This window comes from Scomber scombrus, chromosome 17 (genome assembly GCF_963691925.1).
Source record: "Scomber scombrus chromosome 17, fScoSco1.1, whole genome shotgun sequence".
Lineage (NCBI taxonomy): Eukaryota > Metazoa > Chordata > Actinopteri > Scombriformes > Scombridae > Scomber > Scomber scombrus.
The window spans coordinates 23760962-23833050 of NC_084986.1; the positions used below are offsets into that span (position 1 = coordinate 23760962).

General features: G+C 38.6%; 1 protein-coding gene and 1 pseudogene across 1 annotated transcript; both read right to left on the bottom strand.

Moving 5' to 3' along the window:
• Positions 1-24769: 24769 nt before the first annotated feature.
• si:dkey-63b1.1 (B2 bradykinin receptor) lies at positions 24770-34128 on the bottom strand. Its single transcript, XM_062436969.1, has 2 exons — positions 34111-34128; positions 24770-25837 (listed from the first exon to the last, which is right to left on the bottom strand). Exons 1-2 carry the CDS (start codon positions 34126-34128, stop codon positions 24770-24772), a joined length of 1086 nt encoding a protein of 361 aa, XP_062292953.1.
• Positions 34129-44481: 10353 nt separating this feature from the next.
• Positions 44482-45784, bottom strand: LOC133997395 (putative nuclease HARBI1; annotated as a pseudogene).
• Positions 45785-72089: the final 26305 nt, after the last annotated feature.

Consider the following 72089-nt stretch of genomic DNA (forward strand, 5'->3'; position numbering starts at 1 on the left):
AGATGTCAAGCTGGCCTGCTCTTGTAGCAATATCACTGTGTTTTAAGATCTCACAAATGAACTTGGTGAGTACAATGTTGCGATTACTAACAGGAATGATGACTATGACGATAAAGACCCGACTTGTAATCAAAACACAATTATCCTTTAAACATGGAAAAGGAAATGGATGGTCACATTCAAGTAGAGCCCGACCAATATATCGGTCAGCCGATATTATTAGCCGATATTGACCTAATGACAGACATATCGATATCAGTGAATATGTTGTAAGATATTTGCCGATATTTTTTGGAATTTTTTAAACTTTTATAGGCAGCATTTTATGTAAATGTGACCCTTTTTTAATTTCAAGTTTAATATATGCATATGTTTTTTTCTGATTGTTTAAATTTTGTTTTTGTTTGTTAAAGTTTGTTAAACAGTAAAATATCATGGCGTTCTTTACATATCTTTGTCTCAAGCATTTTAAAACCACAATTGAGGGATCATTACAAAAGAATGTGTTTTTATGTAAACGATTGTGACAAAGATATGTAATGGAGGTATCATCAGCCAATATATATCGATATCAGAATATTTTTACTCTCTAATATCAGTATTAACATTGGCCCTAAAAATCCAGGATCGGTCGGGCCCTACATTCAAGTCTAAATCCGATGTTTTAGCTGTATAGCTATCAGCTAGATTTACACTGGTGTGAGGTTTAGGGCTTGGATATAGCAGACAATGCTGCATACAATAAATGTGCAAAGCCATTTTAAAAAAGTGAATTGAAAGCAGATGGTGACGCTGCAGGATATGGCATAAAATCGTACTCCCTAATGTGTCAGCTTTAACGGCTGCTTTAAGATGATTTGAAGTGTTTTAAATGAGGTCTGACATGTACACATGGACCTCCAGCAAGGTGCTGTGACTCAATTTCTGGCTCAAGTTAGAACATAAGTACTGAATACACAAAAATAACAATGATGAACAAAAAAAAAAATCAGCCAAAAAAGCTGCTGTGGACAAGTAGAATAGTAACACATCAGAGAAGCTTGATTTACATGTAACACTACACTACGTGTTTGTTGTCATGCTGTTTTTCATGTTGCCTATTGAAACTAAATGATGAAAAATGTGCATTTAAATGTGAATGGAAACGATTCAGAACATGCCACATGTCGTCTGTGCATGGTCCCCGAGCTAAGCTGTTGTCTCAGTACAATGTTCAAAAATGCTACCTAAATCATGACCTCTTTGAACACTATCTCAGGGCTTGTTGTCCTAATGTTTGTTGTTAACATTGTCTGACATGTGCTGCATTCACACTTCGGAAAAGATGAAGGACATTGACTGCACCTGCGCTTTTTGAAAATGAATGACACCAGAATGGAAGATAAAGCCATACTGCAAGAGGAGGGGACTGACTCATAATGTACACAGAGCACTGGGAAGTGATGGGCGGGTTCGAGGTTTTAAAGCGCACTGCTGTTTACCGTGAGAGTGCATTGTGTTCTTTTTGTGGTATTTGACTCAAGCATATCCACAGACTGGTTCATGATCTCACCCATCAGTTAACTGAATGGACATATTGAAGCTTGGATTTGGGCTTACTTACTAGGTCGCAGCTACAGCTTGGAAAATTCGAATTTAAACAGATGCTAAATGGAGCTGAGTTGGGACAAGGAAGCGGCGACCACCACGGCTGACACGCTCGATAGGCTCAGACAGCTGTCACTCAAGCAAACATGCTCCAAAACATTAATACCATGATGGATTCTCAAACTCAAACCCAATGATGTAAAGTGACAGGAAGTGAATTTAGCTATGGAAAACCAAACTCCAAGTGGAAAGAACTGCTTTTCTACAGAGAAGTGGGGACTTCTATGGAATTCTATGCAGTTGGATATATTTTGCAGGCACCATCTAGTGGCCATTAGTGGAACTGCATTTAAAAACATCACTGCATCGCCTGCAGCAGCTGTCAGTCGCGGTGGTGGCTACTTGAGTCTACATTATTATGTTAATTTTCACACTCGCTGTTGCACCATTGAGAGCAATGACACCACACGCATACAAAATGTGAACTGTGCCACTGACTGTACTACAGTAATGTTATGACGCTCACATTGTCTTTTTCACACACACTTCCCAGCCTTATTTGAACACACTCACCTACTGTGTATGCACACTATTGGTCTGATTTTACTGTTCACATCACTAATTGAAGCTCTAGGCTAGTGTGAATGCAGCAAAGCAAAGGACTACATGTGTTTTAAAAACGCTTCTAAGAAATTCAAAAATGTCAAAGCTTACAAAGAAAACCAAGACAAGACAAAAAAGGCATGCTATATTGCAAAATTATATAAAGATGTACAGTATATGGTGTTGATTGTATACCACCACATGCTTCAAGAGGATGATGCTTATCATGGCTTTTTTTTTTTTTTTAACAGCCTGTGTTAAGAGGCACAAGCCGTGCTCTGTACTTGGACGTTGCTCACAGTATCTCTTGTGCAACCATTACATTAAATGTAGTGATTGCCTTTTAGAAATAAATATCACTGAATGAAGTGCTATTTCTGAGTGTGTTGCATTGCATTCCAAGGTCCTCCGGGTGGTTTTCAGTCTCATTTACCCCTATTATCAGCTGCTGCTATCAGGAAGGAGACAGGATGGATCAGTTTCACAGTGACTGCCTGTGACCTCTCCAACAGTGAAATAATCTCCAGGTTTTGGGGTTTTCTTTCATGTTTCTGCCTTTGAAAACTGGGTACTTTTGAGAACTGAATCACCTTCAGATGCACTTCCTGATGGTGTCAAATTAAGAAACCTCTATGTTTGGAGCAGGTCTACACTTGAGTTTAGATGAGAAAAGTTATGAAACAATTGTATCAGAATTCAGCTTGAACTTTGAAAAGATCTTTTCATTATATTCTTTTTGATTGAATATTACCTTGGTGACTCACTAAAGTAGGTTAAAGAGCCAAGTATATATCATAGAATGTGATTGCAAAATGGGTGAGACGTACCAACTTGATGTGCACGGCCCCAAAAAGCACTGTGTACATATGTTATGCAGCTTAATGCCTATAACATTATTCAGACACTACAAACAATGATAGTCGTTTATGATATGACTTAGTTGTCATGTTTTTAGTATTTAAAGATGGAATATTTCGTTCTAATGAAAGGAGATGGGCTCTGTATAGTATTTTTTAAATTACTTTTCTTTCTTGCCATCAAACTCAGTGATCAGATCTGCATGCTGCTAACCCTAACCCTATCCTAACCCTAACCCTAACTCTTCTATGATATGGCTAATTCACTTATTGATTCAATTTTCTCTCTTTCTCAGCCCATGAGGCATGCATTGCACTCACAAGACCAAACATATGTTATAAGATGACTTGAAAGGAAACACTAACCCTAACCCAATAAAAAAAATGTAAAATGATGGGCAAATTTTTATAAATATTACATTTCAGTGTTAATCTGTTAATGCGATACAGTTGAAACTTCCAGAACAGCTGCTAAGCCTGAGGGGAGATTTTCGAGGCCGACAATGAACTTTGGGGCTCAATAAAGATGTACAATTTCTAAGAAGCAGCAGTTTTTGCAAATGTTAAGCTACTAAAGAAATAATATAAGCCATTAAGATCATCAGGAAATATTGTTAACATGGATGTAGTTGTCTGGTGTGAGTCAGATTATATGGGAGTGATAGCTGCTGTTTTGTGTTTTACATTTTTTGTTACGGCTATCATCCTGACTCTTATCACAGATTGTCTCTTAAAGGGAAGCTGGCAGTAGTTGAGTAGAGAACATTTATTATTCACGCCCCCATATTTTACACCATTAAACTACCACTGCCTCTAGCTTACAGCATGGATAAAAAAAAAAAAAAGGTTTGACACAATTCTTTTTTTTTTTAATGAAGTAAATAGCAGAGCACAGCAGAGAGCTAAATACATAACAGGTGCTTCACTATAAACAAATATCCACATTTGATAGAAATAATAAGAAAAACTATGTGTTTAATGTTTTTCTTTTGAGAGCCAAAACCAGCATTTACACCTAAGGTTGCTCCTACTGTACACTGTACAGACAGCAGAGTGCAATTAGATAAAACACTATGCAGCCAGGAATAGTTATTGCAATAATTAGCTGACATGACAAATAGCAGGAAACAAAAAGAACACATTCCGGCTCTTCACTGGCTCTAGTTTAGAATGACTTTAACTTAACTGTTACTTTTAGAGGTTTTAAACACAGCTCAAATCAATCAAGTTCAACCTTACTGCTACTCAAAATGAGCATAAGATGATCTGAACTGCAGCTGAACTAAATGCATTAAGAAGTTACCTTATGAAGCATAACATGCAGTATAACATTAGTTGAAAATTGAACTGAGTCCCTTTTATGTTAAGGTTTCGTTCTTAGGACCAAGTAAGCAGGACACAGCCACGGATGCCAACTCAGTGCAAACAGAGTTTATTTGGGGTTAGAGCGTAGATGGAGTGGATGTGGGAGAGTGGGACCTGGGACCTGGAACAGGAGTCGACGGCTGGCTGGGCGTAGCAGGATAGCGACCAGGCAGGTAAGGTGGATCTGAGGCAGAGACAAAACAGGAGTTAAACAGAGGTCTTCCAAACAACGGTTATACTAAGGTAAGTATATCTAGGTTTAGCCAAGATGTGTACCACATGGGTAAACGGACGATCTGGCGATGAATGGGATGTAGAACCGGTCTTAAATACTGCAGCAGCTTGTTGAGTTGATAATGATGGTGATTGAGACCAGGTGTGGAGATGAGGTGATTGAGGCCAGGTGTGGAGATGAGTTGATTGAGGCCAGGTGCTGCGAAGAACCAGCAAGGGAGGAACCAGGGAGGCCACACACACACATACACAGAGACAAAACACAAAGGGGAGGGGAGAGAATGCAGATTCCTAACATTTTAAACATAGTTACACTTAAAGATCTTCTTAAGATCATGCATGTTGAAATATTTAAACTGAATTAACCTTCCTGTTGTCTTCCCGTCAACAATGCAACGTCTTCTTGGGTCAAATTATGGTTAATAGGCCTCATTTAAATGACATTATACCTAATTTGTGCTTTAAAAAAAGCAAAAACGGGTCAAATTTGATCCTGAGGACAACAGGAGAGTTAAATGAAGTCTAAGACATGACTTAGACATAGCAGCACTCAGGTTTCATAGGTCATATGATTTTGTTCCAGACGAAAGAGGGTTTAAACCAAGCTTAAACTTTAAACCACAGCTCAGCTGATAACAAAGCAACAGCTGACTGTCTCACTGTGAATAAAAGCGGAAAAAATCAAACTGCTATAAAACTGTTGAATCTATTGGATGGTCATTGCTGCCAGTGTTTAGCAGTGTATTGACGCCACATCTGATGCACAACAGTCTCAAGTTAATTGAAGAGGCGTGGAGCCAACGTTTGATCGAATTTACAGCATCTTCAACACCAGCTTTGGATCTTATCGTCATTAAATGTCACTTATCAGTTGTCATTGGGACAGGTGTCTTCAATGCAGTGACATGGCCACAACAAATATCTGTGCTGGCAGCAGCTTTAGTTATTGAACTGTGTGCAGCCTACTACTACTGCACTCTATTAAAAGTAAATGAGATATAGATCAAGATTAGAATGCATTATCTCTCCTCAGGAGAACAGTTAGAGAATTTACTGCTTGAATGAAGCAGATTTAGAACAGGATTAATGAACTACTTCTTTTGTTAAGAGAAATTTCAAAAAGTGACACATATACAAGCTTTAAGACTGTGTTTGCTTACAAAACATTATTCATCAGAAATGTTCTAGTTCATATGTATATATATATATAAAAAACTATAAGGTACCAGCAATGTAATAATGAATGTGATGCTTAAAGTAGTTCAATTAAGTGTCTGTCTATCTCAGAGTACATCAGTGGTCATTAAGTGAACAGTTGAGCACATAACACACTTTTTAGAAGTTTCCCCCTCAACAAAATCTGGGTCAGTGTTCCAACCAAGGAATGAAAGAAGCAGGAGTTCATTTTGAGATGCTTCTGAGTACTAGAATGATGTTACTTAGCTAAAACATTAGAGAAAACAGCAGAGCAGATTGATGAGGGGACTATTACTTTATAAGGTCATTTAGTTTGGCTGGCTGGTAACAGCCTAGGATCAGTTTCATAAAAGCAATCTGCATATGATAGGTCAGTTCTTGGAAAAAAAGGAAGGGAGCTGTCAGATGCAAAAATGTGCTTAATACGTGCATGAATTCAAGCACTGCATGACATGAAGAACTCAGAATGGATCAGCAGCAGCAACTTTGGACAGCCCAGCTCTTATCATCACTCAACATTCAATGAATACTGCCTGAGCATCACATTTCACAAATGATTGCTATGATTGCAAATTGCAGAAAAATTGCAAGTCCAGTAGAGCTCTTGTGTACTTATTCGTGGCTCTAACATTTAATTTGGAAAAATGGACCTGAGTCATACAAAGACGCCTGGTGAAAACTGTATATGGAAGCAGGGGCTCTATAATGTGATTGACAGGGGCCCTTGTTTGTTTGTTTTTATTAACTCATAATTGTTTATAGACATTGATAAAATATTTTATTTTAAACATACTCTTTACACTAAGACTTTATTTTTCTTGTTTTTCTGATAAAAAATTAACCATCCAAATCCTCTGTATTGCCCATAAACCACCTTTATTTACATGAAATGGTTCAGTCCTATCTCCTATTTTCACAACTCAATGTCAGTAAATATTGTACAGTTAGTATTGGACTCTAATAGAGTTACAAGCCTTCACAGGTAGAGGTGTGGTTACAGCAATTGTGCATGGTTGGTGTGGCCTATGTGTAGTGATGGGGCCCAATGTGATATATTTTCCTGGGGTACGAAATCCCTGGTGGCACCACGGTATGGAAGTTGAAAAAAAACACTTAACTGTGCTGTTATATCTTGAGCTAACGGCTGACTTAATTACCCTGAACAGCAGGGCTACGACTATGTACTGGCACTCACACACATCACGAGGGCCTCCCTTGAAATAAAGACACTCACCTGGCTACAACACAGGTGCCTACGTAATGTAACCACTGAGCCAGTGTCTCCAAACCCTCTGAGTCATCACACCACACATAGCACCATGTGTGGCAGAAATAGAAGGTGTGCTTCCTCTTGAATTTAACATCAAACAGTGTAAATGTGTATCCATGTATTACAGGTGAACATAGATGTAAAATGTTTGATTATTTTGATTGAAGTTTCACAAGAGAAGCCTTGTAAGGATAAAAGCAGGGAAATAAAATTAATAGATTTTAGTCTCAGCTGAGAGCTTTGACAGGTACCTGTAAGGTTGTGCAGTGTGCCTCATAATTAACAGCATCAGAGGTGCTGTTCCTCTGTGCTGCGACGAAAGAGGAAATCACAGAGTGTGTCAGTGTGATCTGCTGCAGTTAGATGAAGAGTTGGGGCCAACCTTGGCTTTTTCCTTCAGCCCGCACTCCCTATATCTGCCTCACTGACTGGAGCTGTCCAGAGAGACTGATGACCAACTGTGATTGGCTACTCGGCCATATGGTCACCACAGGACTCGGATCCCACTGACGCTTCAGGTTTTTACAGGGACCTATGATTCATCATGTTTACAGCACTAGACCCAGGGTGCCAGAGCCAGATGAGGAACTTGTAGCTCCAATTAAAACAACAAGAAAAGATTTTCTTTAAAAGGTTTATTGTCTTTAAAACACCCTTTTTTCTAGTATTAAACAAAGAACATGCCATATTTCACATATAATATCCTTACAGTTCATAAGTGATGAGGGAACCTGTTGACACACACACACACACACACATTCATACACACAAACAAGCCTTTAAGAAGATGCAGCAAATCGCATGATATGAGGCGCTGTGTTGTTTCCATGGAAACATCTATCCGTGTAATATCTCCTCATGTTAATCTCAGCCAATTGGATCCGCTGAGTGTCAGTCCATGCTGGGTTTGAATAAATTCAGGACCCCCCCCCTGAACATTGTAAAATGTAACTGTGAAGACTGGACTTATCCCCCAGTTTGTGTCTCGCTCATGTGTTACATTACATTGGAGTCACAGAGCCAAGCACAGCCTTTTCCCAAATAAAACATGAGGTGACAATTCAAAGTGGAGGTTTCACAACACTGATTCCAAAGACATTTCCAAAGAATCACAGTCTTCTAACTGCCTGGATTGTAAAGAAAAAGGTCATCCGGTCAGTTAATACCAAACATCACATTTTTACCTGTGCGTTATAGTATAGGTAGGCAGGTTTTTACGTTTTCAGCATTTTTTATACTATGCAAAAAATATTAAAAAATAAAGAAAAATTATGGGATGTGTCCAAACTTTGACTGGTACTGTAGTTTCAGACATTCCTATGGATATTTTGATGCTTTGTATGTCTTGTGATAACTGCTCCAGTGGCCACAGCTACTTTACACCATAAAGGACATGTAGTATCTAAGCATACATAACGTTTTTTTAACTGTATTAATTAATTTATCAACTGACATCTTGAACAGTCTATAATGTTTCCAGTGGCCCTCTCCACGCCCCACATGTAAATAATCTGCATACAGAGCATCTTTATACTGCGTGAGCCCTCAAATAACCCAACAAGAGAATGCAAATATAGATCTAAAATATACGGCAACCCTTTGATCTGGGAAGCTGCAGAATGAAGTGGAAGCATGTGACATACTTTCCATGCATAGTGATGAATGGAGTGAAGAGAGTTCATTCTGGTCTGGGGATAAACAGAGGAGTCCCTCTCTCTTATAAGCTTTTCAGCTGTCAGACAATTGACATTAAAAAACTTTCAAAGGGAAGGTTTAGGATGACTCAATAACCACTGGCCAATTACAGTGATGCAATGCTTCCTTGTCAGTGTTTCTTCCTGTCAGTGTTTCTTCCTCTCAGTCTATGCTTCTCTCAGTTTCCCTCTAAGTGTTGAGCTTTCAAGTCTGAACCATGACATGACATATAACGCAACGTAATGGAACATAACTCATGACTTCACATAAAACATACAACATATCAAACATAACATAACATATAACTTAACATATAACAGATTTTAACGTAATGCAAGCAGTAAACCTCAGACATCAGTTTGTGAATGAAATTTCAATTCAGCACTTGTAATACCAAATCTGTGAAGCTTATTGGACACATAGTTGCAATGTCCAAACTCTTTTATAAACATTCTGGTAATATGCAGTGTTAACTGATTATTTGTCTGGTATAGTTTTGAAAAATGATCTTGTAAGATTTTTGGTTCATTCAACCAACTGATGGCTTTTAGTAATTTTAGCCCTTCATGCTCTCACTTATTACAAATGAACTAAGACTTGTAAACATAAAGTCATATTGACTGACAGGCAGCTCATTGAATGGACAGTTTTGGGTTGCAGTGCTACATGGACCTCCTGTGGGTCATCATCAGCTACATCATCAATCAATCAATCAATAAATCAATCAATCTTTATTTATAGCGCCAAATCACAACAAAAGTCATCTCAAGGCACTTTACACATAGAGCAGGTCTGGACCGAACTCTTTTATTTTATTTAAAGAGACCCAACATTCCCACACCAGCAGCACTTGTGCTTTCTAAAACTCTTACAAGTCATATGTTTCGTAATAATATAATCAACACTGGGTTAGGGTTACGAGATGATCATGGTTTGGATTAAAATAAGTAAGTACTATTAAGGTTGGGGGACGATTATGCTCATGGTTTTATTAAAAAACAGTAGTGACTCCATTAATTGACATCCATCCACCCGGCCTCCTCACAACATGGACTTTGCTCTATTATAACATCACCTCATTTCTTTCTGTTGCTCTCGTCATAATTACTGCAGACACCAGAGGGCTTCTTAAACGTTAATACTCATTTTCGGACATTTGCTGAAATGACAGATCCAGTCTTGGAAGTACAGTCTCAGTATACTAGAGTTATAATGTTGTGTACTCTTGAAGACCAAACAGAGATGACAGCTGTTGAAAGTGAGATGAACAGACAGGAACATTACTACTCATATTGATTCCAACTGAACATGAAGTTTGGACTCTTGGTGTCCTTGATACCCAACTTCACATCAACACTGTTTCAAATTCAGTTGGTTTATAACTTGAAATACATGGAAAAAACTAGGCTATTTATCAACGCTAGACCTTGAGAAACTTGTAACTTCACTGTACTTCAGGTTATGATCTTTTACATTCTTTCAAACTTACAGCAAACATTTAGCATACTGTGCTGCAAGACTTTTGAACTTTTTCTACGGTGTATTAAAACCAGACCGAGAGAGACTTTGACCACTGCTTTCTCTTTGGTCTGCCTCAGCAGAATGAGGCAATGAGGACTGAAAAGAAAAGAGAATACATGCTATCAGTCCTTAAATCACACCATAGCCCTCCTGTACACATGCATTTTCTTTCTTTTCTGTGCTGCTTTCTGCTGCCGCTTCCAATTATTCTGCTTGTCTGTGAATGGCCTTGATTCTTGTTATAACATTCTTAAAAGCTATAATCTCCACAGACCTCCAGCTCAATCTGCTGCAACAAGCATGCAGACTGATGAAATTTAACCAGTAGATGTGGTGTGCGTACCTTCACAATGCACGACATCATTCCCATACAGACGGCAGATGGAGCAGATACCTGCCAAGGTGAAGGCTGTCTGTATAGGATGCTGGCTGCTGTGGATGACAGATGCTAGTAAGAATCATTAATTCTCACAAGAATGTATACCATTACCAGAAAAAAAAAATTCTGGGAAGTGTAATGCCAAGCAAAGCACAAAGAAACACCACCCATTTCCAAACATGCTGACACATTCCACAACTGCTCTGAAGTGTAGGCTGAAAGTAGTGTTCTAAAAAATAAAAAAAGTCCTTGGCCCCCTCGTAGTTCTCTAATAGAGTCACGCTAATTGGTGGAGAGCCCCTTGTAGCTTTCTAGTAGAGTCATGCTAATTGGTGGGGAGTCCCTTGTAGTTCTTTAGTAGAGTCATGCTAATTTGATGTTGACATAATGCTTGTCCACCTGGCCATGACTCCCTTGTGAGTCTCTAGTAGATCTAAACAAGATCTAAGCATTTACATTTTTTTATCTGGAAGATGTCTTGCTACCTGGCCTTGGCAGGGAAAATGCTGGCACCAGTAAAACCGGGCATAAGGACTGTCAAGGGGGGCAGCATTATCACCTTTGGAAAGTATGACACCATCGTTATGGGGCTATGATGGGATACCCACTATTATAGGGGTAAAAAACTATGTTTCCTCAGTCTCACTCAGGCTTTGTTCCTGTTCGTGAAAAAAGCAATTTTTGCATTGAACTCTGATCTTCTCCAGTGACTTCTTTTGAGGAACTTTGAGACTTCAATTACTTATTTTAGTTGTGTTTTAGTTAAGTGTTGGTGAATAGTTCAGGCATATCATCTCACCCTGATCTGGACTTCTGTCACTCCTACAGCACCAGTAGAAAAATAGGAAGCATTGTTAGATTCCCTGTGCTACCTTGATTTTTGAAAGTACCGGATTTCTTGTGTAAACGTACCAATCAAGGTGGACCCTTCTGTAACGGCCACACGGGTGATTAGAAAAACTTAAATGTTAACAGAAGATTGATGTGTAAAACCCTGAGTAAGTACCAATATAAGCTGCACTGAATGCAAACAACAGCAGAAGTCTGAGTCACCCCATCTGCTGCTCTACATCCCATCTGAGTTTGAGATGCTCGTGATGAATATTACCCACCTGACTCGCTGCAGAGAAGGGAGACAGCCTTGGCGTCTATTGGTTATGATGTCCTGTCGTCTTGTGGCTCCACTGTCAGGCTTCCTGCACTGTATCTGGATGAGAGCCCATCTTCATGCACTGCCAGCTGCTTCCCATACCTGAGGTGAGGATGAGCTCTCATGACTCACATCACTGTGGGAAAAAAAAACAAAAGCGAAACAACCCAGACAAACCCATCCATATTAATAACCCAATCATAGTCTGTTCCCCAGTGTGTTGCCTGCTGTGAGGCTGTTGCGTTTTAATGAAGGAGACTGCAGCATATGTTGTGGAACAGAGGCAATGAGGACAAGAGACCTGACTACAGGAATTGTTGCATTTTTACCTGGTGTTGTTTGGTACAACCGTTTTTTCAACCGAAAATCACATTTATGCCTTAAAGCTATAATATGTAACTCCACTCAATGTGTAACTCTACAACTACAGCATTTAAAAGTCTAAAATCAACTTTATATATGTTATATACTTTGGTAAGTTGTGTACTTACATTATCCCAAATGTTACCAACAATTTTCAAACCCGGAGAAATCTGTAATTTTAATCAGGTAACGGTCTGTTTCATTTGGTTACCTGTCAATGGTCTGTCATAGGCCCTCTACGAAAGAGAGTTACATTCACAAGATGATTATCATCGTCATAAATTTACTTTCATTAAGTTTTAAGCCACATTTTTATAAAACACCTTTTAGATCTTGGTCATTTTAACAGGATCTTAATTTATCAGAGAAACAAGCCGAGCCAATGTTAGTGGCATGTTCAGAGTAATACTGCTTTTCTATATGACACTGCTTCATTCAGTGTGTTTACAAAGTTATAAGTATGTGCATTTGCTTTGGAGAGGAGAAGATCTCGACAGATAATTTGGCTCCTGGTAAAACCCTGCTGAACATCTGGATCTTAAGTTCTCGGAGAAACAAGCTGAGCAAACGTTGGCAGCAGCTCAGCTCACAGCTCTTCCTGGACTCCCTGTGTGTGAGGTTGATATGTTCATTTGTTGAACCTCACAATGGCTAATGCACTCATTCTCCTCCAACTCATATTATATATTACTTAACTATATAATAATGTTCAGAGAATATATAGAACTACTAATTACTATATATTATAGTTCAGAGAATACCTTAATTTGAAGGAGAGTGACAAAATGTAACCCGAGGTAAGAATAGGCTACGGTAACACCTGTAGCCCCTGCTCACAAAGTAAAATCCCCCATATGTGAAGCATTTAAGGGAAGAATTCCCCCCAATTTTGAAAAAATACATTTTAGACCCTGATGTAAAAGTTAGCAGAAAGACTCCAAGGTCAACACATCCATTAAGGATCATTCATTGGAGACTATGGATATGTTGAAACATATCTTTCTGTGTTTCTAGTGTTTTGTTCCCAGCTATAAGTGTTGTGAATATAATACAGCTCTGATTTGCAGCTCTGGTCCTTAGTTAAAAACAGTCACAGAGGCTGTTGAGTACCATACTGTTAGAGTTATTCATCATAGTAAACCCTTGGGATGCCATATTAGTGTGAAGGACAGAAAGCACAGGCCTGTATCACCCCTTTCTCACCTGACCCTCTGCTACACATCACCCAAGGCATTCCACTACACTCATCCCTTCTCCACCACACTCACCAATCAAGAACTTAGTCAAAGGTGCCACACTGAAGCTCAGTTAAAATGATGAACTATTAAATAACAATAACCACATCATCACTCAGGTGTCTACCAGAGATAAGACAGACCCCATGCCATTTCCTTAACCTTTGTGTCGTCCTCCCGGGTCAAACTGACCCCGTCTGTTTTGACTGTTCCTTCCTTCCTTCCTTCCTTCCTTCCTTCCTTCCTTCCTTCCTTCCTGCCTTCCTTCCTTCCTTCCTTCCTTCCTTCCTTCCTTCCTTCCTTCCTTCCTTCCTTCCTTCCTTCCTTCCTTCCTTCCTTCATTCCTTCCTTCCTTCCTTCCTTCCTCCCTCCCTCCTTCCTTCCTTCCTCCCTCCCTCCTTCTTTCCTTCCTCCATCCCCCTTTCTTCCTTCCTTCTGTCCTTCCTTCCTCCTTCCTTCCTTTCTGCATTCCTCCCTCCCTCCCTCCTTCTTTCCTTCCTCCATCCCCCTTCCTCCCTCCCTCCTTCCTTCCTTGCTTCCTTCCTTCTTTCCTTCCTCCCTCCCTCCTTCTCTCTTTCTTTCCTCCCCCCTACTTTCTTCCCCTCCTTCTTTCCTCTGTTCTTCTTTCCTTCCTTCCTCCCTTCCTCTTTTCCTTTCTCCTTCCCTCCCTCCCTCCTACTTTCCTTCCTTCCTTCTTTCCTCCGTCCTCCCTCCCTCCCTTCCTTCCTTCTTTCCTTTTCTTCCTTCCTCCCTCCCTTCCTTCCTTCTTCCTTTCCTTCCTTCCTCCCTCCCTTCCTTCCTTCTTTCTCCCTTCCTTCCATGACTCGAGGACAACAGGAGGGTTAAATGTACCAATGATCTTAAACAGCTGGTGTCATGGTCAAAGACAGTGTACCAATGACAGACCATATGTTTCCTGTCACAATCATCTGAGGTTTGTCAGTGTTTAGCTGGAAGCAGTCTCCTTTCCTGTCACTGAATCCCAACAGATGAAATTAACCTTTTTTTTTTATGTCAAAATCATTGACTCTCAAATACTTGTTAAATGAAAAAGTATGTTGTTAGTGTGTATATTTTTAGTTGAAACCTGACTAAACAGCACAACTGGTGTAGCAACACTGATAGAGACTCGTCCTCCAAACTCTAATTGCTATCAGTCAGTCAGATAAAACAGGAGAGGAGGAGAGAGAAGTGTTCTCTACAGTTTGTATATGATGAAATTGACTTGAATTGACATTAGTTGAATCTCTTGAGCTCTTGAGCTCAAAGCAGAACTATCAGTGCACATAATTACACTATATTGTCCACCAGAGTATTCACCACTATTTCTACAGGAATTCTCAGAGCTGATCTTGGTATCACGTCACATAAATCCAATGCTATGGAGCTTGTAAATTTACTCGATCACTTTAGATTCACCCAACATGTAAATGAAGCCACTTATCAGCATTGTAACACTCTAGATTTAGTAATAACAAATCATCTTGAATCATCTATATCTGATCATCACTGTGTGTTTTTGATGCCAACTTAACCTTCATCAAGACTAAAAAGGGAACTTCTGGTTAAAATGAGATTCCTAGATGGTGAAGCCGAGGCGAAAATTATCTAATTTTATGAGATCACTTGAGCCTTACAGTTGTGACTGCTCTTTAAACTTTGACTTTGACATGACTGAAAATGTCAGCAGTACATTGCCATCTGCTTTCAATACTGCTCCTCCATAATAAAGTACAAGTGCAACTCACTCTGTTTCTCTATTTGAGTATCATTAGAACATTAAACATTAGACAGTCGGCTCTTCTCATTATATAGAGAGGTTAGGTTAATCAAGTAGAAATCATATTGTGTACATTCTACATATATATTGTGTGCTCTTCTTAACACTGTACCACTTTGAGCTTCTCTCTACACTTCAGTGATTAACAGGCTCTGTAGACAGAGTGGAGGAGGAAATTTAAAGATGGTTTTAGCCTTGAGATGGTTGAGACACTGCAGGGAGGGGCTGATGTCACACTATGTCATACATAGTGTGGATCAGGCTGTAAGAAAGCTTCTAGAAAAGATGCTGGAAAGGGGGAATAGATCAAGTTCAATCTGATGGGAGATATACATGTTCAAATCAAAGGGAAACTCATGTCTGAAAGCTGTCTGCAGCTCACAGTTGCATACAGAGATTCACCAGACTTTGGCGTATTGTCACCACGGCAACAGCAGCCTTTGATTTGGCTGCATCATAAAATGAGATGCTGTGGATTACCTATTAACCTTCATTTTATACAGCTTGTCTTCTGGGAGTATGTCAGAATTAAATGGTTGCATTAATAATAAGAAAGGCGATCAATAAATCATCATGCAGTATATTATACAGAAGGACACCAAAAAATAACAGGGATAGAATAAGTATAAGAGCACATAACATTCAAGAGCAAAGTGATGAAGTTGTAGAATGTTTTGACATTATATTATAGTGTCATTTTATATCCTGTCTATCATTAGCAAGAGTAAGACAATGTAGAGATGGGGGTCTAAATACAGTTAACCACAAGAGGGCAGTTTCTCCTCAAACTGCAACAAGTACCTGATGAGTTACTGTCTGTCTTCATTGTTCAGATGCACTGTTAGAAACATACATATTTTAGAGCATAGGTGATTTTTGTGGTCTTATTTTTGTAGTTGTTTAACATTATTTGTATGATTAGAGCAGAGCAATGATTCAGTGGGATTATTCACTAATAGTCTGCATTGACTTCCTCTCAGTATTTCAGTTCATTGTACATTTCAATGCTTTTTTTCTTGCTGTAATCATTCCTCCTGTTCATACTGATCATTAGAAGATCCCTTCATAATGCACTTACAATGTAAGTGATGGAGGACAAAATCCACAGTCCTCCTTCTGTGTAAAAATGTATTTAAAAGTTGATCTGACTTCTTTGTTTCAACGTTACAGTGTTTCTAGTACCAACGTTAGTACCAAGAGGGAATTTGATGCTAAAAAGACTGTAAACGTGTCAGATATCACTTGATATGACTAACTCAGACTGCTGAAGCTGAATAGAAGCTTCACATCTATTTTTAAATGACTGTGTGGACACACTGTGGATTTTGACCTCCATCATTTACATTTAATAGTCAGTAAGTAAAATGATAACCTGTGTGGTTATCATGGTTCCGTGATAATTTGGTACAAATGCTTCAGTGCTTGTAAAGGTTTTTATACTTGCTGTTCATATCCATCAGTTAGCTAGTAACTGTCCTATTGTAATAGAAATAGTCTCTCCTGTTTATAGCATAACAAAATAATCTGCTGCCACATTCTTATTCTCTGAAGATAATATATCCTTATTATCTTTACTCTGTTCATGGCTCATGCTATAATAATGATATTACAGGGTCCCAAATAAGCAATTACGTTTGTAGAATTTGTCCTGAGGTCAGTATTTTATTTATAACAAAGGGAAATAGAAACCACTTGTGAACAAACGCATCTGCTCATTATAAACTAGTTGTTCATGTGAGGGAGCTACACGCATAACATGGTGAGACACTGCCCTCTGGTGGTTGATGAACTGCAGTGGCTGAAAGCTTGAAATTCATCAGGTAGTCTCACCATGCTACAAAATAAAGAGCCTGTGGGGAAAGGCCCCAGAAATTCCCAGACTGACTTGGAAAAACTGAAATGTAGCTGTCAGCTCGTGAGCATCATACTGCAGCGAACAACATTTGATCTTAGTGAGCTTTAAAGAGGCAATACATTTTTTTTTTTTTACAGTGCTACAACTTAAAATATGCATGTACCTGCTTTTTCTTTAACTTGTGCTTTATTGTATGTGTCGGGTACATTTCCTTCATTTGAACTGTTTTGTGTTGTTTTTGAAAGTTTCATTTCCTACTGGTCACCTGCATGGGTAATGTACAATATATAATGTGCTTGTATATCATTTAACCCACTGAAGTTTTATTATTGTATTCCTGTTTTAATCATTTGTTTATCACTTATATATGTCAAAAATCTGAGTATTTTGGCCCCCTGTTTTTTCTCCTCTTGTAAATGGTTTCAAATGTTTGATGACTCATCCTGCACTTAAGGTGTTTACAACAATAAATCCAATCAAATGGGACTTTGGTTGAATTATATAGTCATATCAAACTACACTTCACTATTTTTGGGCTGCAGTAGCTAACAGAGCAATATGGAGAGAGATAGGAAGAATTGTGTATTTGCATACCAGTGAGCAACAACTTTGTTTTCATTTCAAAATAATGTCGCTGTTGAGGTCTAATTAATTAATGTCTCCCAAGTTCTCCTCCTGATCTACCAACAGCTGAGGGAGGTGTGTGTAGAGTCATCAATCCTCCGTAACTCTGTTTCTCCAAAGAACTTTGAGAAAAAAAGGAACAAACATTGAGAAGAAGTGAAAGTGAAATTGGTTATTTCATTGCAGCATCAGTGTGCAGCACCATTTTGGGTTGAAGGCGACTAACATATTATCAAAGACCTTAATGACACCAGGAAAACATCCTGCCCAGCAACGACCTCCAGCTCCTCCTGGTGGATCCCAAGATGTTCCCAGGCCAGGAGAGATGTAATCAGTCCAGGGTGTTCTGGGTCTACCTCCAAGTTGGCTGTGCCCAGAACACCTCTAAAGGGAGGCATCTTGACCAGGTGCCCAAACCACCTCAGCTGGCTCCTTTCCATGTGAAGGAGTAGTGGCTCTACGTCTAGCCTCCCCCGGATTCTGAACTCCTGACCCTATATCTATGTAAACTCTTTTCAGCCGCTTGTATCTGCGATGTTACATAGATTGGAAAGTAGATTGACTGGTAATTTGAGAGCTTCCCCTTCAGCTTCAACTGTAAAACATAACATAATCTGTTGTCTTGTTTTTGTTCGAAAGAATCCCCTCTAGGAAGACACATTCTCTGGAAGTTAGTGTAATGAAAGTGAAATTAATATATTTTTCCTTTTGCTGGGAACCCCTTGCAGACCTCTTCAGGAGCCCTGGTGGTCTTCAGATCCCAGTTTGGAAACCATTCTTCTAAACAACTCGATAACCACATTACAAAGTGGATAAAATTAGGGATATCACCAGAATCAATACATAGACGTACAGATCATGTGTCTGTGGACCAACAGACCATAGACACACACATACCAGCAAATTTCTGTTTAAATTTCAATGTTTTATAGGACGCTAAAGCCTTTTCTTTAATTCCATAGATAAAACAGCCTTTCTTTAATCTCAAATTGAGTGGTATGAGTGAATTCATCAGTGACATGGAGAATACCCCTTGGACCCCCAACTGACCTCTGTGCAAGGTGGGTGTCTACTAGCAGAATAAACACTGAGACTTAATGAGATTGAATAGACCTCCGGACAGACCATTTCTGGCCAATAACAAAATTATAGCCTGAATAAAAAAGCATAAATGACCTCTGGGGTTATTTGAACCAGGAAAAATAACTGATAACTTAACATATGATCAGAAAACTCCCTGTGCTCTTATCTGATCGTACCAACCCATAAATGTGAACTTGCATTTCTGGAGCCTCCCTGCAAATCTGAGCCAAACCTGAATTCCACGTACAGTAGATTGAATGTCTAATCATTATGCAAGTTATTTCATTTTGGCTGTCATGTAAATACAGGAAGCATGGTATAACTTTAATAGTCATGAGATTGATCGGTAATCAGATATTAATTTTACAATATTTTACAATTTCTACATTTTGGTAATGTGACACTACTGCCCTCTAGTGATAACATTCTGAATGTCCTTATATTTGGAGTTAATGAACGTATGGGGCCTATACGACAATATTTTAATATCACCTAAGTGTTAAACTTTTGATCTATTAACATAGACAATCTTATTTTAATAGTTAAATTAGACAAGTAGTTATATTGAATGAATGAAGTTTCTGAAGTAATACAAACGTAAAATTATAATATGTGAACAATTTTGGGTTTATCTTTTTTATTATGAAATAATAGTAATATAGAATGTTTTTATGTTATGAATAAATAACATAACTAATCACATCACCATTGCTTAACTTAATTTCATTTCACTATTAGAACTTTTATTTCAATGTAGAGAGAATGGTTTTATAACATATGAAACAAGATGGTATGAAGTATTCAGAGATAGTGACTGAAGTGAACTTTGTTTTGTCTTATTTGTAAATGCTTGAAACACTGGTAAAAGAGGAGTCAAGCTGTTTCAGGCTGCTCTGGAACATTCTGTAGGCCAGCTTACCTCATAGTTTGTAATACTCCTCTGTGCAAGCAGGCAGATATCCAATTTCAACACAGCTACACTGCTGAGACGTATCAGCCAAGATTGGCTGCACTGCCCAACTTGCAGAAAGTCAAAGCTCCAGCAACACTTGTAGTATAGGAGAACTGTATTAATATGTTGGAATTGGTTGTTGTTCTATATTCCATTAGTCAGAACCGAAATGGGGAAAATGTATTTCTCTTATAATGCACCTTACACATGAAATAATCTGCAAATGTCTTAAAATCAGATTTTTTACCAACATTACAGCTGTTCAAAAGTCTTATCTCAGACCTTGTTTCATTTTATTGTAACTGTTTTTAACTACACTGTATCTTGACTGTCTTACTTTATTTATTAATTGTTTTATTTTTCCTAATATTTTCTTTTATATATTTTCTTTTGTTTTCTTTGCCTGATATTGTTTTGTATTTTGTTGTTTTTCTGTAAATGTTTCTCGACACCATTGTAAATGAGGACTCCTCCTCAATGGTCTTTTGAGGTAAAATAAAGGTTAATAAATAGACCAATGCGTTTCAGCTGGTGGACTTCATCAGGGTCTTTATAAAACACATATTTATGATACGATGATGATATGATTGATCAGCCAATGGGTATTCCACCAATGTGGGTTGGGTACATGGTCATGTGACTTCAGGCATATCATTTTCCCACACAGGCAGGAAGGCAACAGGGGTATCCAATAAATGACATGGCGACACCATATCCCTCAACCCACCTCGGTAGATTACCCATTGGCTGATGCATATTTTGATGTACATAATTGGTTACATTTTGAATATTTGTTTACCTTTTACCTTATTTTAAATATCCTGAATAAATGCTGCTTATAATGTGTTTTATGATGATCCTGATGAAGGCCATAAACTGAAACACGTCGGTCTACTAATGAAGTTCTCCTATACTACAAGCTTTGACTTTCTTCAGACCTGTTTTTTCCTTCTCCATGGACCTTGGATGAAGGTAAAGTTGTGCCAGAATCTCCATCCTGTTTCTAACTTGCAGCAAACATCAGCGCCATCTAACAGGAACTTCTTAGACGACAGCTCTACAGTGACGAAACTTGTCAACAGTAAGACATAAGACAGCTTTGTGATCAAGATGTTGAATATCGTTGAAATTAAAAAAGATCATTTCTAATTTCTCCATTGCAATACTCACAGTTTCTTAACAACTGGGCTACTGTGGCTCAGGAGGTAGAACGGGTCATCCACTAATCAAAGGTTCGGTGGTTTGATTCCCAGCTCCTCCAGTCCACAGTTTCCTTGGGCAAGATACTGAACCACAAATTGCTCCTGAAGTCTGTGCCACAGTGTATAAATGTGTATGTGAATGATTAGCTCCTCCTAATGAGCAGACACCTTGCATGGCAGCTTGCCAACAGTGTATAAATGTGTGTGTGAATGGGTAAATGTAGCTTGTAGTGTAAAAGTGCTTTGAGTTGTCGGAAGACTAGAAAAGTGCTATACAAATTTGATTTTATTATCATTTACAGGCCTTAATATTATTTGTATTTATTATCTCATGTTTTATCATGGATCCCCAAGATGTTTAGCTATTAATAAATGTTATTCAAGGAAGCGTGGGTTGTTTTCTTTGAGCACAGTAAACAGAGCCCACTGTTTGGACAAGAAGTTATGGTTATGAGACTGATCCATTGATTATCATGAGGGTTAGAACTTCCTGGCACAAACACCTTCTAACTGTAGAGAGAGGTGAAGCCCAGCTGAGTTTATGTTTTATATTAATACAAATATTATGCTACAACAGTTTATAAACTGTTTACACCCACAGCTCTGCATGAGAGACAATATTTATACTAAGCACATCAGCTGATATATGAAATTGACTTAATTTTGAGTTTTTACACATGATACATGTTGGAAAAATCCCCACTATAAGTTTATTTGAGTAAGCGTACAGTTTCAAAACAACAATTTTGTGTGTAGTTACCCTTTAACAACACTTGATAGATAATTGCGCATCAGGATGTTGCATAAGTGTTACTAAAACACAGATTATTTATATTGTACATTTCTGCTGAGACCTCAGAGTTTTCCAGATGTCAGTTTGAATTTTGGTGTAGTTTATGAAATGTTACCCAAGATTTATTACCATAAAAATACATGACGCAGATTTGATTATTTTACTGAGAATTTAGATCCTTTATACAACAAAATGCTTACTCACTGATAAGAGGATTTCAACAGCATTTGATGGAAGATTCGATGAAAGTTCTTGTTATCACAAAAGCAACAGAGGTATTTGTTATCATTACTACCTGACCTCTTCAATCTATGAAAGTTATGTTCTAGGAAATGATGGGAGAACGAAAAGGAGGTGTTTTTATTTCATCTAATATGTCTTCCTTATCTGGAGTACATATTCATATGAAATGAAGAATTTTGGCCCAAACTGAGAAAGCAACACCTCACTTCCCCTCATGTTTCACAGCGCAAATTAAAATCCAGATCTGACAATAGAGAATTGTCAGCTTAGAACACATGCTATTTTGTTGTCACATACTTTAACTATGAATGATACCTGTCATATTATATAATGGTGAGATCTAGCTGTTAAAATGACATGCTATGATGCTAACTAAACACTGTCAAACATTTAATTAGTTTTAATAACTAAAACATTCATTTGTTGGTTGATTATCCAGACTGAAAGATAATTAACCAATAAAACAAGTGGATCGTTCTTAAAACAATATCTCTTATGAACTCCAACTTTTTCAGGAGCAATGTGACCTTCCTTCAGTTTAATCACATTGCAGTTAGTTGCCTTCATAGTGCAGGTCTTGAATAGTTAACCATCATAATGATGCACTTACTCATAGGCAGAAAAAGATCTAAAACAATGAAAGTCTTTGAAGATCACATTGGGATTTATCTTCAGCATTTGACAGTAGTTATTAAGCATCAATTGCATCATTAATCTTACAGATTTTGCACTGGAAATGAGTCGGTTAAAGATGCTAATATTTCTTAATATGTCAACAAAAAGATGACAAAGGGAAAAATAAGACAGCACAAAGGGCAGGATGGCACTGACACAAAGCCAAATGGTCTATTTATGCTAATGAGTCCCTCAGCCTTACCTCAGCATAATTCGACTTTATGTTTATTACTGAGGTCATAAGTGGTGGTGGTGTACTGGGATGCATTATGTGTTCAATGGTGTTCCTAATATTTTGCCTCCCTCATGTATGTTAATGGAGTGGACAAAATATTAGGAACACCATTCAATATGATGCGCCCTAATTCACCACCATCACCCACTATGACCTCAATAATAATAAACCAATAATAAAGAAGAATGATCCCCTTTCTGACAATGTCAACAAAAACTGAAAATGTATAAACTTCATAAATGTAGTGACATGACTGCAGTGAAACTGAGCATAGAGTTCAATGTCAGCTTCTGTAAAATAATACAGTTAAGTGTCCCAAATCTCTCCTATGTAAGGTACATATATAGGACCAGGCCAGCAGAGAGCTGAGGATGTTGGGGCTGTAGTCTTCTGGATGGTGTACAGATTGCATGGGACTTAAATGGCACTGGATGAACAATCAGGCTAGCTAGGGGCAATTTAATGCATGAACCTAGTTGTATTCCATGCAAGAAAGTGCTTACAAAAGGATAAACCCTTGACCTTTGAGTGTTTATTACCAGATAATCTTGAATGTGGCTGATATTGGAGAATCTTTGTCCAAGGGGTGAACAGAGTGAAACAAATGCTGTCACTGGACAAAAAGGAATACCTTTAATCTTCCTTTTTGTCAGTTTCATATAGTAAAGAGCAGGATGGCTGTAGAATCCTTGCAGAAAGAAAGAAAGACCGCTTTACTCACAATGAACAGAAAATGAGAAGGCAAAAAAAGAATACAGGCAGGTTGGTCTGGCTGTTTTCCAGCAAAGTTCAGTTTTATTTCTATCACAGCCTCACTATAAATAGAACTGACCACAACATGTAACACACTATTCCAGTAACATTAAAACAACCTCTCTACAGTTTTTAAGAGATATTATGACAGCAAACAGAAATCTATCCCATCATCAGTTTCAATCCAAATCTAAACCAATAATTAAAGTGGGGAACCAATTAAATATTAAAATCTGTTTAACTTCATAAATAGCTGCATCTTTATTTCCAGGAAGCTGTGGAGATTGTAGTGGAGAAAGAATATTCATTATATCCATATACATTTCAGTATTCTGTTAAACTGTGTTAGGCTTTGTTAGCATGTGTATCTTTCTCATAGTGTGGGAAAGTGCTGTGTACCGGACTCCCACTAAGGCACTGATAAGACACCACCGAGAAGGCCTCGTTATGTATCAGAAGAAGGCCTTGTTATGTATCAGGAGAATGGGCTGATTCTCAGAGAGGTGTGGGATGAGCCCGAAAGATATTATAACTTTGGTTCTGTTTCTTTACAGTTCAGTTCAGTTCTGTTCTCTGTACCTTACGTGTGCTGTGTGCTGAACTCATCTTGTACAAGATATATATATATTAAAATACTAGTTTGTGATCTAAATTCGTTTACTGGACTCATGATTTTCTCTCTCACCCTTAATTAAGGAAATCTCCACAACAAGATCAAACCAGAGCAAAAGCGAGTGAATATTAGACATACATTCGTCAGATGGACACACATTAATAATAATGTTGCTCTACGTCTGCTGGATATATAAATAGACAACTGCTAACATGTTCACCAGAATAGCTACGATATATACATATAAATATCATAATAAAACTATATATATATATACAATTTGACAGTATTGTGCTGTCAGTCTGTTCTGCTGCCCCCAAGTGGCCAAAACAGTCTATTAATGCGACTTCAAAATTCATTGAGGCAGTTTCACCTCTTACAGTGTTCTTTTAAAATAAAAGTTTTTTATGCACAGCTGTTTTCATGTATACCTTTAATGACAGTTCATCATAGGTGGTTTACTAGTTTACTTGGTTAAAACTACAGAAATCCTCGCAGCAACAGTTCATGTAACGGTTTGCTTTAGTCCAAATGTTTCAAGTTTTCCTAGGCTTATACGGTGAGTCTCATTGAGTCTTTTCACTGAGGTGAAGCTCACAGTGAGGTAAGTAATGTCTTTTGACCAGGGGTTCAAAGTTTTCCCAAACACCTCTTTTGCTTTTCTCCTGAAATGTTTCCCCACAATGACAAACAGGAAGGGGTTAATAGCACTGTTGCTGTATGCCAGATATGAAGACAGCTGCATGCAGATGTCTAAGACATGACCCCAGAGGCATGCAGGTGTAAGGTCGAAGTAATCCAGAGTATCAAGAAAGCACATCACTTGGTGTGGAGCCCAGCAGATGAGGAAGACTGCCAGCACAGCCAGAACCAAGTTGGTGGCTTTCCTCTCCGCCCTCAACCCTGGAAGTCTGATGGGTCTCCCGCTTTTCAGAGCAGCCACGATGTGATAGGTGCAGTATCCCACAACTAGGACTGGGATTACGAAGCCCAACACGTTTTTGGCAATGTTGTGGTGCACCCTCCAGTTTGGTTGAGGGTAGGACAGAATGCAGGCGTACACACCAGGATCTTCTGCATACTTTACAGTACGGAAGAGCAAGATGGGCAAATTGAGAAGGAATCCCAGGATCCAGATCCCCAAGCAGATACGCTTAGCCCAGGCAGCTCTCCTTAGACGGCTGGGGTTCATGGGCTTCACCAGAGCCAGGTATCGGTCCAAGCTAACCAGCATGAGGAACAGAACACTGCAGATGTAGTTTGCTGAGATGGCCACATTAACCAGCTTACAGAGGACCTCTCCAAATTCCCACTGATATCCCTGTGCGATTGTAACGGCCCAGAAGGGAAGGCAGGACAACATTACCAGATCAGCAGCAGCAAGGTTCGCAAGGTAGATATCTGCCACGGTGCAGGGCTTCCTCTGAAGGAAGAACACACAGAGAACCAGGCCGTTTCCCACCATCCCCACAATACTGATCAGTCCCAGATATGCCGGCTGCAGAGAGGACAGCCACAGCCAGGCTTCAGTGTAGTTACTGCAGGGGTCTGATGCATTCACATCCATTGGAAACTGTGAATGATAAAGGTTCACGGTCAAAGCATTGCCATTATAAGCAAGCAAACCTTATTTATATACCAATTTTCTGAACAGTAGTGTGCTAGGGTGTTTATTCAGATCCCCATAGTAACAGTGACTACACTTTTTGGGGTTACCATAAATATTATTAACGATCACATAGCTTAAATAACAGAATCACATCTGTAGCATTCACACTCATAACAAGACTCAATGAATAACCCAACCAACAACCAACACTAACTCAAAGCATCTGATACATACAATAGCTCTATATAACTGTTCTGTAATTGATTACTCTTTGTATCAGTTCATTACAATCAGGCTAAAACATTTTTCTCTTATTTCTATAATTAAATCTGTTCAGTTAAATAAAGACTTATTACATTTGTGTAACATTACCCAAAAGACTAGTAGCCTATAACCAAAGTTTTAAGTGTGCCTAATTAATTAAAACAGGAAACTGCAGGTATGTCCTGTTTGGCTGCCGGGCATGAACAAAAAACATTTTACTCTAAATTAGGGTTGTTTGGTGTCTGCCATCTGTGTTTAAACACTGTGTATAATTCACAAAGTTAAAATGATAAAATCAAGAGAGAGCCAAAGAAAACACATGGCTTTTAAGATGCTCTTTTTTTTTTAAAGTGTGAACAACTTATTCTATCTTTATTCTTTAGTTTTGCAAAATTATACACCTCTGCATTATAAGAGGACAGACAGATCAGAGTCTGAATCTGGATTGCTTAAATTTTTTTTCTTTGAGACTGTCCACACATAGCCTGATCATTGTAATATTTAATGCTGGTTATTAATGAAGATAGTATAAAGCTAAAAGCAGCATAACAGCTGTAAATTAAAAAAATATCTTTGGCCTTGTATGCATCCTCCCTGTCTAGGCATTAGGAATAAAAAAATTCCCTCTATCTCCTTTGCAAAAAAGCTTCATAACTGCTTACCTCAACTCTGTGACTCTGTCAGTTCCATTCAGATTTGCCTTGTGTTCAGTCCAAGCAGATCCTCCAGTTGATCTAGCCTCCAACTGAAGTTAACACTGTGAAACTGGTTGCTTTTATATGAGCAGACCCTGAGATCATCACTGCGTCGTCACTTGCAACTCACGCCTTTTTTTCCCCCCACAGTTACCATGTCATGTTCTGGCTCATCAAAAAGGCATTCGCAATCCAGAAGTATTATGTTTTCACTTTTAAGTCCCGACTCAGTGACTGGCAACAAAGAGTCTATACAAGTTGAATTACACATAATTGCATTTTTGGCTTCTGTACTGGAACCATCAGCCACAAATGCAATTGCTAAGTGTTAATGCGATTAGGAAAGGTTCAAATCTCTGGTCTGCTTGGGGAAACCTAGTGAGAAAAAAATAGATAACCCCTTGCAGGCCCTCAGCAGCTGTTGAGGTTCCCTTCAGCAACAAACTGAGACCCAGAACGCTCCACGGTTGGATCCGAGCCAAAATAGGGAGTCTGGTTGTTTTGGGCGACTGCCAGATGTGTGCAGCTGTTTGAATGTGAAGCAGAACCGTATTGAAGTGGATCATGTGTGTTCATGCAGAAACATTTCAGGCTAAAATAAATATAATGAGAACAAGTGTGTATGTGCTCAAGCAAAAAAGTATTTATATTGTTTTCTCTTGGCCTTTGAGTCATATGTGCAGCATTGTTCCACAACTCTGAATCACCAATCACATCTCGGAATGGTTCAGCAATTCAAATAGACGTCTATTTCCTCTGGTTGAGGAAGCGTTCACCAATCACAGCCTTCTGCAAAATCATTTTATGGATGAGGATGAGGTTCCCATCCATTATCGGAACCTCATCCTCTAACAGCTGTTTTCATGAAAACAAGTGATAAAAAGAGGGGGGGGAATTTGTGTACACACAATGGCTTCCATTCACAAGCAGGGTTATTATAGTTAACAAAAACTAAGACTAAAACTAAAACTAGCAGTGAAAAAATAATTTAGTTAACTGAAATAAAAAATCAAAATGACAGTTGTTAGTTACTGACATAACTAAATAAAAACAGTATACAATAACAATGCAAAACTAACTTAAACTAAACTGAATTGCAGTTTGACTTCTTGAGATAACGGGCTGGTTCCAGTAATGGCAGCATAGCGGATGCCGGCTGCCGCATAACGCACAAGAAGAAGATGCTTGATGTGCAATTTATGATTTTCTAGAAAGAAGAAGAAGTTGTTCCAGACAGAAAACGTCACAGCCCAATATGGGAATATGTTGACGACGACCCCACAGTAGACAAAAAGTAAAAATGTTGTGACAAAGAGTGATGGGAACATTTGTGGGATACAGCTAAAAGGGAAAATCTAATTTGGAAGTGAAGACCAAACTAAAACTAGTCAATTCCTGAAAATTAATACTAAACTAAAACTACTTAATCACTTGTTCAACTAACTAAAATGAAAACAAACTCAACAATAACTCTGTTCACAAGAGAGCTGAAGCAAGAAAAGAAAGAAAAACAAACATATTTTCCCAACTGCCCATCCCCTTTGTATATGATCAAATAACTAACTAAAAACACACTTATCAAAAAAAATGAGCTCTTGGAGAAACATTTTTCCCAAGGATGCGTTCTGTCAAAGGTCGGTCTTATCACGCACCTTTGACAGAAAGCATCCTTGGGAAAAATGTATCTGATGTTTTTTAGTTTGGCTCATGAAACTCTCATGACTCTATACTGCAGCCAGCCACCAGTAGACAAGATACTTTGGCTTAGCTTTTGGGTAGCTGTCATGGCGTCCATCCTATATTTATATACAGTCAATGAGCTGCACTCAAACTGTATGGACCTGATGTGACTGGCATGTTTGTCCATTTCTATGACTGACCTTTCCTCCAGGCCTTCAGGCTTGTTCAACCTAACTGTATAAAGCTGTCTAGATAAGTGTTCTAACATTCAAGCACTATTACATTAAGGGGAACATTATTGTTCCTGTTTTAAGGACCCTGAGGACAGTCAACTCATAGAAAGCTGCAGAATACACCAGGCAGACCGTGTGCTCAGAGACTGTGTTCATCAACTGTAATGTCATCAGAAAATCATTGAGTCAAGCTATTGTTGTGGCTTCAAGACAGCCACTACATCAGAGTTCCAAGAAAATAAACAATTTCATGTTGCAGCAACTATTGCCCCATAGCACTCACTCCCACGATGATGCAGTGCTTTGAGAGGCTGGCAAAGGACCACAGGATATCCAGACCCACACACTTGAACTCTCCCTGACTACTATAACTAAACAAACCATATCTTCTCCACCTGAGCCTTGCACATTTGGAGGAAAAAAACACCCAAGTGTGGGCTATTGAACTTCCTGACAGACTCCAGAAAAAAAAAAAACACTTCACCATCTAAATGAGCACCATCGCTGAGGGATGTGTCCAAAGTCCACCACTGTTTAACCTGATGACTCCACGACTGTTGTGCCAAGTTTACCTCAAACTACATCATTAAGTATGAGAATGTCATAACAGTAGTGGACCATGAAAACATCTCATCTCTAGCCAAGAGAGACCAGCAGTGCTTTCACTTTCTGCAACAGATGAGGAAAACACACCTTCCCCCTCCCATCCTCACCACATTCTACAGAGGCACCATAGAGAACGTACTGACCAGCTGCATCTCTATCTGGTATGGAGACTACTTCACATTGGACGTTCCTGAAGAACTCCATTCAGGATCATATCAGACGAACAAAGCTTGAACAAGGCCACCATCATTGCTGGGGGGCCTCACTCATCTCCATCAGACTTCTTAACTTCCAGTAACAGCCCCCCTACTCACATACACAGGCATCCACTGACTCATAAACAAACCGACACTTAAACTGCCAGTCCTGTGCTTATTTTTAACCTGGAATGTCCTATTTTTATTCATCATGTGTGATACACTCATATTATTTACAGTATGTATATTAAACTGTTGTTTTGTACTTGTCAGTTTTTCCAGCGTTTTTTTTCATATTCCATTCATTGTGTACAGTATACCCATGGTTGTATGTTCATAAAGTAACTTATTATCTATCTCAGTCTTTTAGTATTTTGATATTTCATTGTATTACATGTACCATCATGTTGTTCTGCTGTGCTTTCTTTATGTCTGAATAACAAAAAAGTTAATCTTGAGTCTTGAATCTTGAATTTAACATAAATTGAGTGTGTGTGTGTGTGTGTGTGTGTGTGTGCGTGTGTGTGTGTGTGTGTGTGCGCGCACGCTTGTTTCTCTGTGTGATTCTGCGTTGATAAAACTGATGAGAACAAGACACCAAAACTCAAAACTACATTGCTGAAATAATTTCACTATGAGCAGTTGGAAGTTCAAGAGCACAATCCAGTGACAGAAGAAACTTGCACTCAAAATGAGTGTGATGAGATAGTTTCCCATAACAGTATCAACAGAAGTCTACGGCACAGAGGAATAACATATATCAAACTTTGGGGCTAGCAGGGAACAAACTACTGTGCATACTTGGTGTCCAGCTGAGCAATTCTTTTAGGTCCAGTATACAGATTGTATAATACATCCATGGTAGATGCATGGATGTATTGTTTTATCTTTTTTATTATTATGGATCTTTTTGGGATGAGGGGGCGGGGTCGTTGCAATTTTGCAAGTGGTCACTGGGGGAAAAAGGCTGCCCCATCCAGCTCTACACCTTATATTCCTTGTTATTCCTTTTATTTATGTTCATTCTTTTTATTTATGTTTACTCCTTTAATTTTAATTTATGCTGTTGTGATAAGGACTGCTCTCAAAGAAAGTTTCATTGTACAGAAATGTGCAATGACAATAAAGCATCTATCGCTATAATACACACACATACACACACACACACACACACACACACACACATAATATTCATTCATATTAATAATGTTATTGATTTTTAATAATCATCTCAGATAACTATTACTTAGTGCTAACAGTCAAACATTCTCCTACTGAGTCCCAACAACAGAAACATTCATTAACTGATGTAATTGTAATTTTCGCTCAGAAAAAATAAAAATATTCCAATGGTTGAGCATGTGTCAGTAACTGTGTCAGATTCAGCTGATTTTTATGATGTGTGCATGAAGTCTGTGCGACAGCGTTCATCTTTTCAGAGTCAAACGCTTGCAGATGGTTACCTGTAGTTGGTTGTCTTTGTCAGCGTGCTCTCATGCATTCATCTCTCAGCTTCCTGCTTCACATCTCTTCACTACCCTGCCTCTCTCAAATCAGGTCACGCAGTATCATGCAGGGAGGCCTGCTACACTGCAATCTGCAGATCAGCCTGCTGCCTGTCACCAGAGATGAATGACTTAATTAAAGTTTTAGAGTGGGAGTAGAGGGCTGCACAAGGGTTGAGCAGGGTAGGGCCACGGGCTGTTATTCTTATACGTTTGATCTTTTATCTTTGATTTGCATCCTGACCACACAATCACATGCTAATGTTTACAGGCTCTGAGGTGGAGGAGTATTTTTAACACTCTGCTATGGTTTAGATTAAGAAATAAATGTGGCACCGATAAATTAAGGGTCATGTGTATGTGACAGTTTGACTGACATGTCGGTAGAAGTTTAGCACTGATGCTAACAGTGTTTTTGAAGAGCTAAACAAGACACATGTGGTGTGAGCCAATGGTTCACAGTCTGATGCTTACACAGTGCAAAACAGTGAATATTCCTAACATGAAAATGTGTGCTGTGTATCATTCTGATACATCATTTTAGTAATCATCAGATGTTTACTAGATCATTGATCAAAAGTGGCAGTTCAAGCATCCTTTACAAAAAGTAAGCAGAAATTAAAAATGAGAGAAAAGTAGGCTTTATGGTACTCATATATTCACATATACATACATACTCTTTAATCAGTGATTTGAGGGAATATATTCCTTCCCTTGAATTGTAATAGAGCTAAGTAATTCAAAATGTTATGTAAAATAATACATTTTTTGTTCAGAATGACGACCTTCTAAATCAGTGATCTCCAACCCTGCTCCTGTAGAGCTACTGCCTTGCATGTTTCAGGTGTCTCCCCACGAAGAACACATGAATTCCTTATCAAGCCTTTTGATAAGCTTCAGCTGCTTGATAACGAGTTAATAATTAGAATCAGGTGTGTTAGAGGGGAAGATACCTAAAACATGCAGGGCAGTAGCTCTCCAGGAGCAGGGTTGGTGACCACTGTTCTAGATGATCAGTTTATTAATCAACTCCAGGATGTGTTTATTTCTCACTGATCATCTAAATAAAACTATTAGAGCCCGACCGATATATCACTCAGCCGATATTATCAGCCAATATTGACCTATCACAGATTCTGTATTGGCCACATTTAATGTATATTTGATCCTTTTTCTTAACTCAAGTTTAACATATACATACATGTTTTTTTTGTTATATGTGTATTTCTTCATTTGGTTAGTTATAGTTATTTATCATTATTAAATTCCTAGTGAAGTGCACTGTTTCTGTTTCAAGTTTATTGTCAAAGTTTATTATCAAATGGTAAAATTTCATATTTCAAGTGTTTTTTCCAAAAAATGTATGTTCATGTAGATATTCTTAAAATATGAAATTATCAGTTGATAGATCGATATTGGAATTGTGTTACTCCTAAATATCGGCATTGGCCACAACAATCCAATCTCTGTCGGGCCCTAGTAACTCTAATACTGTTTCGTTGATCCTATGTACTATGTTGGCCCAAATCTACTAATTTTTTTTTTCTAGAGATGATATTGAAAAAAAAGGATGGGGTCATCTTCTATTTGAGGACTAGTCAATTATATATTAAGAAGATAAGATATTATTTTATTGTAGAGAGAGAGAGACATGAAAGAATCACTGCTGTCACAGAGAATGAATAGAATAAATCTTTTGCCTCCAAAACCCTTACAAGAAAGAGTGACTAACAGACAGGGTTCATGTTCATGACATTTATGTTCTGCTTTAATAGAAATCCCTTCTTTTTGGAGTAACTTTGCCAACGGAATGAGTGTGAAAGTTTGTCTTGTCTTCAAAAAGCAGGTGTTAGAACATTAAACATTCGAGCCATTGGGGTGTTTGGTCCTTATGTAGAAATGAAATCAAGCAAACAAAGCATTCTTTTTAATTAAGTAAGCCCCAGAGTGATCAAATGCCATATGTTGCAGTTAGTTAAACCTCAGACTCACTGTTTACGTAACGGTCTTAATTGCCATGGAACCCTGATTGAATAAAATAGAATAAAACATATTAGGCAAGAAACAACACATTCTCACTCTCAACTCATCCATTCACCTTTTTATTTACCCTCCGGTGGTGCTATGATGCTGTGAACATCTAAACCTGATGGACCTGGAAGTGTATTAAGGTGTTCTTTTAATGATATCCTCAACACTTCTCAACACAAAAACATGAGTGTTCTTGGTAACTCAACAATATGATTGGTTAATGGTTATGGTTAATGTTCAGGCCATTAGTTGTAATTATACATCCTTTAATCTTGAGAAATAAAGGTTTTTTTTGTCAATGAAATGAGAAAATAGAAACTTTATCATGAAGCTAAACCAAATACACAATTGCCTGGAGAGTAACATATGCCAGTGTGAAGACTCTACATGGCTCCTCCATTAAAATACTGACCTTTGAACTTTGGCATGTTTGAAGCTTTATAACTCCACAATAAAAGACAGACTCTTATCGAGAGCTCTTACCTCAGCTATCATGTGAGTATAATCAGCAACTGGAGGTGCTGTCAGATAAGGGTAAAACATGGAAAACATTCATTTTCAACCATTTAACAATTAACGCCTTAAACTCCTCAGTTCGCTCTCAATTCAGTATTTACAACTTCAAATTCTAGAATAATACTAGAATAAACAACAGTTATCAACAGTTGTAGGTGGTATATCTATTAAATATATCAAATACGTAGTACAGCCAAGCTAGTGATTACACTGCAAGTAATTACACAGTGAGGAAAATACTTTCAAGTGGTGCGTCATACAGTCTTCCCACCAGACTGATGCTCACAGTGTTGTATAGCACCAAAGGATAGAGAACTTAAACTAAAGAGGCATCCAGTGCGTTACAAGGTGACGTCAACGTGTCCTGACCAATCACGGGTATGTTGATGAGATGGGAGTGAAAACATGTTGTAAGAAGACAATGAGGTCAATGGTTGGCCACTCTGTAACATCCATAGGGCTGGTGTGATGACTGATGTACTGACAAATGTGATGGAGCAGTTTATCTACACAAACATTAGCAGACATCCAGCGGTAATTACATTTCCTCATGCGTTCATCTCATCTGCATGATAAGACCTGGTTTCTTCTTTCTTATTGTTCTGTGAAGGCAACATACCAGTCCTCCTCTAAGACGGCCATTACTCATGTCTTCCATTTCTTTACCAACTGTAAACAAACCTCCGCTTGGCTTACTGTTGCTCAACTCTTTTCAATTGTTCTACTCTTGTGTTGTTGTGTTAGACTTCATATTGTTAAGACAGTAATGTAAACTATAACTACACTTGCAAGCCAAATAAGGATGAGATGATGCATTAATGACATGAGAGGCAGCAATAGTTTGAGGCGAGTAAACATTTTCTGAGCTCGGATTTGAAATTGAAACTTAATCTACTGGATTATTAAATAATACGCTGCATTATTTTACAGTTTGCTCACTGATTTCATCTTCTTCTTTTTGTTTTTTCCAGTTATGAGTTAAAATGAAACATGTTCCAAATAATGTAAATAGGAATGAAGGGTTGCAACCAGAAGAGAAGGCAAATCAGACAAATGGAGTATCGGTTTAAGTGCTCTTCAACAGTACATTAATTAGCAGCAGTCAGGTAGCACCTAACCCTAACCCAGTTATTCCTAAAAGCATGTAATATTTCCACTAGTTATTTTCTATAGAAACAGGGTGGAGGTTTCTACTTCACCTACTTCCAAGGTGCATGGAGAAGGAAAATAGTGCGAAGAAAGTCAAGCTGGTGGCCTTCAACAGGGTCATCATAAAACACATAACAAGCAGCATTTAGGGTATTTTAAAAAAGAGAAAAAGTTTAACAAAGTAAAACAAATATCAAAAATGTAACCAGTAATGTGCATCCAGATATACATCAGCCAATTGGTAATCCACCAAGGTGGGTTTGGTACATGGTCATGTGACTTCAGGCCAGTCATTGTCCCAGACATGCAGGGAGCAAAGGGGAGTATCCAATAAATAACATGGTGACACATTATTTGGTCCATGAAGCAGAAAAATACAGCCTAAAATCTAAAGTGTGTTTATATGATATACCATATTGGCTTACATGTATGCATAAATACAGTATACATACATAGACAAATATATAAATACATGCATACTGTACATACATACATAAAAATACCCTCATACAGATATGTATATTAATATACATATGCTAAATGTGGGATGAGTAAAAAGTTCTGTATTGCTGCAGCTTTGAACTTTACTAGTTATTTTCCCAATTCCCCATATAATGTATGGGGAAGGTCTAGTGTGCACACATTCACAGTCATTCACAGGTGTGTCATTATTATGCTCATTGATCTTATAATTGATAAAATTTCCATCAGCTCTTGGAGTCATTACACATTGGAGTCAAACACAGAAAAACATGCTAAAATAGAATAAAGTTCATAAAAGGTTTCTGCACAATGTGCTGCTATCTGATTTTCGTACACACAGGGTGACAGTAACCTCACCATAGAAGGCCTCAGTTTGCCTGATAGAGCTGCTCCAGATCGGAGCGTGTCAACAGTTCCTATTTAAAATAAACTCGGTTGCAAAATATGTTCACAGAATTGCACTTTATAATAATAACATTTACTGAAACTGGGATCTAGCAGATGATAAACCAAGAAAAGTGACTTCACACATTGCTGCTTGATGTTTGGGTCCAAGTTTTCAGTCAGTGTTTAAAACTTCTTAAGTATTGATGGAAATGCTGTGCATCTTTATACACACATAGTCATTTCTTTATTGTGGAACTTTTCAAAATAAAGCAATTGTGGTTTTAGCATAACTTGTTGCAGACATATACAGTACATCATCAGGCCTGCACCTCTCAACTTCACTATCTATGCATGGACACTCACCATTCTAATTAACCTGTTAAATGGCTGGAATTTAGAACAAGCCAAACACTTCCTCACCTACTTTAATGCTAACAGACGGGGGGAAAATTTTAAATGTTGCTCTTAAAAAACAATGCAAGTGGAATATGTAAGTTTGTTAACAATGAACTTTGACAATGACGCCAAATCTATCTGTATTCCTTCATAGGCAAAACATGAGCAAAATACTTAAAAATATATTTTTTCTTTTTTCTTTTTCAATTAGATTCAGGTGCAAAATGCCCCTGAGAGGCTGGGGACGCTTGCAGGGCTTTTACCCATGATTGGTCAGCCAGATCTGTAATCATATTTCAACTATAATGGTAATAACTAACAATTCACTGTTCATCGGTATTCCAAAGGTTTCCAAAGGAGACAATAGAAATGAGTCTAGCAACTTTTAATCTTCATTCTGCATTTGTGAAGTGTGGTTTTGTTGCATTTACGCACACTCAGCACTGTATAATGATGACTGCATCACAATGTGACTTAGCTTCTGGTAGTCATCCTTCACTGAATACTGCCCCAAATTATCTCTCTATAATACTGGTCTCTGATGGGTCAACAGAACATCCATCAAACCAATCCTTTACCACAATACTGAACATTATAGCAGTTCTTAAAGAAACATACACATCACTTTTCTTAAGGCATTTTCAACAATAAGTGAGAACTTTTTTAAACTTTTTCATAGCCCATTTAGACAAATTTACTAGATTACAGTTTATTCCCTCATTTGTTGGCATTGCTGCCTTTCTTGTGTGAAACAATTTGTAGCCTCACTACACAGGGAACCTTTAATTTGAGAATTATTAGCTGAGATGTAGTATATGACTCCATGAATGTTCAGAGAAAATATAAAGACAGGGAACGCTACATTCCCAGGTAATGTCAGCTACTTTGGGTTTAAGTAAAGCTCAAATGAAGCAGGATAAAGCATTCATTTAACTTTATATGTTTCTGTAACCTCGCTCATCACTAAACCGAGTGGAACTTGACTTTATCTTGTGTCACAAAGTTTATGTAATAGTCAAACCGAAACAATTTCTTCTTTCTTTTTTTGGAAATGTTGGCCGAGGACATTGAACACACTATGTTCTGCCATTTCTTGCTTCAGACTCTTGAAAATCAGCAGTTAAGAATGTTTGTTTCATTCCCACTGGACTGTTGAGGTTTCCATTACAATCTGGACTGTCATCTCCTCTGACTGTCTTATGGCATGAAACTTATCCTGAGTGCTCACATGAACAGAATGTATCTCAGGCTAACTTGAAAATAAACAGGACTGTCTTCGCATCTGACCAGCTCACGCTTGAGGAAGGAGAGGTGATTAGCATAATGTACACCAACAGTTAATGATCACTATCTCCAGTCATTTCCTGACAACTAGTCCCTGGTGAGTCATGAGGTACACGCTACAAACCTGGACAGAGTAGGTGAAAGAAAGAAACCACAGCTCTAGGCTGACTTTTCCTTTTACTGACTGTAAGCTCAAAACTAAATATCTGGCTTAAAGAAACCACATTCACCTTAGCAATATAAGCAAAACATTCCAGCACACACCAGGAATGTCTGTTCTAGTTCATCTTAATTTATCAGTCAGAACGGGTGTTATCAGTAGTTATCAGCCTCCCAGATGTGGGTAAGAAGGGGTCTGTTTCACCTGCTAGTAGGTTCAGAAGGCCATTATTATCTATTCATTTGGTTAATCAGTAATCATCTCTTGGTAAGCTGTATCAATGTAAGGGAAAACCCTTATGTTGGACTGCATCTGCATCACGTGACTGAGATATTTCCTTGGGTGAAAACAAATAAATGGCTGCAATACAATTTATTTTCATATTCTTTGTTCAGTGAATGTATATGATGTTTAGTTTGTTATTATTAAAAAAAATTGTTCAGGTATTGGCAGGTTGCTGTGGTGGTTGCAATGTACGCAACCCGGTATCACAGCAGTTCATGAAATAAACACGAAATTGAATTGATAGATTTGTGTATGTTGACACATATTTTCCAGGAAGAGATGGAAACGGATCATCTGCTGTAGGAACCACTGACAGGAACAGCTGAAAGATGATGTAATCTGCCACAGTGTGACTTTTCTGCATTTTACAGACAAAAGCACGCACAGTGCTGGCTAAACAATCTGCTGCTTGAATGATGACATTTATCTCGGCTGATAGTGAAGACAAGAAGATTGAAGAATCGATAACAGACAGCGATGCAAACAGTTCCTTTTTCAAAACCCACAAAGTGACAGAATATGAGACACAATATGCACTGAGTTTGCTTTTGAAATGCTGTATATGCAGCAGCGGAGATGGCAGCCACAGAGGCAAAAGAACATGTGAGCGATGTGACAGCAGGTCTGCAGCGGAGTGTGAGAAGAGTACTGATAACTTAAATACACCGCCATGAATATTTCAATCAGGAGAGACAAGTAAATGAGAAAGAATGATGTTTTTCATATAAGTACAATGAGATAGACAAAGTCTTTGGTAAGAGACAAAGTCTTTGGTAAGAGACAAAGTCTCCGCTTGAACTCCATCATCATCCCAGAACAGCCTCAAGATAGATCTCCCCATGAAGTCCAGACAGTTGTGGTGGTGATGCTGATGGGTCGATGAGAATGACGGCCGATGAAAGATGGGACTGTTCTCCTGCAGAGACTGGGCGGAGATGGGAAGGTGATGGGGCGCACATAACAACTGACTGTCAAACTACAGCAGAGAGAGAGAGAGAGAGAGAGAGAGAGAGAGAGAGAGAGAGAGAGAGAGAGAGAGAGAGAGAGAGAGAGAGAGAGAGAGAGAGAGAGAGAGAGAGAGAGAGAGAGAGAGAGAGAGAGAGAGAGAGAGAGAGAGAGAGAGAGAGAGAGAGAGAGAGAGAGAGAGAGAGAGATTCAAAAAGACCACAGCTAGATGATATGATACAGTGAGGTTAAAAGAGCGTAGTTCATAAAGATTGTGTGTCACTGCAACTCTTTAATAAGGTTATTTATCAGAGCAAATCTAATATTGTCTTTATGTACATTCATATGTGCGTTCTCATTTTTGGCATAAAAATCAGAAGCCATAAGAATTAGAATAAAGGTTCTGACCCTGGTGAGCCACTACATCAAAACACTCATAATGAAACTGTTTGGAACTCTCTAGAATTACACAATCTTGGAAGTCTATTCTTGGCCAATCCACTCTCATTTTTCATTTTCAAAGTGTTATGACTCAACAGCACTGCAGAGATCCACGGTGCGCCTGTATTTTGTCTGTGCTGCTCAAGGGATTCTTGGTGTTAGTATCAGAGACGCTGATACTATTTTCCACAGCCTTCAGGATCCCCTCTGCGTATAATTAACTCTTGGAAAAGTTGGAGGCTTTTGTGGTTAAACTAACTTGGCAACCTTAACATGATCTGGACCAGGATAAGCAGCAATAATTGATATATACACTGCTCAAAGAGACACTTAAATCACACATTGGATCTTGATGAATAAATCATTCAAGATGAAAGTCTTTACTGGTGTACATTATATAATTTGTTGAAATAAAATGAAGTAACAATAGTCAATGGAAACCAAAATCATCAACCCATTGAGGGCTGGATTCAGAATCACAGGCTGATCCAACTTGCATGAATTTCATCACAGCAACTCATAATGTGACTCAGTAGTGTGTATGGCCCCCGCCTGCCTGTAGGCACTCCCGACAACGTCTGGGCATGCTCCTTATGAGTCGGCGGATGGTGTCCTGGGAATCTCCTCCAAGACCTGGATCACGGCATCAATGAGCTCCATGGACAGTCTATGGTGGCGTCAGATGCATCGATACATCGATACATCACGTCTCATAGGTGCTAAGGTCAGGGGAACATGAGAGCCAGTGAACGGCATTGATGCCTTCATCATCCAGGAACTGCCAACACACTCTGGCCACATGAAGCCGGGCATTGTCCTGCACCAGGAGGAACCCAGGGCCAGTGTTGGGGAAGTTACTCAAAAATGTAACGTATTACACATTACTCGTTACTTTTCTAAAAAGTAATGTGATACGTTACATAATTACTCCCTTACATTACATTACTTGCGTTACTCCTTAACAACACCGGCGATGATAATACATCAACAGATAAAAAACACCACGTTGTACAAATAATAACTGAACCTGTTTCTCCTCGGAGTCAGCACAAGACTGGCTGGGCTAAAGAGCCTCTACATGGGCACACTAGATGGTGTTTCCATCATGACATAACACCGGTCCAGAGACCAAAGTTTTTCTGTCTGATGATGGCTGTCCGTTCACTATTATCGGTACTTTACTGAGATTAACGAGTCACGCACAGGCTTCGGCTGCTTGTTTGGGGTCGGCATACACTCAGCTTGAGCCTCACTGTGGGTCCATGAGTGTTTCTCTATTAGCTTTGTGTTAGCATGAGAGGTCAGGCAGTTGTACCGCAAGCGTGCATGAAAGCATCTTTGATTATTATTTTTTTTTTATCTGCCCAATTAATACATATTAATGGAAGAACTTGTAACAGAAGTAACGCCATATTTCTTTGTTTAGTAACTGTAATGTGATTACTGACTGCAGACACTGTAACGCCTTATATTACTACATGACAGGTAAATGTAATGTGATTGCAGTAACGCGTTACATTGTACATTATAACGTGTTCATCCTAGCAGTCAGAAACTGATTGTAACTGAGTCAGATAGTGTGCAGGAAACAAATGTAATATGATATGTTTTTAATGTCAGAACAGTACTTTTTTTTTTTTTTTTTTAAGTTGACCTTCAAGTGGGTGTTCCAAAAATGATTTATTCAGTAAAAGTCCAGTTAATCTTTCCAGATTTTCTTTGGAGGTTTATCATTCACATCTCATACTTCTTTACTGCAAATTGAACAATTTACTACAAGAAAAAAGTATTTATTATAAAAACTTTCAACAAACGGAGCCGCTGAGGTGTCAGCATGTGTCCTAAAGGTTAACTTTGAGAAATGTTGAAATCATAGTAGTAATTGGACCTTCAGAGGTGACATATTTGTCACCATCAATTATTCAGAAAGGTCAAGAATGAACATTGATGCTCTCATCAAAGATTTCTGCTTTATATTGCTTTCAAAGAGCAATATTATATAAACATTCAGAATATCACGGGGAGTTCTCTTACTCAGTGATGACAGACTTTGGGAATCAGATAAGAAGCAGACGCACACGAGCACACATCTCTGGCTAATGGATTCTCTGATAATGGCCGGAGGAATGTTTCGCTCAACTCCCTAGACACTGCCAGTAACTGAGTCTGATTAGCCTATCTGAGCTGGCCAGACCTCCCCTCTGCTTCAAGGGAGCTTAGCTGGCAGGTATGATGATGCACAGCAGGAACACAGACCAAACCTCACACACAATGAAGATGTAATGATTTCTAAATACAACTGCGGTAGGTTCAAACTACGAAGTGAGGTATTACAATTCCTTTAGTCTAAATGTAGAGATAGATAATATAATGTCAGGAGAGGAAGAGCCCGGCAGAAAACAAAAGAAAGACAAGAGTCAGGCTTGTGCTAGCAGATGAATACAGGCTGTCAATTACTAAGTCCAGTCAAAGGTGATACACTGCCTCCAGCTCTGGAGAAATTGAGCTTCTTTAAATTCTTTGGATTTAGCTTCCACCTTTTTTGAGAACGTGAATTACATAGTCAAAGAATCATAAAAAAGATTCCTATATTGCTAAGTTTTGAGGTTAGTCAACACGTACTAAACAGAGGGTATCGATACCTTAGAGACAGTGTTTTTTACATTCATCATTATGTCATGTGTGTGATGGTTCAGGTATCTGACTGTAAAAAAAAAGACCAAACTCAGCAGTGCAATATCAGGCTGTAAACAACACTTATGAGCTTATAATTATGACAAAAAATCATTTATCCGACATGCCTTACATCATCTAAACCAGTAATTAATGGACATGCCACAATTTTACTTGGTACTTTACTTCTTAAACTGGTCGTTTGTCTTCCTTTTTATGAAGAAATAGTGTAAATTGTGTTTAACTTACTTTTTTGTGATGTATGATGTGAAATTGATGATGATTGTCATGCAAGCTGAAAACGTATTTCTACTAAGGTTGGTAGTTTTGGCTGGCGGTTAGTCGGTTTCCATCACTTGGCTAAAAAGGACTTGGGTGATAATTTATACCTTTATGCTTTATAGACAGTCAAACCAAACCACATCAATTTTGATCCAGGAAGACAAAATTTGCTTGGTCGACAGGAAGACAACTGGAGGGTTAAATACAGTAAAATAAGAAGTGCTCTGGAAATTCTTCTCTTCATTCCTAATGTATTAATGTACACCAACAGTACATCCATTTGATTGATGCATCCCAACATACAGCTTGACTCGCTTCCCACAACTATAAAGTTTTGGGTGTGATATGCGAGTCACAGCTAATTTATCATCTAACAGAGATGAGGAGCAGACTACAGAGGTTACCTCGCTTCTTTTCCAACTTCACACTCCTACATTTTTTTCATTTTAAAACTTCTGTCGCAAATCACACTGACTCCTATGACATAAATTAAGAGATTTCACACAGCTCCCTCTGGAGACCCAAAAGGCTTGTTGTTACTTTTTACACATAGAACACCAGGGGGGTATTCCAGGTAGGAGGTTCAACAAACTCTGAGTCTAACCCTGAACTCTGAGTTGACTTATTATGAGATGGGAAACTCTGAGTATCCGGTTATAGAACAGCTGATCCGAATTAGGTAAATCAACTCTGAGTATGTTAACTTTGAGTTTGGCGCGTGCATGACTACAATAAAAAGCCATCATCAATCATCAATCGATACCTCGAGTCACCATGGCAACAGACAGAAAGCGTTCATGTTTTTTCACCCCAGTAGAACTCGAGGTTCTCCTGCAGGCGTATAGTGAATATGAAACCATTTTCCGCAGAAGGAGTAACACCGCTGCAGCAGCGAAGGAGAGAGAAGCGGCATGGGAGAAAATTGCTGCCCGAGTCAATGCGTAAGTTTTAATGCACTACTCCACTGACTTAACATTTAACCGCACTTAAGATCGTAGCATACAGGTGAAAAAGTTGTGTAATGAATAAAATCTGATTTCCAATTAGGTGCAATCCAACGGGGGAAAAACGCAATTGGAAGCAGCTAAGAATGAAATATAAAAACATAATTCAGAAAGGTAAGGCATATTATGCTGGGCCATGATTGTATCTCACTTTGATTTTTATTCATGATTGATGTAAGCTATTAAACTAAATTAATATTCATTCAGTGGCTACTTCAAGTAGTAATTTAAACATTAAACAGAATACTGTTAATACATATGTTTCTCAATATCCTGCTTAGTATATTAATATGTTACACAATTGCAACACACTTTTATTTTATCCATATTGGAGACATTAATATGTAGACTAAAATGTGACAATGTGTAAATGAACACTTGATAAAATAATAATTTTTAAAAAGAGATTAACATTTGAGTTCTACTCAGCCAACAGGAAGAAGGCAAAACGGGTGGAGGGCCACCACACCCACCCCTGACAGCGGCTGAGGAGCTGGCCCTGAGCCAAAACTGTGACAGGCCAGTGGCTGAAGGCAGCCCTGGAGGAAGCTCGTCTGAGCCTGTCACCCCCCAGGACACGAGTGCCTTCATCAGATGTGTGTGTACAGATTGATAAATATCTATCTATCTATCCATCTCTAGATATTTATCTATCTACTCCCAAACAGTTGCAGATGGTGTCATCTGCTTAATTGAGCCTCCAGCTACTCCAACAATGGAACTCCCTGCAGTTGTAAGTACTCCATACTCATATTGTGCCTCCATATGGTAGTTTTAAGTATTCTGACACAGAATCTTGTCCTGCATTACAGGAGGAGGAGGATGATGAAACATTGTCTGCTGCCACAGAGAGGGATCAAGAGAGGCATCAAGAAGTATGTCTTAATATTATGTACAGCTACTGGCAGTTCTCTACGCTTTCACATTCTTGGGTGGAATTTGGAGTTTTTTTTCCTTTACCAGATTTTTCTCCTTTACCAGAGCATGGCTGGCCATCATGAGGAGGAGGGTCCTTCAACCTCCACTGCACAACTAAACACAGTGAGATTATCAGTAAATGCCATGTTCATTCTGCATGTAGAAATGTAGGATTTTAAATGTCATCCATATGTTTCCCAGTTACCAGTAAAGGACCTGTACAAAATACATTTAATGAAAACCATCGCGAAGACTGAGAAGGAAATGGTCTATCTAGATCGCAAAATCAGGAAGACTGATCTAGAAATACTTTTACTGGAATGCCAGTTGAGGTGGGTGCATTGTCACAGTTGAAATATGTTAATGGTCGGAACTATATTAAAAAATCCTGACTGTTGCTTTTGTACTTTTAGGGAATAAAAGAAGCCCAAATCAAATGTGATTTATGTGCCTTTATTTGACGGTCATGGACATTCAAAAATAGTTCCGACAAATTAGGTCTCTCACAGCCCTTCCATCCTGGACATCTGCAGGGTGGATGGGATGGTCATCATCAGCGTCATGGCTCTGTACGGCAGGGTGTTGCTCTCCTCTAATAGTGGCAATATTATGGAGAACAACACATGCCACAATTATGTCACATGCCCTCTCTGGGGTCACCCTGAGCTTACGCAGGCACTGGAACCGGGATTTGAGTAAGCCTATTGTCATCTCAACCCGGGCTCTAGTCCTGCAGTGGGCCACATTAAAATGTTGTTGTGGCCCAGGCTCAGGGTCAGGGTAAGGGGTCAACAGAGAGGGCTGGCATGGGTAGCCTCTATCCCCCAGTAGGTACCCATCAAACTCTCCTGTAATTACAGTGGACACATTTCAGTGTGTTGTAAAGAGGGAGACAAAGGGTGATATTTGTACAAAGCTTTAGGTTCCTTACTACGTGCAAATTTGTTGCTCAGGCTAGACTCTCGATACATCCTAGCATCATGTACAGAGCCAGGCCACTTGGCTTCCACATTGGTGATGAGGTTGGCTGCATCACCTATGATCTTGACAGTGCAGAGAACGACATGAGTTGCAGTATATTGGGATGTGGACTTTATCATTCTTAAGATGGTAGGTAATATACCTGGACATTGATACTATGACAGGATTTCCTGTTCACATAGTCCCCTTCATTCTCTGCAGGAGCAGTGATAGGGATGTGTGTTCCATTAATACATCCTATCACATTTGGCAGCCCTGGAAAATGACAACTAATTAGGCTACTGTACTGACCCTGGTCTGAGGTTGCAGCAGAATGTCTATCATACTTGAAAATGATCTAATATATTATTTCTACATCAGTTACCTGCAATCCTGTGGAATTCCTCTTTGATGTTTCTTATAGGTTTGTGCCCAGGGAACACTACCATGATGGACAACAGGCGTTTAAGTGCGAGGGTGACATTCCTGACTGCTCTACACACCGTTGCCTTGCCAACGTGTTCTGCGTCGCCAATATTGTAGAGGAAGCTTCCATTGGCGTAGAAAGCAGCGCGATGCACAATATTTGCTCTGATGTGAGCGCACGTCTGCGGTGTGTCAGATTGCATATGTATGGCCGGAGTATGTTATTGAGGTAAATGATGGAGGTTGACGAAAATCGATACCGTTCCAACAGATATTCTTCGGGTAATGCGAGCACATCCAATCGAGGTCTGATAATCCTCTCCCGACGTAAGGCATTTCGGATTATTTCAGCCTCGATATCTATCGGATTGCGGATGTATGGACAACCCATGTCTCAGCAGTTTGCTTCAAGTGGGAGGAGACAGGTAGAAACTCAGGGTTTCTTATAGAAAACCTGCCAACGAGCAGGTTTAATCACAGAGTCAGTTACCATGGTGACTGACTCAGAGTTTAAGTTACCCCTCTTCTCTGGAACGGATAACACAGAGTTTCCCTCATCTCAGAGTTGACTTACTCTGAGTTTTCACGTAACCCGCTATCTGGAATACCCCCCTGGAAACTCAGTGAGGTGCAAAATCCCACTTTCAATGATGCCCACAGAGCTGCCATCTGTGTCCAAGAGGATCTCCTGGTAAAGTGTGAAGTAGCACATCATCAACACCAACTCTATTTCGATAAGCAAATCGCATAGGTTCCTGAAATATGCAGACCTGTATTTAAAGAAGCTCTGCTATCACTCCTTCAACACCTTAAAAATAAAAACATGAGAAAGCAAAGCAGCCTTTTTGCTGGTTCGCTCAGCAGGAACCTTTCTTCATTTTTGTTAGCGTCTCAAAAGGTGTAAGACCTCTTTTCGGCCTCTATTCTCCCTGATTGTATTGGTCTGGCGGATATTATGATATATTGCCTTGTTGACAGCAGATGCAATGTGAGAGCTTTGTCCATTCAAATTGCTGTCCACCCCCTCCTTGTCTCTATTCGGCCCTGCGTCACACTGCTGCAGGCTCTGTTTACTCAGACACATTCTCCTAGACCGTATGAGGACTTCCTGCTGTCAGCCCATGTCTGAGGGATTTACTCCCCTCTTGAATCCAAGCTGCACAGGAGAACAGTACAGCCAACGCATCAGTTTGTATAACAATGCATTCACTGTTTCTGGAAACCACAACCTCTGCTTTCCACACATGTTTAACAGGAATCAGATAACTTAATACTTTGGGTAATCTCCAGAGCAACCAGCACAGATAGGAGGTTTCTATTTATACAGCACTGTTACAAAAATGGTTTGTGTGATGACTTGGTTGGTCTGGAGATAAAAAAAATAATGTTAGTGCACCCAGTAGCTCTGCTATATGTGAGTAAAGGATGACTTTTTACTGGGTCCAGAGCTGGAAAGGTAATAAACAAACAGTCAACAAAACACATCCATGTCAGCCTCCTAGTGGACAGAACAATGAAGTGCATCAACAGTAACAGCATATATGAAAACTGAACTATGTCTTCAGTGTGAGGTGATTCAAATCTAAATCAGTCACAGTAGTTAAGCCAACTGGACCCCACCATGTAATGCAAGGTAAATTATGCAGAATAGCAACTCCTATTCTCAGCTATCAGTGATGTGCACAATAGTATTAATACATCAGGTAAATCTCTTTTTCTATCTAATCAGTAACTCCTTCACTCTGTCTTAAAGTCTTGCTAAATTTATAATGTTCCTTCATCTTGATGTCTGCTGAGAGTTCCCTTGTGCTCACCTTAAATCTCAGTTTAACACATGTACCTACAAGCATGATTTGTGACATCACAACTAGTATAAGTGTGATGAGGAAACTGGAAACTAGAGCCCGACCGATACTGGATTGTTGGAGCCAATGCCGATACCAATATTAGTGAGTAAAAAATTCCAATTCTGATATATTGGTTGATATATTATATGTACAGAATATAAAGATAAACATAATATTTTTATATTCATATATATATATATACATTTATAGTTTTACAAAACTTTATTCTACAAAATGACATCAGTGCACTAAAACAATAAACTTCACTGGGAATGTAATCATTAGAATTAAATATGAATTATTGGTTTGTCTTTGGTTTGGTTTTTTTGTGTTGGGATGTTTTTCTATGGTTATTTGTAAAACAAAAAATATGATTGTTTTATATGATAATTGGAAAATTACAAATAAAGTGTTTTTTTTTTAAATAATTAAATATGAATTTTAAAAAATACATGTGGAACAAACAAAAAACAACAATAACATATGCATATATACAACTTTAAATGTATATCGGCATATATTGGAAAACATTTAACGATACCGATATATCTGTGATTGGTCAATATCGGCCGAAAAAATCGGCTCTACTGGAAACCACTAATGGACAAACACTGAGTATGGAATTTTAAGTGAAGTAGGAGACATCTTGTGTCCAAAAGTTCATCTCAGAAATATTTGCACATAGATTCTAGATTTTTCATTGTACTAACATATGTACTTACTCATAAAATGACCATGATATGTTATCAGAGATTAAGTAAGTTGATATTCTGGCTTCTGTGATTATTGTGGAACCTCTGTTTTTGTTTTGGCCTGTTTGATTCTGTCCACTGCCCATTCTATCTGAACATGGTTGCTGGCATGTAATTTTAACACATTACATGCCGCCACCACCACGTAATGCAGTGAAGCGGCAATGACATTGACATGCGAAAAGTTTGACGCCCATTTCGACACCCCAGGTTGCCAGACTTGAAACATTGGCACCAAATGAATTGCCCTTCAAGGGATTAATAAAGTTGTCTTGAATCTTGAAAACACATCATGGTGCAGCCATGATGCCTAAGATAGATTCCACCAGACCTAAATTCTGTGTGAGCTTTGCGTCTGGGGAGGAGGGGAAGAGGGAGACAACGCTCTCTAATATTGCTCTCCTGGATTTGGAACAACAGGATGCTTTTACTGTTCTCTCCAGAGAAATGGTGTATGGAAAAGTGAAGGATATGGAAGACTTCCCACAGCTTCATCTGCAGGGTAGACACAGTTACTGATGTCAGGTCTGAACTTATATCAAAGAGACATGACGCAAGTGTTTCAGAAGGTAAACACAACAGCCTGGATCACCCACAGGTCAGATGTGACATGATTCAGAGGTGCTGTAAACAACAAAGGTGAAGACATGGTTGTGTGAAAACAGTCAGACAGTGGTCAGTTCTGCTTTGGATTTTAAAACACTGAATATGAAGAAAAGGCAGTTTTTTTTCATGAAACAAACAAACCCAGTGTTTCCAGCTGAAAGATGTGAGAATATGCGGTTAATAGCAAAAGAGCAAGTTTCACATAAGCCCTGCAGATCACTGTGGCAGAACTGAATTTCACCATAGCTTTATGGTTAGACAAATAAAAGGCCACTGATGATTATCTTCACCTTTTTCACCAATAAAACCCATGATTTGGGCGGCTGGAGCGTAATAATAGCTTCAGATAATTTTCTAGATGCATTTTTTCACAGAAAGAGGACTGTGGCTTTTGTCCCCCATCTCTTACATTCTAAGTGCATTATGGAGGGATATTCTAATGGTCAGTAGGAACAGATGATTGAACAGATTGTACAAAATAATTACAGCAAAAAAACCTTGTGTCAGTGTTAATTTGGGCTCCTGACTCTCAGACAGACTTGGAAAGTTGTGAACCCCTCATTTAACCAATAGATAATCAAGCTACTGTTCTCTTTCTATTACAGTCTGTAATAGGGGTTGTCACGACCAGAAACAACAGGACCCTAGAGCAGACCAGAGACGAGCAAAACAAACTGGAGGTAACTCAAAAAAGGGTTTTAATAATAGGCAGAGTGGGGGTAGTGAGGGAGCAGTGGCTGGGTCTGAGGTAGGGTTCCAGGGAAGGTTGGTGAGGGAATGTCCAGGAGGGGAAGGCAGTGCACGAGGAGAGGGATCCAGGGGACAGAGGCAGGGCACCAGCAGGTGGGGAAGGCGAAAACTGTGGAGGGGACAGGAGAGAGGGGTTACAACAATAATACTCTTCACTAAGCAAAACCACAAGAAGTACGGCCCAGCATTACCACATGCGTAGCAGAACTATCTGGCGATGAATGGGATGAAGAACCGGTCTTAAATACTGCAGCAGCTTGTTGAGGTGATTGAGGCCAGGTGTGGAGATCGATGATGATGAGATTGAGGCCAGGTGCGGAGAAGAACAGGCAAGGGAGGAACCAGGAGGCCACACACACACAGAGACAAAACACAAAGGAGAGGGGACAAGACAGACAAGGAAACTCAGGTCACAGCTGGGGCTGTGACACTAATAGCCAGTCTGACTGAGTTTGGGTCCCTTTTAGATTGGATCTTTGTCTTTTGAAGTAGAATTTATGCATGTTGGGTTTAGATTTTCCATTTTGGTCCACCCTCTACTACAAGCTACTCTTCACTGGAAGTGGTTAATGCAACAGCACCACACTTATAATGAATGTAGCAGCTGCAAGCTACTCTGAAAAAAAACCATTCTGAAGCTATATACGTTTTCTTTGATGTAGTTTCAAACACTTTGCAGATAATCAGTATGAAATTACATTACATATAAATAGAATACATTTGTTTTTTTGCCCAGTTACACTCTGTCTGCACTCTCTGAAACAGCAGTTGACAAAATAATCTCACCACAAGGTCCATGCATTAGGTGTCCTGGAGATTTCAATCATAAACATGATCTTCATCAGCAGATGGAGCTTGTCCAGTTGAGTTCCCGAAATAATAGGAACAAAAGGAAATGTCTACATCTACAGTGACTAATGATGATTCACAATATTCATGACACCAAGAATCACATTTAAGCAAAATTGGATGAGACTGAAAATACTGTACTTAATGAGACATGAAACATTCAGAGCAGCAGAGATATGACTCTGTTGCACTGATGGAGTGAGTGCTGTGGAAGTTATTTCATTGATTTAGTACATACTGTATATCATTCTGAATTTACTTATTAAGATTTTAGTTTCCATTAACAGCAAACTAAAACAGGAGCATAGAAGCATAGAGGATTCTAATTGAGCTAGGATGAAATATACTTACTGTATGAAGAAAGGAAAATAAATAAAATAAAAATAAAAGTCCTGTCTCTTACTTATGGTATAAAGTATAACTTATAATAGCATCCCCTGTTTCCTAGTTTATATACAAATTGTTTTCGTTGTTTAATTCATCGGATCTTGATGAAGGAATGATTCAAGTTGAAAATCTTTACTTGGGTACATTGAATTATTTGTTGAGAACAAAATGATGTAACAATGGTCAATGGAAACCAAAATCATCAACCCACTGAGGGCTGGATTCAAAATAACATCTAAAACCAAAGTAAAACATTGAAATGAAAAGCTGATCCAACTTGTGTGAATTTCATTACGGCAACTCATAATGTGACTCAGTAGTGTGTATGGCCCCGTCATGCCTGTATGCACTCCCGACAACGTCTGGGCATGCTCCTGATGAGTCAGCAGAGGGCATCCTGGGGGATCTCCTCTCAGACCTGAATCACGGCATCAGTGATTTCCTGGACAGTCTGTGGTGGTCTTAGTGGCGTCGGATGCACCGATACATAACGTCTCATAGGTGCTCAGTTAGATTTAGGTCAGGGGAACATGAGACCCGGTCAATGGCATCAATACCTTCATCATCCAGGAACTGCCTACACACTCTGGCTACATGTGGCCGGGTATTGTCCACTGCACCAATGTAAGGTCTGACAATTACTATGAGGATTTCATTCCAGTACCTAACTGCATTCAGGGTACCGTTGGCTATGACATGGAGGTCTATGGTTGTCTTTCTTGCCTCTCCATTGCACCTCGCGTCACTTTCATTTGCCCTTAACCATCACTTGTGCTTCCTAAATGGACAGATTGATTTCCCTTAAGTTGAACTGACTTGGTGTTATACTTGTGATGATTAATGATGATCATTTTTTTGAGCAGTGCATTTGTGTTACAAAAATTGATGCAATGCTTGATCATGACCTTTAAATTGACCTTTTCGGCTTCCTTTGATAGGTCGTTATTGTGACATTCAGGAAATGAGTTAGACATAGTGTTTGGGTTGTATTATGAATTACACAACCCAAACTGTTTGGATTAATGCACTCTGGTTCTTAAGATGAGGCTCTCTGCAGACTTCAATAATTAAACAAAAGGTTTAATGGTGGGAGTCTTCTTAACTGGGAGACCTTTTATGTTTGCCAGGAAGTCCTTCTCAGGGGTTCTGTCTTTAGTCATGCTTTGATATCGTCTCTTTTCATGCTAAACTGTCTGAACTTTCAGGTATTACTGAAACCAAAAAGTCATTATCCAGTATTATAAAATGCAGTAAGCTGTAATTAATATCTACTGTGTCCAGGCTACAAGGCTGATGGCGCCTTGAGATGATTCTCCCCAGGAAAAGCTGGGGCCTTGTGTGCTGATAGCTTGCTCAATCCCTGTCTTGATAGGTAATAGAAAAATAATGTTTAAATCTGATAAGAACCAGAAAGCACTCAACCAATTCAAATGTGTCCAATTCAACATCCATTCCTCGTCGGCCACGGCTTTTAACACACGAAGCTCTACTAAACATCAGGTCTTTGGCAGGAAATACTCTTTTAATCAATGATTTTATTGTCAAGTACAATCTCAATTTTATGTTTTTAACTAAAACTGGATTAGACCAAGACCAGTCCCTCCCAACTTCAGTTTTATGAGTGAAGCTAGAGTGCATAAGAAAGGAGGTAGAGTTACCATTTTGTTTAATGATTCCCTCTAGTTGAACTCCTCTTTTCAAGGTTATTTCCAAGGAGCTGGGGATATTCTATTTAAATAGTGTCGCTGACATGAAATCCTGACTGTTAAGAAGTCCTGACTGAATTGCATCAGATCAGCTGTGCACATAATGTCGGATGATTGACTATAAATAGAGCACTGTTAAGTTATGTCCAATTTCTCACACATTTCTAGCTCACCATGAGGATAGCTCTTTAAGAACGCTTTTGTCTAGATTGAAAAGTTAAGTTATGGCTGTATGTTGTGTAATGATGAGGGCAGTGACTGGATGCTTCAGTGACTCACTGTACAGTGACAGTACAAGGTGGTGTTATGAAACATGATGGGCCAGGGCTATTCTTACATATAGCACCTTTAAGTTGCTCCTATATTTTATCACAAATCTTGAGGTCATTCTATTCTATTTTGTGAATTCTTTAGAAGGAACAGCAAGAAGAATAGACTGGAATAGGTGCAGTATCAAGGCTGTTGCACTTCAAAATGAACAATGGGTTTTGGTAAGAAACTCTGCATTTAAATGTTATTGTGTTTGTCAGGGTCGGAAATGTAATAGGTTACAGATAACTAGTTACCCTATTTAAAATTAGGGTAACTTAAAAGTAACTATTTCAATACTTAATCAAAGTAATAAAGAAATAGTAACATTTGATTACTTTTTGATTACTTTTCTAATTTTCTAACAAATGTCTTCATCTGGTACTGTGACAGCATTTAAATCCATATTTGTTCCAAATAAGCCCACGTCATGATTTATTTAAAAAATATTTTTAAAATTCAGTAACATGGTAAATATTAAAAAACGAGGAAAAACCCTCCTGAGCAAAATCTTAAAGGTGTGACTTCAGATGTAACCTCCTTTGTAATCATCAACATTTTCATCAGTAACTGTAATTTAATGACACATTTTTTTCTCAGTAACTTACACAGATTACAGTTACATTTATTTTTAAATTATTAAATTACACAACAGATATATTTAATTAGTTTCCCCCAAACACTGGTGTTTGAAAACTGCACAGGATGCCTGAAAGTAAATATATTCATGACTCAAATACCCCGTTTTGCTTTGTATTTGTTAATTTTTTTCCTTCCCTGACCTTGTAGCCACTTTGTGCTCCACATCACTATTGTAGATACCCTCAGTTATATTTTATTGAAGAAGCATTTTGCACAATCAGATATTGCTGGTTGTGCCAGTGGCTGGGGATGGTTTCTACATCAGTTACCATGGTGACAACATCGTGAAGATGGACAGCCTGTCCTTTTTTAATGGAGCACTGGCTGTCTGCGCTCCTCGGATGCTATAACAGTTATCTGTCTCAGACATGTGAGACAGGACGGCAGCAAGAGGAGGTACAGATCAGCATGAGGCGATGAGCAAGGTTGATGTATTTTATGTAAAAAAACAAGATATTTAAAACGTACACGTAGATAATATGAAAGCATCTGGTAGTGTTTAATATTCAAGTATTAACAACATGCAAAACTAATTTCTATGCTTAAAAGCGCTGTTGTGAATAACATTTGCATTCCTAATTAAAGTGACATTTTGTACATGACATTTGGTGTCTCAGTGTTTTAAATATGCAAGAGAAAGTAAGGCTCAGAATTCAAATAGGCAGTGGCTGATGTGTTAGGTAGGGAGTGATCTCTCTATATCTGGACCGAGATATTGATCAACGTACAGTGTCTATCTGTCTTATTATCTGTCACTTTTATAATGTGACAATTAAAATAAAGAACGGTGAAAAACCAAGCATCAGAGTTTGTGATATGCTGACTCATATTAATACTCACATTCTTCCAGACACCAGCTGAAGAGGTGGAGTTTCAGCTCAAGCCTAATAGACGTAAACTTAATTGTAACTAATTCGAAGGACTTGTCCTTAGTCTTTCACTCCCAACCTGGAGAACTTGACAAAAACTTGGAAAAGTGATCATATTTTAGATTCTCTGCACTGGCTCCACATACAAAGCCCTTAATGTTCAGCCTCCATTATATTAAAGAGCTCATATTACCCTATTACCCCACTAGAACACTGTGCTCCCAGCATGCAGGCTTATTTGTGGTTCCTAGTAGAATGGGAGGCAGAGCCTTCAGTTATCAGGCTCCTCTCCTGTGGAAACATCTTCCAGACTCGGTCCAAAGGGGGCAGACACTCTCTCTATGTTTGAGAGTAGGCTTCAAAATGTCCTTTTTGATAAAGCTTATAGTTAGGGCCGGCCAGGTTTGCCTTGGACCAGCCCTTAGTTTATGCTCCCTAGTTAAGGCCAGGCTTGCCTTGCATATTACTAACTTGGCATCTTCCCCATAGTTTTACGCTTACTTATATTGCATGTGACCTTCCACAAAAGATGAATTAATATAATATAACATAATATAACATATACGTTTAAGTAATATAAGTTTTGCCCACTGCTACCGCTATTATAATTAGTCATACATCTACTATAATTAATCATTTTAATGTCATTATTGTTGTTGCTATACATCTCTAGCATATTATTTTTCCTAAGTAGGGTCTTTGATGGATTTTTGCAACTTTTGCAATCTCTTTTAGAACTATTTCTTTAAGATCTTTTTCGAATTTCATTTTGCCAACCCTTATTTGTCACTGACCCACCTAAGCTTTTCCTGATATGAAAAGTTAAAATTCAAACAATGTGTTTCAACGGATAAGTCAGACATCAACAATTCTCACATACTGCCTTTTTAACTGCTCCATATTTATACATTACTCACAGCAAAGTCAGGACATCACATCCTTTTTCAAGGTTGCTTGTACAGCAGTTTAATTAGACTAATGTGACATTATATTATGTATTAATAGTGCAACTGTATGCACTATTTATGTAATATTTAATATTTAGAGATTTGCCATTTTGAGATCAATCTTAGTCATGAAATTCAATTTAAACATGGGTACTCCTGGTTTTTTACAATTTATCTCTTTTGCCTCTTTATCTCTTCGCCACTGATAATATGTAACACCGATCTGAAGCATTTCAAGACAGTTTGAATTAAACAATTCAGCAGAAGTACATAAACCAGAGTAAGGGTCTAATACAAAATCTCAAAATTGTGAAAAATAGAGTTAAAGTACTGAAGTTGTGTCATTTAAGAACATTATGGGAGAAGACACATTTGGTTAATCTTTACCATGGCAGTGGACCGTGTTGAATTGTAGCTCCGGAGGCTGTTAATGCATCTCAAGTGTGGGTGAAGTGGATGTGGCACATTTCAGACACACTTGCCTACTACCTGCTGGTGCGTGAACGCTCACTTAAGAGTTTGAGACCACAAGTGTGGGTTGATTTTTTAGGGTTAGATGATAAATAGTCCTGCTGTTCCCCTGATTGAAAGGTTGGTGATAATGGCCAGAGCAATGTGGCAAAGCTCTAACTAACTGGTCTGCAAAGAAAAAGGATGTAGATTCCAAATTATTCGCAAATCTGTTGAGGGAGGATATACATTAAATATTTTTGTCAGGTTCTCTTTTTTCAGACTTTTACTTCATAGCTCGTGTTGTAACTGCTGCTTTCAACAAAATGGCTTCTGTAACTTTTCAGTGAGGATTAGCATGTAGCTTCACAACTCTTGTACATACAGTGACATTTTGACGTGTGACAGTAGAAAAAGCAAAGGTGTAAATCATAAAAGTAATGATGTGTGGGACATTAACCATTTTCACATACTGCCTTTTCTAACTGCTCCATATTTATTCATTACTCACATTAAAATCAGGACATCACATGCGTTTCCAGGGTTGCTTGTACAGCAGTTTAGTTAGACTTATGTGACCTTACATTACGTATTAATAGTGTATGCACTATTTATAGAATATTTAATATTTAGAGATTTGCCATTTAGAGATCAATCTTAGATCAGTCATGAAATTCAATTTAAACGTGGGTACTCCTGGTTACTTGATGATTTTATAAAGTCCATATTTATACAGTAAAGTGAGAGCTTAGTGAGGGAGTTGGTATAAACTGAATTCACAGGCAAGTCAAACAGAGCTGTAACCACCACGGGTTGTCAGGAATCTGTCAGTTAAGCCCAGCGGAGGCGCTGTAGGGTTTTGAGCCTTCGGGAACGTCCGTGTCATCAGTCTGAAAGGAGGGTTGACTGGTCACGACCGGCTCTGCGTGCTCAGCCGGGCGAGCGATGCACCGGGGCGGCTGTGGACGTGCTGAGCGTGGGAGGACAGGACGGTGTGATGTGAATGCTCAGCAGACAGGTGAGCATAGAGAACTCATTACAGCTCACGTAGGGTGAGATTGTACATACTGTTTGCATCCTCTGTTCCAAAACCACAGATGAACAGTCAAAAAATTCAAAAAAATTAATTAAATTTAAACTGATGGGCCTGAGTAAGATTTGGTTACTTATACATACTTATGCACACATACACACTGCTACATGTATGTAATGAATATAAAGGAACATCCACTTGTCTACATGTAGCCATATACATAGATTCCATACAGTGCCTGGATGAGTTCACTTTATTAACATAGTCATGTACTCCTACAGTTTGATGTTAGAGCTTCACTGTGCATATTGATGTATGTGCAGAGTTTGTTTTTACATTCATCTGCTGAAAGTGGAAAGTTTCTCTTTGCTCACTGAAAATCAGATTTTAAAGGGTGAGCTGATGAGCATGACACTAACACAAGTTTGATGTAGGAATATGTAACCAGACTTCTTGTTTCCATATGCATTCCATATACATATATGTATTCCAATATATTTACATATTTAAACATGTTAATTCTACTTTTTTACATGTTTTAATACGTGATTTTTTCCAAGCTTTTAATTTGCTAATGACTTTTATTTGTATATGCTTCCCTTTTACCTCTATTTTCTCATTATTCTGTTTAACCCTCCTGTTGTCTTCTTGTCAATCGTGCAACTTTGTCTACCCGGATCAAAATTGATCTGGTTTGACTATTATATATATATAAGTATGAGATGTAAATTATCACCCAATTGTGTGTTAGAACTTTTTAGCCAACTTCATTCCAGCTTATTAGGTTTTACACATATGTTTTGGAAATGATAGTCAATAAGCCTCATTTAAATGAAATTATACATCATTTTTTAGTTAGACTGTTGTCCTGGATAAAGATTCTCAATACGCTCAGTGTATATTCATACTTTTTTATACATTGTCTCAGGAAAAGATAAGACAAATAAAATTAAAATCTGATTATACATGATATTTTCCTTGTAATTAAAAACGATCTATTATTTTGCATCCTTTTATATTGTGCGAGTAAGTGTTAAAAGATGATGAATTGGAAGTCATCATTAACTCAGTGAGCCCATGCTTATTGTAGTAAATAAACTGTAGTAAAGAAGTGAAGTTGTACCACAAGTTTATAACATACAGTACATATTTGGATCTTAACTCACTCTAAGAACAATATCGGGATATCTCAGCCTCTGCTGCTAAAATGAATAACTACTGTGCTTGATTAAAACATGAACATAGTTTTCATATTCAAATATAAAATGTTCATTGACCCTCATATATATATATATATTTTTGTATTTCACATGACCCCAATGTTGCGTGTTGTCTTACTGTTTATCATTCATGCCTTGTATTCTATCCGTCTGTTGTTTTTCACGAGCAGACAATCACGTGGAGGCCTTCATGTCGCTCCCTCTGATGTCTCAATCAATGTAACTTAATTACTTGCATTAGCAAAAGAGGCCACAGTGCTATTGATCCTGTCCCTGTTGATTGGTGAGGTGTGTCTGAATAATGAGCTCGGTAAAAGATGTAGAAGTCAGTCACAAAGACATCACGGACTCTTTAAATGGGGGTATTTGTGAAATGAGGGGATAAACAGAAGATGTCTGGAGTCTGGAGAAAGCTTTTGTTTTTCTCACTTCATTTGCATTCAACATTAAAAGTAGTAAAGTAAGTGACCTTTACATTTATTTATTTTTTATTCTTAGACTCACATGTAAGCCACAAAGTCTTTAATTGAACACGTTATTTTGGAAACCCAGCAGTAAAATCTCTAACATCTAAAGTTCAATTTACTCAAAACTGGTTCGTACAACATCTAACCATGTCAGAAATCACATTTTTGGGAGGGGGACGGGGGAGACAGGATATTTATATAATAATCAAGCATATTTTCAGATTCTCTTTCTCAGTCATAGTGTTGCACTCATTTGTTCACATGAAAAGTGACATCATTATGTCCAGAATGATAAAGGAGAACTAGAGACAGAAGTTTAAACCTTGGGCCCAGCAGACCAAATCACTGTCAATGGAGTTGGTATGAGTGTCGGAAAGTTACAGAAATGGCACTGCACACCCCTCTCTATTTGGTTTTCAGAAAGGTGTTATGGCGAGACGGTTTCCGAAACAGTTTGACCAGACTGTACTAAGTTTGCCAAATAAATAGTGTAATGATGAGATGAGTCCATGAGAAGATCTGATTTGTAACCTCTGGGGCTGGGTATCACTCAAAAAATTACAATACCAGTACCAATCTAAGCACCTTAAAGTTATACTGATACCAACTGAGTACTTCATTTGATACCCATCACACATGTTGTGCACTTGCTTTTATCCGGCGTGTAGTGTAGCCAACTTTAGAGCATTTAGGTAGCATCTTGGCTGCCAAGTGCTCTAACTCAAATTCACCATGACTTCACCACCACAGATGGGTTGTAGATGCGGTGGCAGTGGGCCAATCACATGTCGCATTAAATAGAAGAACACTTGCGTTGATTGGCTGTGAGCAAGTCCATACAAATAGTCATATTTTCTAGCTTTGGGCGCAAAAAGGATCGATTGCAGGTATCGTTTGACGGTGACTTTATTATTAGATTTATTTCGGGCGATACCTTAAAGCAGTGGTCTCCAACCCTGCTCCTGGAGAGCTACTGCCCTGCATGTTTTAGGTATCTCCTCACTCTAACACACCTGATTCTAATAATCAACTCGTTATCAAGCCCTTTGACGAGCCTCAGCTGCTTGATAACGAGTTAGAGTGAGGAGACACCTAAAACATGCAGGGCAGTAGCTCTCCAGGAGCAGGGTTGGAGACCACTGCCTTAAAGGTATTGAGTACCGATACCCAGCCCTAGTAACCCCCCACAATTGTTTCCTCAAAATTAATTGGCTGGTCAGACATTCCTCCCTTCTGACTGTCTCCTAAATAAAAGGGACTCTTTTGAGATAAAAAAAATAACCTGACAGATATCAAGATGGATTATTACCTGCTTCTATGACATCTGCTTTGTCAGTCCAAGATATTTCGAATTTTTGCAGAAGAACGGCAGCATCATACCTTCAGGCCCTCCTGATTGGCTTGGACGAGTGGTAGGCACTTTTGAGATGAGGCACCCTCTATGTGTGCTTGTATCAGAAGGTAGGATGTTCAAAGCCTTCACCACAGGATTCATCACATTGCGGTACTTGATCAGGAATGCAATGGGCTCAGTCTATAAGACATAATATAAACACATTAAAGTAATGATACATTCCAACATCAATTATTGTTAAGAGTATAACATTTGTGAATATGTGTACCATATATTACTCACATTTTCACTTGGAATTCATCACACACATCACTTTATGGCATCATCCCCCTTCTCTTGTATAATACATGAGGTCCTCTCAACAGCTAGGTAAGTTGAGTTCCAATGTATTTGATACAGCAACTCGCTCTCTGCAGCTTCAGTAGCCATGGAGAACTGCACACCTTTATTCCACATGGTTTGGCATCAAGGCTTAAAGGAAAATTATTTTATAGCTGTCACTCTTCTCTGTAGTTCAGCAGGTCACATGCATATTGTTGATGCCAAGGAAGTTGAAATTCTAGTCTGTTGTCCTCTTCCAGGATGGAGAATGTGTCTTGGTATTCTGGTTTCTGCTTCTTCTACTAATGTTGCCATGCTCTTCTCACCAAATACTGAATGCGTCGATAAAGTTTGAACCACTGTCAGTTGTAGTTCTCACCGCTTTCCTCCTGATCCTGTATGCAGAATATATGTCATCCTCTCATTTGCTTGCAAGCAACGGCAGCTGATTGTCTTTCCAGTGTTTCCTCATCAATCCAGTGAGAGGTGACTCCAATGCAGCTTTTTTGGTTCCAATTTTGACTATCTGAGTATCTTTTTACAGACAGTAGGTCTGGAGATTACTTTGTATTGAGGCTGAAGGGTGGGCACCAACCAATGAAAACGGCTGTCGAGTCTCACAAATGAGATTTATGAGAAGTTGTCAACTGACGCCTGTCTAACGTACCTGCTTCCTGCCTTTATGTCACTTATCCTTGCCTGCTTGACTGATGATGTGGGGTTTGATGGTTCCTTCCACCTTTTTCGGGCTGATGTGAGGTGCCCACTACAACAGCAAAAGGAAAAGACATCTCAGTTCAGACACAGGTGGCAATCAGTGCCAATTTGTCTGAAAACATTGCAATGTTGGTATTGTTGCATAACGTAGAGACAGAATGTATCCATCAACTTCTAAGTTATGGGACCAGCACACAGTGACCAGTACTAATGCTTGAAAATGCATTCTGTAACTTCAATAAAAAGCAAACTACTGTTTTGTTTAAGAGACTTTCAATGCTAGATTTGTATGTTCCATCAAATGGCCAAATCACAAGGCTACAACCTGCCATTCCTCATCTGACCAGCAGTGGTCCTCAGTCATTCCCACCATCAAACAGGTAGCTGACCCTCAGCCGCTCTTCATTACTCCATCAGACAGTTTCTAAGTAAGTGTATATCCTTCCTGCACAGATCTGTATTGTGTCTTTTACTTTGTTTCTCTGCCTGCTTGTCTGTTATGAACCCTGGCTTTACTTGCCTGCTCCACTTTTATGGTACAAGACACCTGCTTTTACTACCAATGGCATTAGGTGCCACAAAATCAACCAGGACTAAAATGTGTTGTCTTCTTGTTCCTTGATTTGATGTTTTTGTGGACTCAGCATAACATTTCTGCTTTTAATCCATTTTGATAGAATATATTAGAGGATTATGGCAAAAATGTCTAAGTGGTGTAACCATAAAAACTTTGTACAAAATGATTAAACTTTCTTAAAAACTCAATAAAACACCATATCAACTAGTTTGGTATGATCTTACATTATAACTTTTTATATTAAATAAAGGTAATGGAATACAATTGTTCAACAACAATTACAACAGTACACATAAATACACTGTAGGTGGATAAAATATTTAATATTCTTTTGTGGTTACACCATTTGACATTTTCAGGAGCATTCAGTCTTACTTTTGGTTAAACAAAATGGGGCAAATGTCATTTCAAATGACATAAAACCAACAAAAATACTAAATGAACATTTTAACAAAGCTGATGCTGCATTTAAAACTATATTTTGAAATATTTTTAAATTGCTCATCTTGCCAACCCTTTTTGGTCACTGACCCGTGTCTGCGCAGGTACATTTTTGAAACGAACACTATTTGCAGATTCTGGATTTTTTTAAAGATAATTAAGGAGGTATTTGAACTTATTGGTGAAAAAACATTTTTTTTAAGTATTGAAACATGTCTGGAGAAGAATATTTAGGGATTACAACTTTCAAACATTAGTGCAGAAAACTGTTTTCTGTGAATTACAACACTTAGAATGTAACGTTTAGTTACAACAGTTTAATAATAACTACAATTGAATACAAAATACATAATTACAGTGCTAGTAAAGTACAGTCGATGTCCAGCTCTCTATAATACAACAGTTGTCAGTTTGACGGTCGTTTCAGTGTTACAACCTTCAAACTGACGGCTCAGGATACGCACAGCCTATCACTGCAGTTAAGTAGAAAACACTGATTTGCAAAATGAAACTTTTTCAGGAATGAAGAAAAGCTATTTTCTCACTGACACCTACATGTTTTTGCAAAAATACAGTAATAACACTTTATGAATAATATATAATAACGGATCTCAAGAGCACAAGAGTTCTGAACTTCACTCAAAGGATGTATATGCCAATGTAAACTTTCAAGGCCAGTGAAGGAGAAACAGCAAAATAGCAATAGTGCAACAGTATATACAAACTTCAGAGTGGAAACAAAAGGATGGTTAAAGGAGCATTCTACATATTTAACACATTAAGATCAGTCATTAAGTCAAGAGGACAACTACTCGGTCTGTGAAAACAGTTGTATAATGTCTTAACTCTGAACAAACCAGATGATATCACAGTGATGTCATCAGTTAGCTCTGCAAGCACTGTATATAACAGAAAGCCTACATATGTACACTGGGAGTGAGAAGCTTGAAAGAACTGGGTGTTTACCAGGAAGGTATGATCTAATGAAAATATGAGATTATGATATGATTGCATTACGGGTAATGTAGGATTGCATTCAGCTTCTGAAGAACATTCTTTTTTTCCCAAGTCTCTCGTATGTGAGTCCCCTCACCTTTATGGAAGTTCAATACTAAATCCCTGGAGTACATATTAATAATTTGGTCAAAGTAAAGTTAATTCTTGACCATGTGAGTATTAGTGTGACATAATTATCTTAACTCAAAATCTCTTTATTTTCATTTTAATTCTAACCAGCACTTACAACATCAGATATACACAGAATACAACATGGAGGACAGAGAGATAAAGGTCCAGGTCTGAGGGGTACCAACAGATATGAGAACTGGATTCTGAGAATCCTCCCGACCAGGACAACTCTGCTAAATGAACAGACACCACCAGAGGCATCCCTATATCTAGCCAGAGTCTTCCTCCAGAATGTCAGGGTGCCTAAAGGCAGCAGGTTTACTGTGTAGCAAACATTTTGTGGTAACATACTGTATGCACCATTCGAGCCCACAGTAAACTGAGATGATAGGTGCCTTTAGGCAACTCGTCCATTATAACCTAATTATAAAGACGCCCTCAGGGGCACTGGAACTAGTTTAAAGGCTTATATTATTCATTGTATAGTGAGTTTTACTAAATAAGTCTTTACTATATCTATTTTCCATGTACATAAACAATGCACAGAAACTGTTTCATGACCTGTCCATGATTTAATCTCAAAGTTAAACTAAGCCATTGTTGCATTTTGCTACACCATGAACTGTATTGTAAGAGGAGGTTCTCTAATTGACATATCATTAACCCCCTTTCTATGAGTGATACATCTCCTAGTTAAACAGCCATTCATCAATGTCCCTGCTGAACCATCTGATACCACAAAGGATGATAAGGTACAGTTAGTGTGTGCTGTGTCACGCGTTCCTCTGAAAGCACACTGCACTGTGTGACTTCATCATTTTGTGATAGTGACAGCACACTACTGTTCTGCTCAGGAAACACTGAGTGTATTAATGCACTGTCTGTGACCTCCAGGCTCCTGCTGGGCCATGTCACACTGATGCATCAGGGATCTGGTGACATTTCATTAGCCTCCCTAACCCAACATTACATCTAATGGGCATGCTCGCCTGTCCGGTCCTTTTTGGTAAATGGTAAATGGCTGCTTAAATAGTGCTTTTATCCAAAGCACTTTTACAATGTTTCCACTGCTCACCCATTCACACACACACACACACACACACACACACACACACACACACACACACACACACACACACACACACACTAATAAACCAATGGAGGAAAGCTACCAGGCTGGATGCTGGCACAACCACTCAGTATCTTGCCGTTATACTTTCGACATGAGAACAGGAGAAGTTGGGGATCAAACTAGCAACATTCTGATTAGTGGACGACTCGCTCTACCTCCTGAGCCACAGCTGTACCGCTGTGCTGTTTAGGGAGTGACTTTGAGTGTCCTGTCTGCAGGCCTTGGAGGGAAGGAGGACAGAGCCTGGGCTGTGTGCTGTGGGTCGGCAGCTTCTACTGAGACAGTATTCATCAAAATCTACCTGACTGTCTGGAGGATCCTGTGCGCTCACATAAATCATGAGGACCCAAAAAATTGATATCCATCACAGGAAAAGAGCAGCTATTTTTACAAAGTGATAGATGGAAACACACAAAAGGTAATTTATAAAGAAAAAAAATCTATATGTACTGCCACATAGCACAGCATGAGCCATTGTATATGTAGGTCTAATTCAATTCTCTGCTCATTACTAGTCGCTTACAGTAATGAGCAGACAATGATCCTCTGTTAAGCCATGGATTATTTCTGTAACTTAATATTTTTGTGTGCTGAATGGTCTGAAAACAGCTCGGCTGATTGTTTCCTATGAGGTGTGTGTCTGTGTGTGTGTGTGTTTGTGTGTGTGTGTGTTGTGGTGTTATTAACGGAGCGTGTATGTGGCGTCATTAGCTGATTGTATGTTGTGGTGTCATTAGCTCAGAGTGTGTGGCAGGTGTGCCACCGTGGGAGCACGAGGATCCGAGTGGGGAGATGCGTAGCTATGGCAACAAGCAACTTTCACCCCCTCAGATCTCATTACGGCTTATTTAGCTCGGAAAACAATTCTGCTGATGCCAGTGAGCAGAGCAAGGACAGATATTATGGAAAGGCCAGGCTGAGGACACGATCCAGATTGTTTTCTTCGTAGGTATGGTTATACTCAACTGTAAGCAAATGTGCCAGTCAGAGGCCACTACAGTGTACACAAAAAGGCACAAACAAGCCAGATTTAGGATATAACAATGTTTTGGAAATAACAATTTATATAGAAACACCAAAAAATACAGCCCAGAAAAAATTAATCAAGACCATTCTTTTAGTATCAAGCTTAAAGATAAGGTCTGATAGATTGATAAGGATATTTAAGGAGGTTTGTTCAATGATTTTAAGTTTAGAAAAAATTGTCTGAGTAATCCCTCAGGAATGGGTCCAATATCGTGGCAAAACTATTTGTGATTGTGAGTGGTAAATTGTATCTCAATCCGTATGCATTCACTTGGATTTTTTAATCTGTACAGCGGTCTCTAAATGTTTTTAGCGTTTGTAAAATAATACAAAAATGTGTCAAGAAAAAAACGGAAAACTGTCTGTAATCTAATGTTTTCTTTGCCCCGTGGCGAGACTCGCAGGCTCTTGCTGCTGGAAATTCTCAAAGGACCATGTGGGCTGTGTGTGGGAGCAACACATATAATCTTATCATGTACAGATTATTGGTTGTGTGTTTTACAAAGTCATTTCAGGAGTTTCCATTAAAAACTATTAAAAAAGGGTACATCTTACAGTGAAACGATTACTGAAAAGAACATGTTTTTTTTGTGTTGTTGTCTTCTCCCATTAATTTTCTTTACTGCTCATCCTTTATAAGGTCAACGGGAGCACTGGATCTTATCTTGTGTTTGGTGAGAGGTGGGACACACCTTGGACAGGTGATTGACTAACAAGTCAAACATAGGGCTTACAGACAAGATATAGACAATCATTCACACACACATTCACACCTACGGGCAATTTAGAGTCACTAATTAACCTAGCCTGCATGTTTTTGGTCTGTGGGAGGAAGCTGGAGTACCCAGAGAGAACCCACACAGGCACAGGAAGAATATTTAAACTCCACACAGAAGGGCCCTAGTGGGCTGGTGGGTTCGAACCAAGAGCCAAAAAGTGCTAACCCCTAACAACTTAAACATGAAGGATTGCTTCACTACGAAATTTACAATAAAAGCCTTGTTTACGTATGATATTTCGGAGGGAGGTTGGTTTGATATTTGGGTCATTGAGGTTTTTTTGTGTCCATGTGGTTTAGTCAAATTTAAAGTGTTAAAATGTGAAAATAAACGTATGAATAACTTGCACACATTCTTTTTTTATGGACCCAGCATCAAAGTTCTGCTTTTAATCCATTTAGAGAGAATATATTAGAGGATTATGTCAAAAATGTCTAAGTGGTGTAACCATAAAAACTTTGTACCAAATAATTCAACTTGCTTAAAAAACACTAAATTGTCAATAAAACACCATATCAGCTAATTTGTCATGATCTTACTTTTTATATTAAATAAAGGTAATGGAATACAATTGTTCTAAATATTACATTTAATCTGGGGAATCATGTCAATCAGGAAACATTTCCGTTTTTTTTTTTTTAAATAAAGTAATTATTAGTATAAGTCCACTTAAATACACTGTAGGTGGATAAAATATGTAATATTTATCATTCTTTTGTGGTTACACCATTTGACATTTTCAGGGGCATCCAGTCTTACTTTGGGTAAAAAAATGGTGCAAATGTCATTTCAAATGACATAAAACCAACAAAAATAAAAAATGTACTATATTAATTGTGTATTGATTATTACAAATTAAATTATGGCGAGTTTCTCCTTTGTCAAAATCAAAACAGTAGATCAGTTTCACTTATTTCTAACTTTCAAGGACATTGTGTTGTGTACTGATCCAACAGTACCTTACAATAGAAGCGCTACAACAGGCATCAGTAAATTACTGAAAAGAAGCCTACGGATTATGATGCTAATATTAATATAGGTAGATATTAATATTGAAAAATTCTTGAACATGTTCCCACATCTGAATATGCACATACAGATTGAGATACAGGCTTTCAAACTTCCTTTCCTTACAAAAGTGTCCTCCATCATCTGCTTTTTATGTTAGATATTAGATCATTTGGTATTTTAGTATTTTTCCACTCAAGAAATGTATTTTAAAATGTCTCTTTGTGTAAGAACAGCAGAATCCTGACACAGAGAGGATAAAGTAATCTGGCTCGTACTACAGAGGGAAAGCATGGCTGAGAATGATTTATGAGAACTGTCAGCACAGTTATGAAGTGTCTTTCGCCAATCATTTATCTGAAAGTACTGTTGTGTTTGCGGTTAATAGTGAAAACACTAAATAATAACACATTTAAAGATCCCATAGAGGGTCTGACACGGTAAAATGTCAAATGTCTGTCCTTGAATCGGTTCTTTTGGAATCAAGGATTTTCTAATGAGTTAAAGGAGCCTTCTGCTGGGCACTGTTGCAAACACACACTCATACACACACACACACGGAATGCAGTCTTGCCTCTGCAAGGAGCACTGTAAGCTAACAATTTTCACATGTATTTATACATTACAGGGGGAAAAAACATACTCTGAAGGACATAAACACACTGAATAAAAGAGACATTTCTACATTATGTCTGCTATTACCACCTCTATTTACACACAGAGGACAATTTTTGTGCAATATATACTTTTTTCACTCTTCCACTATTCACTGGCAGATGTTCATTATGTCTAAAGTGCTTTGCGACTGATGACTGCTGGGTAATTTTGCTGATGTATCCTCCAGTGACTAGACTAAATTCCATTTGATGAGTCATCCGCTCCACAGAGAGGATTATGTTGTGCACTCACACGCCGTCGCTGTTCACAGCTAGTCATAAACTATGTCCCAAGTTCTTTCATCCTGGGTCAGAGCAGTTACTTTCAGAATGTGAATGCATACACAACGCCGACAACTACTATGTTCCCGATGGTGGCAGTGATGGCGATCCAGAGCCAAATGGCATCCCGGGACATGGACTGAGGCTCCTCAGGTGGGCCTTGAGCTGCCATGGATGCAGCATGGACGCTGGCAGATGAGTTGAACAGAGAGTGGTCGGTGCTGTAGTCATCGTTGGGTGACGAGTCCATGAAGGCGCCCGTCATCACCGGAATCTGTGGACACAAAAGAAAATAGTTTAAAACCACAATTGTTGCCATGGATGAAGGAACATGTCACCGAGTGCAGTGGTGAGGATCATTGATGTGGTTAATAGTTTTTGGACAATAATGGAGGTCTACAGCACAGAGGAATTAGATATTTCAGGCTTTGGATACACACAATACTTGTAAGTAGGATGACTTCACAGGTGGTGTGGCTCTGTGCATGAGATGTGTTGACAAGATGAAAAAAAAAGGAAATCACCAGCCTTATCCTACAGTATCAGTTAAAATAAACACTTCCTGTAAACGTTCCGCCTTAACCTTCCTGTTGCCCTCCTGGGTACATTTTGACCCAAGAGGACAACAAGTGTCAAAAATGAGGTATAGTTTCTTTAAATAAGGCCTATTGAGCATAAGTTCCCCCAAAAAATATGTGTAAGACCTGTGGTAATAAGTTGGAATGAAATTGGCTAAAAAACAGAATTGGGTGATCATATACCTTGTGATTTATAAATAGTTAAAACCAAACTGGGTCAATTTTGACCAGGGAAGACAAAAGTTGCGTGTTCAATGAGAAGACAACCATTGCCAAGGAAGGTTTGGATTATGCAAAATGATTTGATTAATTAGTAAGTAATTACATTTTTTTCATTCCTATAATTCTGTCTTTTTCATGCACTGGTGTACATCGTCTACTTAAACACACATAGAAATGTGAATGTGATGAAGATTTTGCACTGAGCTACAAAATTAGACCAGAATAAGTGAATATTATCACAATGAAAAAACCAGAGGAGGGTTTTTCTGTTTGTTCATCAATGTCAAAGGCATGAACGTGCTGTCAGTAAGTGACAGGACCAGCATGTGTATGAATGTATGGGTGTAAGGGTGAATGCTGACATGTCAAATATACTGCTACAGGTCAGTTAGCAAAATTCATCAACCATATTGAACTAAATCTACAATAGAATTCGAAGAAAAGGGGAATCAGCTTAGAAGAAAGGAGGGTGCTATCATGTAACTTTAATGCTTAAAAACATTTGAAATACCTCTCTAAAGATAGAGCTTTGACATTTTTGTAACTGCTTCTTGCTAAATACAAATTATATGTTTCATTAAAAGGCACAGCAGTTGTTCATATTCATCCACCATCTATAAAGCAAGGCTACTTTAAAATCAAGAGTGTCAGGAGAGAGCTCATCTGAATCTAATCTACAATGAACCACTGGAGTGGAACAGAAAAATTAGGTTAGAAATAAGAGCAGTCAGGACATGAGGTGAATCTGTAAGACTGACCGTAGCCCAACAGGACTTTGGGAAAGTTGGACATGATAGAGGAAGAGTTTTGGTATATGGTTTGAATCATTTTTTGGTTTTATAACTGAAAGCAATGACAGAAGCTGCGGGTGTCTTCAACTGACAACATGACATGAGGGTGTTGCTATGGACAGCTCATGTACTGTAAGTCTAGTTCCTCCTCTGTGGAACACAAGCAAGGAACGTGCTCAGTTCACATAAATCATTAGATAATGAATATTTTTGTGAGCAGGTGGAAGTTTTGTCCGGATTAAAAATGTCACCAATCATCTGGCTGAAATCTGGCTTTTAGTTGCATGGGTATTAGTACTATAAGGTATCGACCAAAATATATCGATACCAAGTAGTATCGAAGCATCTCCTGTCAACCTGCAATCAGTCCTTTTTGTACCCAGAGCTATAAAAATATGACTATTTGTTTGGATTTATTCACAGCCAATCAATGCAAGCGTTCTTCTATTTATGCAACATGTGATTGGCCCACTGCCACAGCAGCCACAATGTGGAGTGGTGGCATTTTATGCAATTTCATGGTTCTATTCACATGATGGGTATCAAATGAAGTACTCAATTGGTATTGGTATCACTCTAAGTCTACTTGGATTGAAACTGGTATCAATATTTTTAAATGACACCCAGCCTTAATGCTAACATTTAACAGAGTACAGCTGAGACTTATTCCATTTCACAGGTTTCACAGGTATTTGGTCATAAACTAAAGAAATGGAAAATGAAATTTTGACTTGATGATGGAATTAGATGAAATGCCAGAACCTCACTAAAAGGTGTACAATGAATCCTGAGGGGGAACATGAATGTTTGTAACATGTTTCATGGTAATACATCTTATATTTGTGGAGGTAGTTCATACTGAAATATACACAAATATCAACTCTCTGGTGGTGCTAAAGAAGATATGAATGTAACCATGAATGTGTGCACTAAACTAATTGGAAATAGTTTTTCACTGTAATTTTCTGGCATTAGTTCAGTGCTGATTATGATTTACAATGCAACCATTTTACAAGCAATTCACACTTGATTACTTTCTGATCTTATTAAGCAGAGTATGAAATCAGAGGGGAAACTTAATTCACATTTCTACTTGATTGATCTTGAGGATTCATATGCGGTGGTTAAACTGAAGAAATGATTTGTAAACGGAGGGGAATGTACTAGACTTTCCAAATGTCACAATATCTGATAATAAAGATCATTAAAAGCTTCCAACAGAACCCTGTAGACCAATCAGTCTCCCAGTCGTAGTAAATCATTTGACATTAATTAATACTTAATAGTGTTTACTGAGAAAGCTCCGGACTTGTTTGGGAGAGTAGGCTCTGTGTTGTTGGCTGCATTGACCTAGCGGCCTTGAAACCACTTACATTCTAATTCTGTAACTGATTTTCTTCATCAGTGGCATTAGATGAGTTTCTCTGGGAGCTATTAGAATTCATGATGAACGCACATCCCTGCCACACAATTAAACACACAATTAAAGCATTTAGTCAATCCAAACAATTATCCTTTGGTTCTAAAAAAACACAGGTCTACAAAGCTCTATAAAGTAGAGTTGCTAACAGTCCACTGTGTGTCATCTATAATGCAGGAAAAATATGGATTATACTTCTCATACTCATATACTACTCAGACATCACTTTCTTTTCAATCTCTTACAACCCAGTCTACCAGAGAAGTGAAGGAGATCAAGCACTGACCTTTGAAGAACCCCTGTAGATAAGCCATGCAGTTTGGATACTTCACCCCTCCAAGATACTCTAAAAGATCTCCCTGAGAGGTAGGAAACAAATCAGCGGAGGGCAGATCCTGAGATACCAATCTCAGTGAGTGTAAAGATGAGGATTTGGTGAATAACCAAATGGGCAACTGACAGATCAAGCAGCAATAAAGCTGAGGACTTATCAGCAGCTCTAGCTCTAACACAGTGATTCCATCACTGTCATAAGTGCAGTCTTGGTAGAGTGACCCCTCTTAAAGCCAGCCTGATCTGGATTGTAAAGATAGTTCTCAAAAAGGGATACAAAGACTGCATGCTCAAGTATTTTTGATAGGAATTGTAGGTGGGTGATAAGTGGTGTTGTAGACCTCCTCCTCTATTGATGGATGGTTTCTCTACTTCAGTGTAGATGACCTCCTTCTATGCTCTGCCAAACCATCTGCCCTCCCTACCCAAAATATGTATGTTGTTAAGATTTTTTTTTTTAATCTTTCAGGTGTAGGTAAATTGCTGCATCTTGACTTGCAGAGTCCCTTTTCCCATCTTACCAGTCATTAAGGTAAACCCAAACGCCCCCCGCCCCCAAAAAAGTAATAACAATGAAAAAGGCTGATGCTTTGTCTACTCATGAAACACCCTGACCCCTCTCCACACAATATTTTGACACTCTATAACAGTGTCATGCTGGTATTTTGTAGCATGTGGTATAAGGAATATATTTGTGACATATATAAATGAAAGGATGGTGAAATAGAGAGAATATAGACTATGATGCCAAAGGAAAACAACCTGTCTGAGGGAGTAATGGGCTGCATGATGCTCATTCACATGCACCACAGTGCACACACTTTGCTCCAATTGGCCATTTGAACGCTGTGTTGGGTAATAGACGTGTCTGTCACAGCCATAACGACTTTGTGAAATGGCTGTCTAGGCATGGTGCACGAATCCCATGTACTGGTTCCCTGGTGGGCAGCCTACTAACTCACAACTCAGCCAATTATTAAGAGGCATCAACAGGACAGCGATGTAGGGGGCTTCGGATAGACCAGGACACACACCTGGATTTACAACCTCCTTACTGTAGATTTTCTGCTCTCAATCAATTCCCCATTAATCACTGC